Raw genomic sequence first — 72,089 nt, 5'->3', positions numbered from 1 at the left:
AGGAGAAAGAATTTTCTCCTAGACCAAAGTCTATGCTTCTGTCTGGGGGAATTAGCAACACCTGATTTGACAACCAAATGTTTATATCCTTATTTGTGAGTATAACTTTTTTATAACTAATTTTGGTAACTAAGTTTATTGAAGGGGGAGTTACTTTATAGCTATGCCCAACAATACATATTAAACCAAAAAACCAAACCCATTGCTGTTGAGTTGATTCTGACTCATAGCAACGCTATAGGACAGAGTAGAACTGCCCCATAGTGTTTCCAGGGAGCATCTGGTGGATTTGAACTGCTGGTCTTTTGGTTAGCAGTGAAGCTCTTTACTCGCTGTGCCACCAGGGCTCCTTTCTTTCACTAAAATAAGGCTAAATAAGAACTGTATGTACCTGTTTCGACCTGCCTACAAATTCGTCTCAAGAAAATTCTCCAAATGTTTATTTATTATAAATTATATTTAAGTATATAAAAGTCCAAATCAATTTATAATCAATGTATTTTTTTAGCTCTTCTTTAACAACCAGTAATGTCTCCACTGTAATATATAGTTGATGATGGCTCATTTGACTTTCTAACAACTTATATGTCCATTTCCGTTAATGTATTTTAACTTCTTTCCCCAAATATCTTAGGTTAACTAGGATAACTTTAAAATAATCACGCTACATCAATAAAATACACATTTCAGTGATATTTTAAGAAAATTAGAGGCTCAAAAGAATTGCTTATTAAAAGATTTTGTACGTTTCAGTTGAGATAGGCAACCTAACATGGGAGCTTGATAAAGTATGAAACACTCAAAATAAGCATCCATGAAAGGTTTTTCAACTAATGTTCCCTTTCAGCATAAACTTTTTTTTTTTTAATACGGAAGTTGTGTTTCTATTCATTAGGTAACGATTCATGTCAGTGATCCAAGTGCTCAGTATAAGCTTTAATGATTTACAACGATAAAACTGTGTTCAGTGGATTTCAACTGCTGACCTTTTGCTTGGCAGCTGAGTTCTTAACCACTGCGCAACCTGCTACATTGTTTGGAACCCTTGCAGTTATTTGTTTAACTTGGCCCCCAGGAAGTTAAAAGCAGATGATGACTGGGAGACAGGGTGGTATAGTAGAAAGAATACTCTTAGGACAGAAGAAATGTCGTGTAGAACCAGGTTCTGACTCTGCCACTGACTGACCTTGAGCAATCATGGAACTTCTTGAAACTCGCATTCTCAGTAAGTGAAAGGAGCAACCAGACACCAACAGAAGAATATTAATTCAGATTCCTGGGTATCTCTCAGGTCATTTATCAGACACAGATTGAGTGCCTGCTGTGTACTAGGCTCCGCCATAGACACAAATCTCCAAGAAAGAAAGAAATAGCATCTCTCCCTTCAGGGCATAAAAATATAAACAGGCAAAAATAATGCAATATAAAACTCATCATTTTATTTAATGTTCTTTATCTTGTATGCTTTTATATAAAATATTTTACACAGTTCCACAGAATTATTAGTCAGTGTTCTAATTAAGATGTGAACAAAGAATTATAGAGGGACAAGAAAAATAACTGTTCATAAATTATAAAATTTTAGCACTACTGGAGTTGTTGAAAATAATTGTCTTTTTCAGTGTCTGAGGATGTACTGTGTAGATAAACTTAATGCCAAGACACCACCAAAGCAGGACAACTACAAAAAGAATGAAAAAAAATTTTTTTATAATTTGATATTTGATATACCAAATAAGAAAACCCTGGCGGCGTAGTGCTTAAGTGCTACGGCTGCCAACCAAGAGGTTGGCAGTTCATATCTGCCAAGCACTCCTTGGAAACTCTATCAGGCAGTTCTACTTTGTCCTATAGGGTTTCTATGAGTCGGAATCAACTCGATGGCAGTGGGGGTATACCAAATAAAAGGGAGAAGTTATCATGAAGGACAAATGAGGGTTTTGTTGGACCTCATCACATTTAATCTTATGATTTAGAATCTTTATTTTGAATGACCTACGCCAGGGACACCAAAAGTCTTCACCCAGTCAAGGTGATGGCCTTAATATTAAAGAATTAGTTCCTCTGAGGTATGGACGACCCCTTGGCCTCTCATTCAAGCATCCCCACTACAAGGCTAGCAGATGTGGGCAGAGAAGAAGAAACCGAAAGAGCCCGATTTTGGAACTTGCTAGTAAGAGTTTTGTGGCAGGGGGTTGTTAAAATAAGACCTACCTTTGGTTTCTCCTCTGTATTTATATAAGCAGTTAAGAATCCACCACTGTAAAAATGGTAAAGGGGTGGAGTCTGACCTCCTCCAACTTCACAAGGGGGAAGGAGAACCAGGATCAACAGTGCAAGGCTGATTCCCATGAGGTGGAGACCAGACCAGCCTCTTCTCCCTGCCATCTTTACTAGTTCTGATACCAACTGTCTCTCCCAGAGCACTCTCTGCTGGGTTTGAGAATTCATAGCAATGGCCACACAGAACTCACAGACCATACTCATAATTATGGGGTTTATTAGAGAAGTAACAGTTACACTTCAGGCCCGAGAACGCCCAGGATACAGTTTTCTCCATCACTGTAGCCTCTCCCTAGCTGTGCTCACAGGCACACCTCTCCCTGGCTCTCAGTCTCTGACCAAAGGTACTCAGCTTCCTCTCTCCGTGGGTTGCTGGGTAGCCCACCACGCTGACTCCTGCTGCTGAGTCTCTCCTTCCTTGCTGGTGGTGGGCTCCTCCTCCTGTACTGAAATTGGCTCTCTTTTAAGGCAAAACTGATCAATCCCCTTGGTAGACCACAATTATCCTATCACACAATCACCTGGGTAGGAGTTACAAGCTCATGGCTAGAAAGGCCACACGCGAAAGTAATTAATCACATCACAGACCGCCCCTGGCTTTTCTAGCCACTGTTCTTTCATATTTCAGAATAACTCCCACTTCCCAACCATTTACCAGTCCAAAACAATCATTAACAATTAGTCTTTCAATAGAACAAAGAGTCCACAGGGTGAATTACTCAGGTACCAGCCATTCAGTTTTGCTGCAGGTATCCATCTGATTTGGTCATGCTCTCTAAATGTCATCACTTCTTCACTCTTTCTGGCCTCTGATAAAATTTAACTGAGAGGAGTATTCCCTTGCTCTGAGCCTAGCAAGGTATCAGCATAGCAAAACCTTTAAGGGACTTTAGGTTTGGCCACTGTACTTGAGTCCAGCAGTGCCACCCCCCCACCGCCCACTGCTTAGTCCACTCTTTTATACTTACAGCTTCTACAATTAGTTTTTACAATCACAATTAATCCTGTTAACAATTAGCACTCACAGCTGAATCATATAATCCTGTCAACATCTTCCCCTACCCTCTCTTCCCCAGACCCATTAGGAAAAGAGCAATCTATTCTGGGGGGATCCTTCCTTGTCCCTTTCGTTTTGAGTATAAGCACACCTATGAAAACATTTAAGCCAGCCACTCCATGCCTTTATTTCCCCCCATTTTAGACAGTCAATGTTTAATTTGCCAGGCCCTATCAAACCAGGATGGCACAGGACCTGGCCATGTTTCATTCTGTTGTACATAGGGTCGCAACCAAACAACAACGGCACCTAACAACAACAAAAAATCAAACCAGTACTCTGAGGAGACAAGCATGTTCCTTGGTCTTGAAGAATCTTCTGCTCTGGTTGGAACTTTAAGCATTTACACCCATAAGCAAAGTTCTGTCCAGAGCAAGCCATCAAATTGCAGCAATCCACACCAGCTGATGGTGTCAAACATCTTTTTCTTCATTCGGTCAGGTTCTGGTCACCTCATCCCTCACCATGCAAGCTAGGTCACCATGAAGAGCAACCTTAGGCTCGAGAGTTCACACACACTTCCCGGCCCTTCATGAGACAGAACCCCCACAGTGCTGTGTTTTTTGCCTGGCTCCCTCTCCTACAGTGTTGTATTGCAAAATCATTTCCTTTGCCCCACTATCCCCCCTCCCTCTGCTTTGCATTTGAATCCTGCTTTTGCTTAGAGGTTTTATGTAAACTCCTTTGAGCCTGCATAATATGATTAAGACTGTTGCTGAGGGAACTTGTATCAACTGCCTACTTGTACACCCCTTTAAAAGTAACCTGCCTGCCTACCCTTGCTGAGCAGTCTTTGCAGCAGTAAGTGCCGACTGACTCCATTTCCTTGTACAACGAAATAAATGTGTCTTTCTTGTTCTCTCACCTCGGTCTCTCGTTTATTGGCTGATAAAAGTCATGCCAAGTAAGAACCTGGGGTCTCCACCTGGTAACATTCAGACAGCCTTTTCACACACTCTCATCCCTAGCCCTCTTGGGCTAGGTCAACGGGTTCCACCCCTAAACTTAGTAGTCCTCACACAGCTCCCTTTACTTCTGAGCAGCCAGCCCTCTCTCCACCCCGCTCCCCTCTCTCTCTCATCCCTAGCCCCTGTGGGCTAGGTCAACCGGCACCAATGAAACATGTACAGACTCAGCCAGCCCATCTCTTCACTGCTGCGTTTCCCCCACTTCCATTCATTGAGTGGAGCCAGGTGGTCACCACAAGTGAGTTGATCAAGCTGTCTACTCATTGGCTCCCTTTAACTGCCAGCCTTGTTAGGGAGTTCCTTCTTTCTGATGCGCACTGACTTTTCCTGCCTGGATACTATGAGTCAGAATGGACTTGACAGCAATGGTTTTGGTTGGATACATCCAACAGCAAACCACTAGCTCAAAATTCAAAAAGCAAAACAGCCAATTTTTTCTGTAAATTCTTCCTTCAAATGCAAATATTCCATTCTCTCAGCAGTTCTGGGTGGCTCTGCATGTCTTTTCAAATGCAAATTTGGGTGGGCCTCAGGCTTTCAACCTGAGCCCGCACTCTATACTCAGGGCTACTTGCTTGAAACAAAAAGCCTGTGTTTCTCCCAGGCAAATCCTAGTTCCCCTTTTAGCACAGCCAATTATGTATTGGTTGAAGGTGGAGTTACATGCTCTCTGTAGTCTATAATACCCAATATTCATTTCTATCATACATATAGGTCTGTTTTAAAACACTAGATAGGAGAAACATTCATTATCCATAGTACATTCAATTGAACACATAATCCTAACCTCATAACCCTTTAAAAAATTCCAGTTTAGTCTTCTCTACACTTTAACTATCTTCCCATTCATATACATATGGCTTTGGGCCTCTGGCTGGGTGGAACCTGAAGACTCTGTTTCCCTATCAGTCATCCTGTTTATCTGGCTTGGCTTTGGCCCCAGGCCTCTCCAACTGCATCTTTTCAAGCCATTACAGATAACACCACCAAAGTAATCATATTATACTCAAAAGTTTCAATTTCCAAGCCCCTTTGTTCTTTCCCTTACAAAATTCCAAGCTTCTGTTAGTCTGTAGCCATTGCAAAGCATCCTGCTTTTGACGCCAACTGCAAGAAAAGAAAAAAATGGCATGGGGGTGGAGCCATATAGCTAAAATTTGGGAATCTTCATTCCTTTGGAGCCCTGGTGGCATGGTGGTTAAGAGCGTGGCTGCTCCCTCAAAGGCTGGCAGTTTGAATCCACCAGCAGCTCCTTGGAAACCCTATGGGGCAGTTCTAATCTGTCCTGTAGGGTCACTGTGAGTCAGAATTGACTCCACCGGTTTTTGGTAATTGCCCTACAGGTGGATGTTGTTTTTCTTCATTCCATTAAGATTACTATCAATGTTTCCAGAATACTCACTTCCAAGGTGTCAGCCTAAATGACTTCAGGTTTTTCAAAAGTCTCCTTCTTTGAGAAGATTTGCTAATACTCTCCTGGAAAGGTTAAAATCTGCAAGCTTGATGCATTAGATGCATTTGAAAGATCAATTCTAAAAGGCTCCTTTTTTCAGCCACTGGAACTGCAGATGAGTTGAAATCCTTTCAATTTCCCTTGCTATTCAAATGGCTTTCTACAGTTTCTGCACTTTAGCCAAAAGCTTTTAGATAGCATAAAGCCACATGAGTGACTGGATAAAATGTATGTGCACTTTCCCATTGCATTTCTTCAAGCCAGATTTTCCATATTTGAGAAGAAAATAATAAAAATAAAAATTTTAAGAAAGCCCTGGTCACATGCGGTCAAATTTGCATTTTACTCAGTTAACATTCTCTAAGCTGAATGAACGCTACGTGACTGCATGCTATGTTATCCAGAGTTTCTTATTTTTAGCATCAAAAAAGATTTGATGGATTATGTTAGCTTGAACACTCTAAGAAATTTATAGAGTTATAAGAAGATATCTAGGGAAAGTGAGCACTTTAAAGTGTGCTCTATTCTACTTTGCAGGATGGTGCATAACTCCGTGTTCTCTTAAATGTAAGAGGAAGATGAATAGGTTTAAGCCAAGGGTGTACCCATACTTCGATGGGTGGGGAGCAATAGCTGCTATGCCTAAGGTCACGTAGCACCAAGCATGTGTTACATATATTGTCTTATTTATTCTTTATAACACTCTTACAGCCTTGCTATTGTTGTTTTACAGATGAGAAGACTAAAAAAAAAAAAAGGTTTAGAAAAGTTAAATATCTTGCAAGGGTCATATTGCAAACATATGGCTATGGATTTGAATCCAGGTTATTCTATTCAAAAGCCCATGCTCCATGCTGCTTTTCTATATATGTCTATAGTAGGAGCTCAGCACAATGGAAATTCTCTGACCTATGTCTCCCACACAATGACCTTATGATTACACTGATAGTTTAATGAAAAGAATGCCAGATTTAGAATCAAAGGAAGTTGGTCCTAAGTCTGGGCCAGTAAGACAGGGAACAGAGGGCCCCCCAAATCTGCAAACAAAGTACAGGAAATGGGCCAGGGTGCAGAAACAAAGCCATTCCCCAGAACAATGGGGCAGGGTATCAGAAAATAGCCCCCATAAACTTCTTTAAAGTTGTTTTTCAAAAGCAGCTGGATAAAACCAGCCTCAGGGACATGTGCCGAACATCCATACCTGTGCCATTGTGTTACCTTCCAACAGGGGCAGTGAGAGGCTGCAGTCACAAATGAGGAATCCAACTTGGGGAACAAGAGATTGCACAGGCACAACACCCCATAATAAGTCCTGCTACAAATTCCAGAGGCCTTTTTTTTTTTCCAGGACAGGAACCATCTTAGAAAGCTGCTGCCTGGTGCACGGTGCACGCCTTAGTTAACCTATCCCCACCCAAAACGGGCTACTTGCTGGAAAACCCTGCCTATGCCTGTGAATAAACATGAATCTTTTCCCACCCAAGAACTTTTAAAAACCCGGGCAAGTCTTTTGTTCTGTGAGATGGAGGTAAACGTTGCTTAGGCCTTCCTCGTCTCTGTTTGCAAGCCTCTTCAATAAAGCTTTGTTTGTGTGGAAAACTCTACGTGCCTTACCTGCTCATTCATGACCAGTGAGAGGCAAGAACCTTATTCTGGTAACACCTTGACTCTGCTACTGACCAACCATGTGACCATCGCCAGGTAGAGCTTCTCATATGCTCAGTTAAATGCTGGGTGTCGAGAAGGCGAAGGGTTAGACACTAAACTGCCCTTATGGGTCTAATACTGCAGCCCACTCCATTTGTTAATTTTTAACATTAGGACTTGCTTACTCAAAGTTTGGGAAATTAAACAAACCTTTTTTTTTTTTGTATTTATTGTCTGGGAAAAGACTGTAAATTATAAAGTACTGTGAGGTGATCCCATGAGGTGATTGGTTATGTCTAATTAGAATCGGCATCTGCACGCTCCCCCCTCCACCTTTTTTGGTTGTTTTTATTGTTGTAAACCATAAACAGCCTAGCATTTGCCCATTCATCCCCTTTCCCTATATACAGCTTATTGACATCAGTTACATCAGTCATGCTGTGCAAACTTCACCCACTGTGGCTAGTGGTTAAGAGTTTGGCCAGTAACCAAAAGGCTGGCAGTTCAAATCCACCAGGTGCTCCTTGGAAACTCTATGGGGCAGTTCCACTGTGTCCTATAGGGTTGCTATGAGTTGGAATCAAGTCGATGGCAATGGGTTTGGTTTGGATTTTGGGTTATAGGTGATTAATATGGAGAATCACTATTATACTATCAACTTTTTGTTATTCCACAGGCATAACAATTAAACAAAAAGTTGGTAGTGATGTAACAATTCCCTGCATTAAACTCTGTACAAACACTACGTACACTGAATTTCATCATTATTTTAAACCATAATTGAATTGGTGAATAACAGGTTGCTGTTTGTTTGGTTGGGTTTTTAGTTATTTGAGTACTCATGATATGAACATTTAAAAATATATTTGTTGGTTCTTTTCATTTCTTCTTAAAAGACAGAATAGCTCAGAGACTGAGAGTGTGGTCTTTGTAGGCAGTCTGCCTGATTTAAATCAAAATTCTAATACTGATTTGACCTATAGCAAGTTACTTAAACTTTCTGTGCTTTAATTTCCTCACTTAAAACATGTGGATGATATTCACATTATCTACTTCATAAAATTAAGTCATATGAGTAGTCAGTACATTAAATCAAGTACATGTAAGAATGTCTGGCATATAGTAGGCCCTTTACAAACGTTAACTTGATTTTACTCATTCATTCATCTTCCTTCATGTATTCCTTTGTTCCATTTATGTACGAATTTGTCAATACCCTTTGTCTATTTTCTATTAAGGTGCCCTTTTTCTCTACTGAGTAATTATAAACATCAATAAAGTTTTAACTTTTTAGTTTGCTGTTTTCTTTTTATTTGGGAGGAAAACAGTGAAAGGAAAGAGTCTGAGGAAAGATGAAACTCAAATAACACAGAATACACACATTCTTTTCATTCTCTTTCTACTTGGGCCAGCCCACATTTCATCTTCCATTAGTAGTACACCAGCTAGTGCCATAGGAAGAGTCTGTAACAACACAGAAGCCACGCAGTGAATTACTTAATATGATGCTTCTAGCAATGTATGTCCTGTGATTCCTACAAAATGATAGGGTGGGCCTATGCAAATAAGGTGCTTGCGGACCTACTAAGGGTATTGGATAGCCTGCTAATAATGTAAATAAGGTACATGGAATCCTTGTAAAGGTGGGGCCATGCGTATAAGATATATGGAACCCCAACAAAGGGATTGGTCAGTTTTGCCATCCCACTAGGCTTAAATGTAGTCAATCCCAGACGTGGAAAGAGGGGACCTCACTACCATCAAGAAGAAGAGCTGGGAGCAGAGCATGTCCTTTGGATTTGGTTTCCTTGCACTGAGAACTTCCTAGATCCAGGAGACAGAGAAAGCTGTAACAGCAAGGTGACAGAGACAGCTAGAAGCAGTGGCAGAGAAATGGCAGCAGCAGAACCAGGAGACCAGTGCAAGACAGCATGGTGGCCTTTCCGGCCTATGGAGTGAAATGGCTACAGTAGGTATGCCAACTCACGAAACGAGAGAGCTGAGCGCCTTCAGGCAGGTGGCCTCCTGGCAGAGTGATGTCCTTCCAGATTCTTATCAGCAGAGCTAAAGAGATTTGTAACACTTGCCCAAGGAGGGCAGAGAACACGTCAAGGGCCAAGAGAAAGACCTGCTTGTGCGCACAGCTGAGTATCTGTCCTGACTGAAGAACTATATCCCGAGTCATTCGTCATCCTGACTTATAACCTGTTACTTCTCTACTAAACCTCATAACTGTGTGGCCATTGCAGTGAATTATCAAACCCAACAGAGAAGTAGAGGGTGCCATGGGAAGGATGGCTCTGTCAGGATTGGTAAAAAGATTGGAGAAAAGTAGGTATGTCTGACTTCCATCAGCCTCAGGCTGATGATCTTGATTTGTTCTCCTCCACCTTGTGATGTTAGATGAAGAGGTCTGATGCCGCCATGCCATCTTTACAACAGGTAATCCATTCTGTCTACATAATGAATCCAGCAGTTCTAAGGGCACCTGAGGCATTTGTGTGCTATTTTGACAGACTGAACTCTCTTTGTAGGCAGAGGATGAAGCTCATTCACAATTTAATAAGGTTATGGGGCTAATGCAAGTTAGTCTGTAAGACTTAATGGTTTTGGCTTGTCAGTCCACTTCTCAGACCGGCTGTCATATGTCATCATGCCATGCTTCTGTATAGGGTGGTTGCTGAGCAACCAGGCTGTGACTTGGTAGAAATAGTAGGCAATTCTTTAGATCATGATCCCACTTGACCATTTTTACTTACATATTTACCGCTCATCACAATTTCTTTCCCATCTGATTTTTTGACAATCTAATGCCAATGTTCTCCAGCTAAAAATACTTCCAAGTTTAACAAGATTTCTGTTTCTTACTCTGCTCATTTCTCATCAACAAAACCACCAATGGGCTGCCAAGACCTGGTTTTTTTTTTTTTTCCATCACTGAGGCTATGATCATAACTTTACTTAAAGTCTGTACTAGAATTAGTACCTAATGATAATCACAACTGCTAGTTCTCTGGATCATTTTCAATCCCCCTTAGCATTAATTCATAAGTCGCGTATATTTTTTGTTGAGGTGTTGGTGAATATATTTTCTCATTTGTTTTAATATAGCTGTATAAACTGTAATTAATCTCTAAAAAAAAAAAACAAAATAATCTCTAGTCCTTGGAAAATGGTGCAGGCTCTGTTCAAAATATAGCTGAGCAGTCTGTTCCACTCTTAAACATAACAAACACCCTAATACAACATATTTTCCCCTATTCGAAATAGGTGATTGAGAGCTTGACATGACTAATGCCATAATAATACTCTAAATAATCTCTAAACATTTTTTAATTGCACCAACTGCACTGGTCTCTTCCAAAGGGGTGCAGAGCTATCTCAGCTCCTGTGGCCTTGGTCTCCCTTCTTCTTTCTTTGTTCTCTTGAGAAATCGCCTTCAGCCTGCAAACCGACAAGAAGGCTTTCTTTCTTGCTCCCTATCTCAGGCACAGTGGACTTGGCAGAACAGTCCCACTAGCCGAGAGATTCTTATGAGAGTTTTTCAGCCTGTTATAAATATACTGATTAGAGTCCAAGGTGCCTGACATGTTTATCTTTAGTTTAATAAAGAGTTTTTGTAGTTGTTTTGCGATGTATAAGACCATCTGTTGACTACGTGCTCAAAACATTAGGTAACCCTGATCTTTCCCGTATAAAACCCTCCCATCAACCCTTTAGGGCAGACAGAATTTGGGAGAAATTTAACCCCCTCTGTCTCTTGAATGCCAGTATTCAATAAAGCCTTCTTACTGCTTACCTCCTCCTGTTTCAGTATTGGCTTTGCGGCAGGCGGCTCGAACCCGCAATTTGCGGTAACATTGGTACAGGCAATGGTACAATGGACTGGGAAATCAGCAATCCTTTGATTAATTTCATCCAGGTAGCCTCATTCATTCATTGAGTCAGTCACCACTCCACAGATATTTTCTAAGTGTCTGCCACGTGACTCACACGGTGCTAGTTTCTAGGAATTCAATTGCGGCTATGACAAAGCCTCTGCCCTCAATTTGCTTGCTGTCAAGTGATTGAGACAGACAAATAAAGAAACTTACTGTGCAGAGGAACAAGTGCTATGTGAGCACAAAGGAGGGCCACTTACCCAACCGAGGAGGTCAGGCAAGTTTTGCCAGAGTGACAAATAATCTGAGGCATGATGTATGAGGTAACTAGGAAATCAGAAGAAGAGAAAATGAAAAAAAGATTTCCAGGCAAAAGGAACAAGATGTGCAAAGACTAACAGAAAATTCATAGCAGGGTCGGGGAACTGTAAGTGGGTAAGTATGGCTAAAGAATGATTGGAGGGTGAGAGGTCAGACTGAGAGTGTGCATTTCTGAGGGGGGTTAAGTCACTGAGCTAGTGCCTCCTGATTTTAGTTTTCCATTTCCGACAAAAGAGGATGTTTCGTGTCCCTTTGGTTACTGCCCTAAAATTTTAGGAACTGTATGCTATTTTTTTTTTTTTTTTATGCTATAGAGTAATAGGATGCTGTGGTCATGCAGTCCAAGCTTTTCCATGTATATATAAATGGAAAAATTATATATAATTTCTGCCTGAAATTTAAACATAGATTCTCCATACTTCATTTGCAGCAAATAGGTAAGTAAACATTATACTTAAAGTTAATTATCTCCAACCATCTGCTTTCCCAATTATGTACCCAAGGCATTGGGTACATTCCCAATTTATGTAACCAAGACATTGGGTACATTCTTATTTTACACAAGAACCACCTGAGGATCTTGCTAAAATGTAGATTCTGATTCAGTATATCTGGGGTGGAAATACAAATTCTTATCAGGGGTTCAAACTGGAATGAACCAGCTCGAAGCACTGCTGCTAACCCTCTGGCCAGCTGTACAGGTTCTAGTTATTCAGGTATAAGAGTGGACCAAACTACCCAAACCCACTGCCATCAAGTCAATTCCAACTCATAGTGACCCTTCAGAACAGAGTAGAACTGCCCATAGAGTTTCCAAGGAGCACCTTGTGGATTTAACTGCCGACCTTTTGGCAAGCAGCTGTAGCACTTAACCACTACTCCACCAGCATTTCTATAAGTGTGGGAGAGAAGCTGTTTTCACTCATTGTGTGACTTTCCAGCCTTCCAATTAACAAATTCAAGGGAGTTCTCTAGAAGCACATATTTTGGAGCAGCATATTAGCTAGAGTAATGATTTCTCCTTCATTTATCCCCAAAGCCTCCTCCAATACCCTTGAGTTAAAGAGCAGAAGTCGATTCACAGAGGGGGAAGCAGATGCTATTAAAGGACTCACTCAGGGTAGCACAACGCAGAAAATAGAGCAAACTCACCAGGATTGCTGACTGAGCAGTGACTATACTTGACGAGAAGTTGGTACTTTGTATTCTGGTTTGCTACCTGCAAATACTCCCAGAATGTGAGCAATTCCATTTAGTTGGAGAAGCTGACTGTCTCAAAGGATAAAATACCTATAATAACATTGACTAATAAATACCATTTGCTTTGTTCTTTACATGTAGTATACAATGTAATTCTCGCCATAACATCTGTGAGGTAGATATTATTATCCTTATTTTGCAAATGAACTAATTGCTGTATAGAGTAGTTGAGTCACTTTGCTAAGGTCACACAGCTATAAGCATTGAGGCCAGGAGTGCAGAGACATGCCCCTCTTCTTCACAGGTCCACTAGACGGCACTGGGTTTTATTCCCAGTGTTTGGTATCTAGTAGGCATGGTTTAAATATATATTTAATAGATAGCCTTGACCTTATAGCAATTGGAAATAATTTTGGGACAATGAGCAAGTCTATGTCATTCGCATATTCTCACCTACAGCCTGTACAGAACACACACAGTCTGACCGTTTCCACCTGAGCACATGGACCCTCAGCGCACTCTTTCTTCTCTTCCCACTCAGCCCATCACCTTTCTCTTTCTGGTGACGACTGTGTTCCCTTGTCTCTCTGCTCAGATAACAAGGATCTGTTTCTCTGTTCATTTTACTCACAGTCCTAATTTATTCTGTCACATTCCTTCCCTGCCTGGTCTCTATTTTGTTCAGCTTTCCCCTTTTTAAGGTAGTTTTTGAACTGATACTTAACCTTTGTAAACAACTCCCCTAAAGATCAGCTATTCCTAGTCCACAAGTACAAAATCCAAAAACCCCTGAAAATCTTTTTTTTTGACAAATGTATGATGTTTATTTGGTGAAAATACCTGATCAGAAGCCATTTTCATATATATATATTTTTTAAAACCACTTAGTGGGATTACTCATGTTTCACTGCAAATATTTTATTTGCTTCCAAAATGCTATCCCATACGCCAAAATGTTCTATAACATGTGGTATATGCACCTATTACCTTTTTAAAATACACTATATTTTTTAGCACTGTTTTAGGTTTACAGAAAAATAGCACAGAAAGTAGAGTTCCCATATACTCCTACCTGCCCTAAGGCCTCGACTATTATTAACATTTTACATTAGTGTGCTACATTTGTTACAGTTGATGAACCGACATTGATTAGTTGTTATTGAGTCCCTATGTACATTAGGGTTTATTTTGTATTGTACAGTCCTATGAGTTTTGACAAATGCATACTGGTTTCATATGAAGAATAGTTTTACTGCCTTCAAAAGGCCATGTGTTCCACCAGTTCGTCCCTCCCTCTCCTCCCCCTGAACCCGTGGCAACCACAGATCTTTTTATTGTCTGTATAGTTCTGCCTTTTCTAGAATGTCCGATAGTTGGAATCATACAGTATGTAGCTTTTTCAGATTGGCTTCTTTCACATAACCCACTAAAAACCCACTGCTGTTGAGTGATTCTGACTTATAGCTACCCAGTAAGACAGAGAAAAGCTCCGCCGTAGAGTTTCCAAGGAGCACCTGGGGGATTCTAACTGCCGGCCTCTTGTTTAACAGCCGTAGCACTTAACCACTATGCCACCAGGGTTTCCTTTCACTTAACAGTATGCATTTAAGTTTGCTCTTTGTCTTTGTTGCTTGCTAGCTCATTCTTTTGCATTACAGAATAATATTCCATTGTATGGCTGCACCACGGTTTTATCATTCACCAGTTGAAGAATACCTTGGTTGTTTTAAAATTTGAGCAGTTATTAATAAAGATGCTATAAATGTTTATGTGCAGGCTTTTGTATAAAAAACAAAACCAAACCCACTGCCGTTGAGTTGATTCTGACTCATAGCAACCCTATAGGATGGAGTAGAACTGCCTCCAAGAGTTTCCAAGGAGCGCCTGGTGGATTTGAACTGCCAACCTCTTGGTTAGCAGCCCTAGTACTTAACCGCTATACCACCAGGGTTTCCAGCTTTTGTATAGACATAATTTTTTGACTCATTTGGGTGGATACCCAGGAACGTGATTGCTGGGTCGTATGGTCCTTATTACCTTTTAAAATCTAAACATGTCTAAATTCTGGAACATGTCTGGCTCCAAGGGTTTTGGATAAGGAATTACATATATGTATTTGTAATACTTTCTTCATTGGGGTTGTGAAGCTTAGAAATAAAATATGTAGTTTGTCTAACACACTGGCACACAGTAGGAACTTGATAAGTGGTGGCACTTGATAATTCCAAAAAGTCTCTTTTAAATTCATATTTCTGTATTTAACAAAGGAGTAAAAACCCAGAAAGATGATAAGAATACAACGAAGCAAAGGGAGACAAAAAGCCCTAAATTATAGCTTTAAAAAAGCATTATTCTGTAAATCATTTTTAGTTCACTCATAACTATAGAATGCTTCAACAAGCTACTGTCTTTATTAATGTCCACTCCAAACCAGACCCAGAACCAAAAAATTATTTCCAGGCCTGATTTATTTCTGCCTACTTCTTAAGGAACATTTTGGGGACAAAGACGTAAACGAGGAAGCTATGTGTTTAATTAGAGTTGAATTCTCTGTTCTTGGAAATCACTCTACAGAAGCTGGGCTTACTTTCAGCATAACTCAGTACTTTGAAGTAGAAAGCTAACTGCTACAGCTTATCTGGAAGAAATTACTCATAATAGCATCAAGTTAACCACCACTAATGGGAAACATGGTGTCCTCAGGTGGGTGATAAAATGGGATAAACGAGAGACTATGGGCCTCACTGAATAAGTGCAGTGACTATGCCTTATGTATAGTGAGGTTATAAAAGAGGACAAAGAAACACTTTATTGTTGGTGTTAAAGGATAAAAAATAAGTAAATAAAATAAAAGGAATTGCTGCAGAAAGTGCTCCAGCTGTCTGGGGCAAACATGAATAAAAAATGAACTGGCAACTCTTTTTGGAAAACACCTAGAATTATCCTTGGAGGGGCAAACTTATTCCACTCCCCGAAGGTAATTTCTACAACAACGCCTTCCAACGTTTCTGTGTTTTAGCTTCCTGAGCAGTCCAGAGAAGGCTTCCTGGCAGTAAAACAGCTGGAAAGGCTATACTGAAGACCTTCTTGGTACTCAGCATTGTGTTAGAAACTGGAGCAAGGCATTTGCCAAAGATGAAAACTTATCAAAAGGACAATTTCTACCTCTGATGAAAACCCAAACTCAATTACTACCCAGGCAGTGTTTCTCTCATATAAAAGCTGCAACCTGTTTGCCAGTCTCACAGAAGTAACTCAATTTCCAAAGACTGTAGAAGGGCACCTTTTGCGAACACCTTCATTATCAAGATACTTGTTGCTTAAAGCAGACCATTAGAGCCAGAACTCAAATCTGTCGTGTTTGGGAAAAAAAAACAAAAGCTTCACTAATATTTTATCCATTTAATCATTAAAAAAAAAAAATTACTTTGTAGATAATGCTTCTTATCAGTGCATCCATTCCAAGTATAACAGGAATGTTTCCAACGTCTAATTTCTTTTCCCGCCTTCCAAACATTGTTATCTGAGATCAGTTCATCATAAAACGCCTGACTAAAATCATGGAGCCTGATAAAGAAATTAAAAATATCAAAGACGGCGAAATCAATTTAACATGAAGTGAACTTGGTAGAGATAAGCAAAGGTTAATTTTGGTTTGCTGATTTTTAAAGACCTTTTGGAAGGGAAGCAAATATCATGCTATTCAACACTGAATACAGGAAATTATCCCTGGTTGCCTTCCCCAGAGCCATCTCTTTATAGCCTATGAGATCCAAACTGGACCACGTCTGAGTTTATTCAGTTCACATAGATGCTGAGTCCAGCTTATTAGATTGTGCTATTTGAAAATTTTAGAACAAAATTGTTAAATGATTAAAAAATATGGGAAATCAATATGTTTTACAAACAGAAATAGCAACACCGTGTTAAGTCAAGCTAAGTCGTTCTTTTGACAATTTAGCAGTTGTCCTATGTTTACTCTGAAGATGCTTTTAATAGACATCTTAAAATTGAAATATTGGTAGTGCCCTGTATATATACCTTAAGAGCAGGAACAAAAGGTAATTGAAATCACAATGTTAGAATGTCAGAATTAGAAAGAGCCTTTCATATCTGTTGTACCATAGTGTTTGTCAACCTATGTGAAGTCTTAATTTCTTGAGAAGAAATGTGGGGGCTTTAGTTGTCTTGGGATCAATCTTGTGAGGCTTGGCTTCCTATTCCAACTTTACCCAGAGCAGTAGTGGATTTATTTGTTTTATATACTGGAACTCCACAAGACTTCCTTTGAAGAAAAGATTCTGAAATTTTGGAAAACACTAGTCTATTTTAGTCTTTTATTTTGCTAATGAGAAGAAAGAATGCCTCACATTAAAGCAGTGACCTCACTCTTTCTCTAGTCCAGACAAGATTTATGTTGTTTTCCCTAGCTTCTGCAAGACATGGAATTTCTTGTTGGCTTTAGCATCACTACAATGCTACTGTCCTTTCTCTGTCTTCTGCATATCCTTCCTTCTCATCAAGGTCCTCTTGGCTTGTGACCTTAACTCAAGCAAACTTTCTCTGTCGCCACCCTAGGCAAAAGGTACAGCCTAAACCATGGGTTGGTATGCTATACCTTGTGTAGCCAAATGTGGCCCACCACCTGTTATTGTAAATAAAGATTTATTGGCACACAACATGCTCATTTGCTTATTTTTATGTTATCTATGATTGCTTTCAAGCTACAGTGGCAGAGCTGAGTAGTTGCAACAGGGAAAGTATGTTCCACAAAGCCTAAAATATTTCCTATCTGGCCCCTTACAGGAAAACTTTGCGGACCCCTGGTCTAAACTACCTTGAAAGCTGTCCCAGTCTACTGATTACTTAGAATTCAAAAATACAGTTTTGGATAAATGTGGTTCTGGTATTTTTTCTTCTTGCTCTGTCAAGTCCTTTGTTAGGTGGTCTTCTGTTAACCTCTTAACCAATGGAGGCAGCTAGTCTGCATCTATTAGCCCCTGACATTTAAAATTCTGTCAGAAAGCACCAGAAACATCTCCTTAAAGTTATTTCTCTTTTGTTATGTCTCACTTCATTGATTTGTATTCAACCGTTCAATATTTGGAGAATTAGTTTCCAAGTGCTGTTGTCTTTATTTTGTGGGATATATTCAGTTTGACAGGTAGTCTAAAGGAAGATTTGTCATTATGTTTATGATTTCATGTATATTTTTTTTGTTAAACTATTGTGATTTGGAATGATTTGTACCAGCCTTTTTGCCTAAATCCGACTGTATTGTAGAAACATAGGCAAATCTATTTCCCTTGGCCCTATACTAACAAGCTTAAGTCAACAATTTAATGAATAAAGAACGTGTGACACAGAGTGAAAGGCAGTAGGATATACTGGTATGGACAAGGGCTTTAAAATCAGAAAGACCTAATTAGAATCTCAACTCTAACACTCATTAATTGTGTATTTTGGCGCAAATGATTTAAACTGCCATAGCCTCAGTTTCTTCATCTGTAAAATTGAAATTATAGTTCCTATCACATAGTGTTACTGTAAGGATTAAGTAAGCTCATGTATATCAGGCTCCTTTCCTGAAATTTGGCACAGAGGACATATTCATAACATTTAAATACTTTCCTTCCTCACATCATTCCTTTTCTATGTACCAGGGCTATTTAACTAACTAACATTTTAGGCAGAAATTCATCATTACTTGGAGATAGTAAATGTTTTGTGAAATACAAATGTTGGTAAAAACATTGAGTTTATCTAGTCTGGAAAAATAAATAGATTGATGACCATCATTAAAACACCTTCATTAATCTTGAGCTACCACAAGCATGTCAGTTTGTTGTACTGTGGTGGCTTGCATGTTGCTGTGATGCTGGAAGGTATGCCACCGGTGTTTCAAATACCAGCAGGGTCACTCATGGTGGACAGGTTTCAGTGGAGCTTCCAAACAAAGACAGACTAGGAAAAGGACCTGGCAGCCTACTTCTGAAAAAAAATTGCCTATGTAAACCTTATGCATAGCAGCAGAACATTGTCTGATATAGTGCTGGAAGATAAGTCCCTTGGGTTGGAAGTCATTAAAATACGATTGGGGAAGCATCTGCCTTTTCAATGTTGGGCTGACCCCAATGATGTGGATGGAGGAAAGCTTTTGGGACTTTTATTTGGTAATGTGGTGCAACTCAAAATGAGAAGAAACAGCTGCAAACATCCATTAATAATCAGAACGTGGAATGTATGAAGTATGATTCTAGGAAAATTGGAAGTTGTCAAAAATGAAATGGAACACATAAAGATCAGTATGCTAGGCAACAGTGAGCTGAAATGGATTGGTATTGGCCACTTTGAATCAGATAATCATATAGCCTACTATGCCAGGAATGACAAAATGAAGAATAGCATTGCATTCATCGTCAAAAAGAACATTTCAAAATCTATCCTAAAGTACTGTGTTATCAGTGATAAGATAATATCCATACGTCTAAAGGAAGTCCAGTAAATACGACTATTATTCAAATTTAGGCACCAAGCACTAATGCCAAAGATGAGAAAATTGAAGATTTTTACCAATTTCTGCAGTCTGAAATTGATCAAACATGCAATCAAGATGCACCAATAATTACTGGTGATTGGAACAAGAAAGTTGGCAACAAAGAATAAGAATCTGTAGTTGGAAAATATGGCCTTGGTGACGGAAATGACACCAGAGATAGCAGGATAGAATTTTGTAAGATAAATGACTCATTCATGGCATATACATTTTTTTCAGCAACATAAATGGCAGCTATACACATGGTTCTCTCCGGATGAAAAACACAAAAATCAAATCAACTACGTTTGTGGAAAAAGATGATAAAAAAGTTCAATATCAAACGTGAGAACAAGGCCAGAGACTGAATGTGGAACAAACCATCAGTTGTTCATACGCAAGTTTAAGTTGAAGCTGAAGAAAATTAAAACAAGTTCATGAGAACTGAAATACAACCTTGAGTATATTTCTCCTGAATTCAGGGACCATCTCAAGAATAGATTTGACACACTGAACACTAATGATTGAAGACTAGATAACTTGTTGGATGGCATCAAGAACGTCATACATGAAGAAAACAAAGGTCATTTAAAAAAAAAGGAAAAAAAGAAAAGACCAAAATAGATGTCAGAAGAGACTCTGAAACTTTCTCTTGAATTTAGAGTAGAGTGAATGGACCCTCATGTGTCTGTCAGTTTGTTGTACTGTGGGGGCTTGTGTGTTGCTATGATGTTGGAAGCTATGCTACCAGTATTCAGAAACCAGCAGGGTCACCTGTGGAGGACAGGTTTCAGCTGAGTTTCCAGACTGAGACAGACTAGGAAGAAGGACCTGGCAGTGTACTTCTGAAAAGAAATAGCCAGTGAAAACCTTAAGAATAATAGTGGAACATTGTCTGATATAGTACCGAAAGATAAGCCCCCCAGGTTGGAAGACACTCAAAAGGCGACTGGGGAAGAGCTGCCTCCTCAAAGTAGAGTCGACCGTAATGACGTGGATGGAGTAAAAGTTTTGGGACCTTCATTTCCTGATGTGGTATACTCAAAATGAGAAGAAATAGCTACAAACATCCATTAATAATGGGAACCGGGAATGATTGAAGTATGAATCTAGGAAAATTGGAAATCATCAAAAATGAAATGAAACGCATAAACATCTATATCCTAGGCATTAGTGAACTGAAATGGACTGGTATTGGCCATTTTGAATCAGACAACCATATAGTCTACTATGCTGGGGATGACAACTTGAGAGGAATGGTGTTGCATTCATCATCAAAAAGAACATTCCAAGATCTATCCTGAAGTACAATGCTGTCAGTGATAGGATAATATCCATACACTTAAAATGAAGACCAGTTAATATGATTATTATTCAAATTTACACACCAACCACTAAGGCCAAAGATGAAGAAATTGAAGTTTTTTTTCAGCTTCTGCAATCTGAAATTGATCAAACATGCAATCAGGGTTTATTGATAATTACTGGTGATTGGAATGAGAAAGTTGGAAACGAAGAAGAAGGCTTGGTAGTTTGAAAACATGGCCTTGGTGATAGAAACAATGCTGGAGATTGAATGATAGCATTTTGCAAGACCAATGAATTCTTTGTTGCAAATACCTTTTTTCACCAACATAAATGGTGACTATACACACTGGACCTCACCAGATGGAATACACAGGAATCAAACTGACTACATCTGTGGAAAGAGATTATGGAAAAACTCAATATCATAGTCAAAAACAAGGCCAGGGAGCGACTGTGGAACAGACCGTCAATTGCTCCTAAGCAAGTTTAAGATGAAACTGAAGAAAATCAGAACAAGTCCACGAGAGCCAAAATATGACCTTGAGTATATCCCACCTGAATTTAGAGACCATCTGAATAATAGATTTGACGCGTTGAACACTAATGACTGAAGACCAGACAAGTTGTGGAATGGCATCAAGGACATCATACATGAAGAGAGCAAGAGGTCATTGAAAAGACAGGAGAGAAAGAAAAGACCAAGATGGATGTCAAAGGAGATTCTGAAACTTGCTCTCAAACATCAAGCAGCTAAAGCAAAACAAAGAAATGATGAAGTAAAAGAACTGAACAGAAGATTCCAAAGGCTGCTCAAAAAGACAAAGTAAAGCATTATAATGACATGTGCAAAGAGCTGGAGATGGAAAACCAAAAGGGAAGAACATGCTTAGTGTTTCTCAAGCTGAAAGAACTGAAGAAAAAATCCAAGCATTGAGTTGCAATAGTGGAGGATTCTATGGGGAAAATGTTAAAGGATGCAGGAAGCATCAAAAGAAGATGGAAAGAATACACAGTCATTATACCAAAAAGTATTAGTCACTGTTCAACAATTTCAAGAGGTAGAATGTAATCAGGATCTGATGATACTGAAGGAGAAAGTCTAAGCTGCACTGAAGGCATTGGCAAAAAACAAGGCTCCAGGAGTTGACGGAATATCAATTGAGATGTTTTGACAAATGGATGCAGCACTGGAAGTGCTCACTCATTTATGCCAAGAAATATGGAAGACAGCTTCCTGGCCAACCTACTCGAAGAGGTCCATATTTATGCCTATTCCCAAGAAAGGTGATCCAACCAAATGTGGAAATTATCAAACAATATCATTAATATCACACACAAGCAAAATTTTGCAGAAGATCATTCAAAAGTAGTTGCAGCAGTATATCAACAGGGAACTGCCAGGAATTCAGGCTGTATTCAGAAGAGGACATGGAACCAGGAATATCATTGCTGATGTCATATGGATCTTGGCTGAAAGCAGAGAATACCAGAAGGATGTTTACCTGTGTTTTATTGACTATGCAAAGGCATTCGACTGTGTGGATCACAACAAATTATGGATAACATTACAAAGGATGGGAATTCCAGAACACTTAATTGTGCTCATGAGGAACCTGTACCTAGATCAAGAGGCAGTTATTCAGACAGAACAAGGGATACTGAGTGGTTTAAAGTCAGGAAAGATGTGTGTCAGGGTTGTATCTTTTCACCAGACCTATTCAATCTGTATACTGAGCAAATAATCTGAGAAGCTGGACTATATGAAGAAGAACATGGCATCAGGTTTGGAGGGAGACTCATTAACAACCTGTGTTATGCAGGTGATACAACCTTGCTTGCAGAAAGTGAAGAAGACTTGAAGCACTTACTGATGAAGATCAAAGACCACAGCCTTCAGTATGGATTACACCTCAACGTAAAGAAAACAAAAATCCTCACAACCGGACCAATAAGCCACGTCATGATAAACGGAGAAAAGATTGAAGTTGTCAAGGAGTTCATTTGACTTGGATCCACAATCAGCACCCATGGAAGCAGCAGTCAAGAAATCAAAAGACACATTGCATTGGGCAAACTTGCTGCAAAAGACCTCTTCAAAGTTTTGAAAAGCAAAGATGTCACCCTGAAGACTAAGGTGCGCTTGATCTAAGCCATAGTATTTTCAATCACATGATATGCATGTGAAAGCTGGACAATGAATAAGGAAGACCAAAGAAGAACTGACACCTTTGAATTGTGGTTTTGGCGAAGAGCACTGAATATGCCACGGACTTCCAGAAGAAAGAACAAATCTCCTTGGAAGAAATACAACTAGAATGCTCCTTAGAAGCAAGGATGATGAGACTGCGTCTTACGTACTTTGGACATGTTGTCAGGAGGGATCAGTCCCTGGAGAAGGATATCATCCTTGGTAAAGTACAGGGTCAGTGGAAAAAAGGAAGACCCTCAACGAGATGGATTGACACAGTAGCTGCAACAATGGGCTCAAGCATAACAATTTTAAGGATGACGCAGGATCAGGCAATGTTTCATTCTGTTGTGCATAGGGTTGCTATGAGTCAGAACTGACTCGATGGCACCTAACAACAACAGCAACGAAGTGAATCGAAGAAATGATGAAGTAAAAAACTGAACAGAGATTTCAAAGAGCAGCTGGAGAAGACAAAGTAAATTATTTTAATGAAATGTGGAAAGACTGGGAGCTAGAAAACCAAAAGGGAAGAGCATGCTTGGTATTTCTCAACCTGAAAGAAATAAAGAAAGAATTCAAATCTCAAGTTGCAATTTTCAAGGATTCTGTGGGCAAAATATTGAACAACACAAGAAGCATCAAAAGAAGATGGAAGGAATACACAGAATCATTGTACTAAAAAAAACTGGTCAACGTTAAACCATTTCAGGAGGTTGCATACGATCAAGAACTGATGATATTGAAGGAAGAAGTCCAAACTGCACTGAAGGCATTGGTGAAAAACAAGGCTCTGGGGATTGACAGAATACCAATTGAGATGTCTCAACAAACTTACGCAGTACTGGAAGTGCTCACTCATCTATGCTAAGAAATTTGAAGATAGTTACCTGGCCAACCGACTGAAAGAGATCCATGTTTGTGCCCCTTCCAAAAAAAGGTGATCAAACAGAATGTGAAAATTATCAAACAATATCACTAATATCACACACAAGTAAAACTTTGCTGAAGGTAATTAAAAAACCACTGTAGCAGTACATAGACAAGAAACTGCCAGAAATTCAAGGTGGATTCAGAAAAGGATGTGGAACCAGGGATATCATTGCTGATGTCAGATGGATCCTGGCTGAATGTAGAGAATATCAGAAAAATGTTTACCTGTGTTTTTTCTGCCTGTGCAAAGGCATTAGACTATGTGAATCATAACAAGTTGTGGATAACACTGCAAAGAACAGGTATTCCAGAACACTTAATTGTGCTCAGAAGGAACCTGTACATAGGCCAGAAGGCAGTCATTCGAACAGAACATGAGGATACTACATGGTTTAAAATTGAGAAAGGTGTGCGTCAGGGTTGTATCCTTTCACCGTACTCATTCAATCGTATGCTTAGCTAATAATCCAAGAAGCTGGACTATATGAAGAAGAACATGGCATCGGGTTTGGTGGAAGATTCATTAACAACCTGTGATATGCAGATGAAACAACCTTACTGAGACTGAAGATGATATGCTGAAAATCAAAGACTACAGCCTTCAGTATGGATTACGCCTCCACATGAAACAAAATTCTCACAACTGGGCCAATAAGCAACATCTTGTTAAATGCAGAAAATATTGAAGTTGTCAAGGATTTCATTTTACTTAGATCCATGATCAACACCCATGGGAGCAACAGTTAGGAAATCAAACAAAGTATTTCATTGGACAAATCTGCTGCAAAAGACCTCTGAGTGTTAAAAAAGCAAAGATACCACTTTGAGGACTAAGGTGTGCCTGACCCAAGCTGTGATATTTTTAGCCACCTCGTGTGTATGAGGAAGCTGGACTATGAATAAGGAAGACGAAAGAAGAATTGATGCCTTTGAATTGCGTTGACAAACAATATTGAATATACCACAGATTTCTAGAAGAATGAGTAAGTCTATCTTGGAAGAAGTACAGCTGGAATGCTCTTTGGAAGCGAGGGTGGCAAGATTTTGTCTCATGTACTTTGGACATGTTACCAGGAAGGACCAGTCCCTGGAGAAGGACATCATGCTTGGTAAGGTAGAAGGTCAGGGAAAAAGAGGAAGGTCCTGGACAGGGTGAATTGACACAGAGGCTGCAAAATGGGCTCCAACATAGCAAGGTTTGTGAGAATGGCACAGGACTGGGCAGTGTTTCCTTCTGTTGTACATAGGGTCGGTATGAGTCAGAATTGACTCGATGGCACCTATCAACAACAATTGAATCCTGGTGGCCCAATGTTTAAGAGCTATGGCTGCTAACCAAAAGGTCAGCAGTTCAAATCCACCAGCTCTCCTTAGAAACCCTATAGGGCAGTTCTGTTCTGTCTTATATGGTCGCTATGAATCAGAATCAACTTGATGATAATTTTTTTTTTGTCAACAACAACAATAACCTCGACAAAGATCAGAATCTTCAGTTCAACCAATAGATAGGTCCAGTTATGAAGAGCTGATCAACCAATACCATGGCAGAAGTCATGTTCTGTGCAAGCATGATATAGGGCTACATTAAACAAACAAAAAAAAAAACCTAGCCCAGTGCCGTCGAGTCGATTCTGACTCATAGCGACTCTATAGGACAGAGTAGGACCATCCCATAGAGTTTCCAAGGAGCGCCTGGCGGATTCGAACTGCCGACCCTTTGGTTAGCAGCTGTAGCACTTAACCACTACGCCACCAGGGTTTGTAAATTGACTTAGAGATTTGGTGGACCAAAATTTGAGGCTTATTACCTCCATATTTCAAGTGAATTTTTTTTTTTAATATCCTGGACTAATTGAGTTAATCCCTATTTTCATTGGGCCGTACAGAGTCTTCATGGCTTAACTGATTGAGTAATTTGTAATTAGATATAATTTGAGTTAACTTCTTCCTTAGGAATCATGTTGTCTTTATTATCTCCATCAGAGCTACCACCTCTTTCCTCTGAAAAAAAAAAATCCCATTCATATGAGCTTTTCTTGACAGGAGAGAGAGCAAGAGCAATAGAGAGTGTTAGAGAAGAGGAAAGCATAAAATCACAAAAATACAATCTGTATTGGCCACTGGCTCTATCTGATAGCAGTCTTTACCTATTGTTATTCTAGTGCAGAAATTGTGTTTCCACAATGGTCACCAATATCTAAATAATTTAGCTGAATTTGGTGACCTGGGTCTTAGAATAGAATTAGTAAAAGAGTACTCTGTTTCACAGACACGTAACAACCAGTGCCTATTTAGGTTAGAGAAGTATGGCTTGTGCACTCTATGACTTATGTTTGCTATAAGAAATGACAGTAGAAAGATGGTTTTATTATTTGTCCAAATCTAACGTAAAACCAAAAGCTCGATCCGTTTTAATCTTTGTCAATAAATAATGATAAATAAAACTTAAAGATAGATCTGGTGAGCTTCCTAAAATTATTTACCTAGTTTACCTTGTAATTTATCTTTGTGTCTTCTATGTGTCTTGAATTGGAGATCTCTTGCTTCATTTTTGGTAGACACTTTCTTGAATCTGTTTTGGTAGAAAGATCTCGTTTAGTTGTATATGGTCTGCTAGAGGATTTACATGACCAGAAGTATGGAGGGAGTCAATTCTGCTGGCCCCTTCCCTATCAGATATAATAATAGATCTATGTATGTGAGCTGCTGTAGACTGTGTCTCAGAAGCCCTAGGGGTGAGCTGCTAGATAGTGGAACACTATAGAGAGTCAACCAGCCAGTATTGGATAAATAGAGTGAAATTGACAATTACCTTCTGCTAGGAGACACTTCAGACCCACCTTCTACTGAAGCAGACTACATTAGTTGTATAGACTGACAGACACTTGGAGCTTAACTATTCCCACATAAAGTTACCAATTCCTTGTCACTGAGGTCAATGGAGAATGACTCTAAGTTCTTTATAGCAGATACCTAACTATTGGTGCTTGGTAAAAGTTGGATTTCCCATCCCTGCTTTGTGGTGTAAACAGTTGAGTGCTCAGGTACTAACCAAGAGGTTGGCAGTTTGAACTCACCAGAGAAGCCTCAGGAGATAGACCTGGTGAACTGCTTTTGAAAGGTCACAGTTTTGAAAACACTATGGAGCAATTTTACTCTGCACAGATGAGGTCACCATAAGTTGGAAGAGACTCCACGACAACCAACAGCACCAAATGCTACTGAAGTGTATCTTTTGCCACCTAACGTCACAATTAGCTTAGCTATGCATCGTCTTAGTTAAATTGTGCTTTACTTTTCAAAACCCATAAAAGCTGTTATTTTATAACACTTTTTCTGTAATTGGACTTGGGGTCAAGATAATGAAATGTCAAGAAGACACAGAGACCAGAGCTGGCCCATTATCTTCTCTCTCGTTGGGTATGTGTGGTCTAGAGGAATAAGTGGATTTGTTAGGCAGGTAGGTACCTTGGCTAAGTAATTGTGTACAGTTCCAAGTACCCACAGATTGAGTATGTCAGCTGAGAGGTAATTAATAAAGGCAAGGTCCTATAATGTTTCCAGGTCAGTACCAAGGTAGTCTGTGTAGCTGGGTAATTATTAGTATAATGGCAGATGCTGCAACAAACAAGTTTCCACATTTATGTGATATAACACAATGTAAAGTTACTTCTCACTCAAATGACAGCTCAGTGTCTGTGTTTGGCAGGTGGGCTTCCATATAATAATTCAAAGGTCCAGACTTGTTCTGTCTTCTGCTTTGGCTTTGCTTTTTCTTTTAGCCAGCAGATGGGGAAAGAGGCCCATCCCAACCCAGGTGTGACTCACACTAATTCTTACATTCCACTGTCAGAACCAGGGCAGGATTAAGCTATCCATGAGTAACTTCTTTTTAAATGCAACTATAATATTATGGCTTGTATGGTGTGTGACTTACATTTGCTCTAAGAAATGACGGTAGAAAGATGCTTTTATTGTTTACTGTGAGGATGATGCAGGACCAGGCAGTGTTTCACTCTGTTGTACACAGGGTCACTATGAGTAGGAACTGACTTGGCAGCACCTAACAACAACAACAACACAAAAGTGGTGTATGCCACCCTCAGTGGGATGAGACAAACTGGATTATAAAATTTTTAGTAGATGTGGGGTACTAAGATTTTTACTAAATACCACATTTTCTACAAAAATAATATTCCGTATATTCTACAACAAAGAAAATGAGTCAGTGGACTCAGTTGTTTTAACAATCAATGTAAAACTCTGTTGCTCTCTCACAACAAAAAATTGACTTTCACCAATTTTGCTTTAAATGGCTCATACTTTAATTTTGATGCTTGTTTCATAAGAAATGTTATAATTACAAATGAACAAATGAAAAGATACCATAAAAGAAGATGTAATGATCAAATTACTGTATTTTATTTTTGGATAGAACTTTCATCTCTAACATTTTATAATTAAAAACATTTCTTTCTATTCTTTGCTCATACAAATTCTTCAATGATTTCATTACAATTAAGCTGCTAGACAATATCTACTTGCATACATAATAAGGATAATGAATCGAGTCTTTCTTGAATCGTACGCTGAAGATTTTTGAGTCTCTTTAGGGATGAAAATGAGCATGTTGTTGTGTAGTTTGTAATCATTAAAGTTAGGAACACGTATAAAGCAATTTCAACATTGGGAAATAAGTATTGTATTTTATCTTCTATTATGGAAACATACATTTGTACACGAATAAAATGTCTTTCCTGAATTTGTAAACTTAGTTCTCATGTAAGAATGAAATTGTTGCACTTCTCCATAAAGTCTTGTATTTAAGTCATCAGGATAAGCTCACACTAATTTCTTGGATGCATGCATTCTTCATCAGGTATAGTCACATTGTTTAAGAAAGAAAATCTATTTGAAAGAACTTCATACACTTTCGCCCTTCTTTTCATGCAAAATTCAAGTGTGTCAATTATGATTCAAGTGTGTAGTATGATGTGGTTACGTGAAACTGCTCTCGGGCACTCAATACTTCCGGAGCACTCCTGTCATTTACTTGTTTCTGTGATGGCGAACTGCTTGATAATCAGTATTTGGCAGTGTTTTTTTTTGTTGTTGTGTTTTTAAAATTTCTTAAATTCTGTAAATCTCCTGTTAATGACTGGTAGAGGTCTGTGCATATCTTTAAATTTACTTCCGAATCTTGGAGAGCTTTACTCATTTGACGAAGATGCTGCAATACGTTGTTCCACATAACCAACATAAATACGTATTCTAGTGTTTGCATTTTGTTAGCAATGTTTTCAGCTTCTCTTTTGGTATCTCCTTTTTGTGTCTGGTATATGAATAGACGGCAATAGGTTTTTTTTTTTTTTATTCAGCAATATTTTCTAAGGCATCTAGTGTATGATTCCAGGATTGCACTTGTTACTGCAGCATGCGTTTCCCAACTTGTATTAGAAAGACATTTTAATATTCTATCATTGCCTAAATATGTTTTGAGAACTAGCCATCAGTAAGCAGAGGCAGAAAAAAATGTGTAGAGTAACTCAACAGTAGGAAAAAAAAAATAAGCTCTTTCCAGACAACAATCTATTGTTCTACATCCTCCAAGTTTAAGTGAATACACAGCAGATGGTATGAAAATGGCATAGTCATTATGTTCTAAATTTTTCTTTTGCATGCCTTTATAATGCCCTGATGTAATTAGCAGCATTATCATAGGACTGGCCTCTGCGCTTAGAAAAATAAAATTTGCAAACTTCACAGAAATAGTAAAGGACTTGATTTGTAATTTCTTCACCTATAGGACTTTTTAAGCTAATAAATGTGATAAATTGCTTGACAGGTTTTCCATCTGTTGGAGATTCTTATCTGTCATTGTTATCTAATGCTACTATAACAGAAATACCACAAGTGGATAGCTTTAACAAAGAGAAATTTATTTTCTCACAGCCTAGGAGAGAAATTTATTCTCTCACACTCCAAAGTCTGAATTCAGGGTACCAGCTCCAAGTGAAGGCTTTCTGTCTCTGTCAGCTCTAGAGAAAAGTCCTTGTCATCAGTCTTCCCTGGTTGAGGAGCTTCTCAGTGCAGGCATCCCGGGTCTAAAGGATGCACTATTCTCCTGGCTCTTGTTTCTTGGTGGTAAGAGGTCCCTATCTCTCTGCTGGCTTCTCTCTTTTATATCTTAGAAGGGATTGACTTAAGGCACACCTAATTTTGTAGATTGAGTCCTGCCCCATTAACAACTGCTTCTAATCCTACCTCATTGACATCATAGAAGTAGGATTTGTAACACGTAGGAAAATCACACCAGATGACAAAATGGTGGACAACCACACAATACTGGAAGTAATGGCCCAACCAAGTTGACACACATTTTGAGGGGATACAATTCAATTCATGACAGTATCTTAAAACAATACTTAGCTGATCTGTATTAGAAAGATCAGGAGTGGAATATACAGACAAACTGAAATATCGAGCTACACTTATTTCACTGAAAACAGTTAATTGAACTTTATCACTTATTAAGTTTATCAATTCTTCACATGTTGTTTTAGACATATACAATGAGTTGCCCTTTCCTGTGTTACCATTTGTGATGTGACCTGTTAACATTGGATCAAACTGAGCAACAAGAAAACCAAAACAATTTACTTTTGGAGGGACCCAAACACTTCATTTGTACCTTGAAAAGATAGTCCATATTCAGTGATTGCTGTAATGACAGCAACAACATGTTGCAAAATGGCTTTCCAATACCTACATTCTTCATTAAGTTGTGTTTCCAGTTCATGAATTACAACAAAAACACGTTTTCGATTTAAATATGACAACATACAATCTTAGTGAATTGAAATGCTTTCATGTTTATCAGTCATATTTGAGCTGTGCCAATTGCTAAATCCATCTGTAGCAAATCGAGAATTAAGTGATTTAGTTATAGTTTGCAAACAAAACAATATACAGAGCTGACTGATGGAGAATACAGCAGCCCTTCCCTCTTATAATTTTCACAATTAGCTTTGCACCCTAGAAATATATTCTGGCTACGGAGCTTTGTTTACCATCCAGAAATTTTCAACATGCATTTTCAGATGGCCCACTGTGATGCTGACAATCACTTGGTCCTCTTTTATTTTTATTATTATTACTTTATTGTGCTTTAAGTGAAAGTTTACAAGTCAAGTCAGTTTCTCGTACAAAAACTTATACACACATTGTTATGTAACCCTGGTTGCTCTCCCTGCAATGTGACAGCACACTCCTTCTCTCCACCCTGTATTTCCCAAGTCCATTCAGTCAGCTCCTTTTCCCTTGTGCCTTCTCACACCACCTCCGGACAGGAGCTATTTATTCTTATGTATCTACTTGAGCTAAGAAGCACACTCTTCACCAGTATCATTTTATGTGTTATAGCCCAGTCTAATCTTTGTCTGAAGAGTTGGCTTCGGAAATGTTTTTATTTCTGGGCTAACAGAGAGTCTGGGGACCATTTGACTTCTGCACCCCACTTTTCTCCTGCTCCATCAGGGACTATTTGTTGTGCTACCTGTCAGGGTGGTCATTGGTGGTAGCCGGGCACCATCTAGTTCTGGTCTTAGGCTGATGGAGTCTCTGGTTTATGTGGCCCTTTCTGTCTCTTGAGCTCTTATTTTCCTTATGTCTTTGGTGTTCTTCGTTCTCCTTTGCTCCAGGTGGATTGGGACCAGTTGATGCCTCTTAGCTGGCCGCTTGCTAGCTTTTAAGACCCCAGATGCCACTCACCAAAGTGGGATGCAGAACATTTTCTTAATAAACTTTGTTATGCCAATTGTTATGCCAACCATGGTCCCCAGACCCCCACCCCTGCTACTCTGTCCCTCAAAATGTTTGGTTGTATTCAGGAAACTTCTCAGCTTTTGGTTTAGTCCAGTTGTGCTGACTTTCCCTGTATTGTGTGTTGTCCTTCCCTTCACCAACAATAATTCTTGTCTACTATCTAGTTAGTGAATACCCCTCTATCTCCTACGCCACACTCGTAACCATCAAAGAATGTTTTCTTCTGTGTTTAATCCTTTTCTTGAGATCTTATAATAGTGGTCTCATACAATATTTGTCCTTTTGCAACTGAATCATTTCACTCAGCATAATGTCTTCCAGATTCATCCATATTATGAAATCTTCCACATATTCATCGTTGTTCTTTATCATTGCATAGTATTCCATTGTGTGAATATACCATAATTTTTTTTTTATCCATTCACCCATTGATGGGCACCTAGGTTGTTTCCATCTTTTTCCTATTGCGAATAATGCTGCAGTGAATATGGGTATGCATATATCTATTTGTGTGAATGCTCTTATTTCTCTAGGGTATATTCCAAGGAATGGGATTGCTGGATTGTCTGGTATTTCTATTTCTAGCTTTCTAAGGAAGAGTCAAATCGATTTCCAAAGTGGTGGTACCATTTTACATTCCCACCAGCACTGTAAGTGTTCCAGTCTCTCCACAACCTCTCCAACTTTTATTACTTTGTGTTTTTTGGGTTAGTGCCAGCCTTGTTGGGGTGAGATGGTATCTCATTGTAGTTTTGATTGCAATGACTAATGATTGTGAGCATTTCCTCATGTATCTGTTAGCCACTTGTTGTTTTCTTTGGTGAAGTGCCTATTCATATCTTTTGCCCATTTTTAAATTGGGTTATTTTTCTTTCTGTTGTTGAGGTTTTGCAGTATCTAGTAGACTTCAGAAAGTAGGCACAGATTGCATTTGTCACAGCCAAAATTTTTTTCCCAGTCTTTTTATTCCTTTGGTTAAGTCTTTGGATAAGCATAAGTATTTGATTTTTAGGAGCTCTTTTTTTTAGTTATCTAGTTTCTCTTCTGGTGTTTGTGCATTGTTAGTAATGTTTTATATTCTGTTTATGCCATGTATTAGGCACTTGGCCCTCTTTTGATTCATCATTAGGAAAAAAATTATTCCACGAAACAGGATCTGTATTTCTGTTACTTAATTGTCTGTGGATGCCACAATTTCAGATTCTAAAATAGTTTCACTTTCGACACGATTTTTAGTTTGTTTACTACAGCAAAGAATGGTTGAAGAATTTGGAACAAATTTTGTTATATTCATATTGCTATTAGTAATTTTAGCACTAGTGGTGATAGTACAGTGATTTGCACCTATTAAACTTGAGCGTTCAATGGGAGAAGTCTCTTATGATCTGTTACATTTTAAAAAGGAAGTTAATTTTGGAATAGTCTTTAGGGATTCATAAATCCTTTTCTTTTTATCTTCTGCCAGCTTTTGTTTTTATACTTCACTTAGTTGTTGCCATTTTATTTTACTTGGATATAAAATTATGTTACTTTTTAAATTTGGTTCCGACATAGCAAATAAATTTGAATACTTGATAATAAATAAAATTCATAGAACAAGTAAAATTTATAAAATAAAATTTACATTCAAATTTGGACCTTTCCACAAAAATTTATATTTGAAAATTAATAACTAAAAAAATTGATTTGGAACTTGTAATTTTGTTCTTCAGATCTGAGATAGTCAAAAGAAATAGTACAAGGCAGTAGGAAATAACTTCGTTTGTCTGTCAGATGATGTTTGTTGGGAGACCCTTTGCAGATCTACACGTGTGTTTTTTGTCTTGAAATAATACTTAAAGCTTGTGCACTTACTTTCCATCATTTGATGCTGTATCTTCACAGTTCATTGTCTACTGCTGATACAGGGGCGAGAGCGAGCACAAAGAACATGGTACAAATACAAGTGTATGCTTAATCTGAAGACATGTTTTTGTTCACTTTGTGTAGAACAAGACCAGATTCGTCATAAGTCATGTAATTATAGTGTCACTGGCATGTTCTTATGTGGTTGATGAAAGACAACTGAATATGAGGTTATACCAGGTTGGTCCAAAATGAAAAGGAAAATACAATTGTTATCATATGCAAAATTTATGAAATGTGTATTTCATTTCTCTGTGGAATTCTTCAACTCCCATATTTGGTGATACGAACATAATCAATGTTACAATAGCACCACTTCTTACTGGCCCTCCTAACTAGACTTGCTAGATCAGCAAATGTAGGTATACAAGATGGCTATCTCAAAATGGATCAGAGATCCGTTTCTATTAATATAATCCATCCTTGCCCAGTAACCGCTCATGTCGGATCCAGTTGCATATTGGGTGAGTGTAATAAGAGTTAGACTTGACAGCCCACCCCACCTCTTGTTTATGAGAAAGAAATACACCCAAGAGATCCACCAAGATAAAGGAATTTCAATTACACAGGAGGGGACTATAGGAGACAGATGTCAAAGAAGGTATTGAAGTAGTAGGGATCTCATAGCTAAAACAACCTTGCATGTGAGCACCCTCATGACCCTGCGTGAACTTTGCTTCTGGCTGGCACAATCTCATGCATGGAAGCTGGTATCAGTTTTATTTAGTGCCCTGTCAGTTCTCTTCCACTGCAGCACTCACTTTTTCTTATGTTCTGTCTGTTTGGTACGTATGGGTCTTTGGACAACTTGTGCCCCTGTTTTGTTGATACCCTAATCACATGTTACCTTGCTTATTGGGTAATCTGTCCCTGGTCAGAACTAGTTACAGGACTTCATTTACATGCCTGGGAAATACAGTCCCTGGCTGGACAGCCTTTTTGTGACAACGGCTCTACACAGTAGAAGGAGAGCATGAATCTGAGGGAAACAGCTAGCCATCTCTGCCACAATAACCAACTTAAGCAAAGTTGGATCACAGATGGAACTAAGATTGAGGGGAGCTGATGCACAAGAAGGAATAGAGAGTCTGAAGGAATTTCCTAAGCCAAACTTCAGATGACTGCAACAAAAGTTATTCATTTTTTACAACCTTTTGAAATGTTCTACAAACCATTAAAGAAGCAAATATGGACCAAATGTAATTCAAAAAAGATTTTTTCCTGTCATTTATTCATCTTGCTCTAAAGCATCTGTCCTCTTCTTTCCACCCCTCTTTACATAGTTCCCTGAAAGTTAAAGTTTATGTGAGGCCATCTCTTCCTGTTTTGTACGTTAACCTCTAGGGAAAGTGCAGCTCAGAGAGATTGATTCGCCCAGGCTCTCCCTTTCAACGTGTGACCATTATTGAGGGTTTGCTATGTGCCAGCCCTTTGTTAACATCATCTCACTCAGTCTTGCCAATGACCTAATGAGGTGTATATTTTAACTTTAATTTGTTAAAGTTAAAATATTAAAATATCTAAAGATTATAGGAATAAAATATCTTTTTAAAGTTTTTCTGCAAACCCAAATCTCCAAAATTATGAAAGGGGCAAAAAGATTCTCTCATATGAGTCACTGTTAATACTGAGAACAATGACTTCTGGAAATGCGGTAAACAGAAAAAAACTGAATATATTAAACAAAGGTAAAAGAAAGCTGAACTCAAAACAACAATTGTTGATTTGTAATATCTTCTCCTTAAAAAAAAAGGCTGATAATTACTGTTATAACATTTAATCTAGTTAAGCAGATAAATGATATTATTTCTTCCACTTGGGGTTTCGTTTAGTGCTAAACCATTATCATGGCAGTTTCAGATATTTTACAAGTAATAAAAAGTCGTCCCAATCCCATATTATGTTATAACCCAAGTGGATTTTACAGCCTTTCCCTACAAGTAGCGCTTGACCACTATGCCACCAGGGTTTCCATGTTATACGCCTACAAGTGAACATACCATCTTTAGATGTACTTCACAAAGTAAAAATTCTAGTTTTATTTTCTTCTTGGCTAAATGCTAAATTGTTCACAACCAAATGTGAAATAAATGTAGAATAAAAGAAAAACACCTGCTGTCATCAAGTCAATTCCGACTCATGGTGACCCCACGTGTGCAGAGTGGAGTTGTGCTCCATCAGGTTTGCAAGGTTGTGACCTTTTGGGATCAGATTTCCAGGCCTTTCACTCAAGGAGCCTCTGGGTGGGTTCAAGCTGCCAACTTTTTGGTTAGTAGTGGAGTGCTTAACCATTTCTTCCAAAACCAAACCAAACTCACCGTCATTGAGTTGATTCCCACTCATAGTAAACCTATAAGACAGGGTAAAACTGCCCCATATGGGTTTCAAGCCTATAAATCTTTATGGAAGCCTACTGCCACATCTTTTTCCTGCAGAGCAGCGGATGGGTTTGAACCACTGACCTTTTAGCAGCTGAACATTTAAACCACTGCACCATCAGTGCACTTCCATTTGTCCCAACACACATATATACTAATTTTTTTTAAAAAAAGCTAAACAGTTAAATGTAATTATTTATGAATGGTAGAATTATAGGTAAATTTTATTTTTATTTTACTATTCCAGGTTTTACAAACTTTCTAAATGACTATTTACTCTATTATTGTTATCAAAAAAATGTAAATATTACTTACAAGAGGAAACTCGATTGCAGACCTGGTATTGCTTTTCTGGAACTCTGAAAGAAATTGATAGAGTTAGGTGGTCCATTTTTAAAAGAAGCTAAAATGAATCCGTATAAACTAATGGCTTCAAGAAAGAGTATTATTTTAGATTTTTGCTTATTTACTGAACTAAGTTTTTCATGACTTCAGTTGGAATTATTTAGTGTGCTTATTGAATTTGTGGAGTGGGAAAAGTGAGTTCCACCTTGCATGTGCAATCTGATTAAGTGATACACGGTGTGGTAGGCAGTCTTTAAGATGGCCCCCTATGATCCCTGCCTCTTGGCACTTATGTCTTTGTGTAATCCTCTCGCCTTGAATGTGGACTGGGGATTGCGACTCGGTTCTAATGAATATAATGTGGCAAAAATAGTGCAACGTCACTTTTGAGATTAGATTACATTGGGACTATTGCTTCTCTCTCTCTTCCTCCCTCTCTTTTGCTAGCTCTGAGGGAATTCAGGAAACCCTGGTGGTGTAGTGGTTAAGTGCTACCTACGGCTGCTAACCAAAGGGTCGGCAGTTCGAATCTACCAGGTGCTCCTTGGAAACTCTATGGGGTAGCTCTACTCTGTCCTATAGGGTCGCTATGAGTCGGAATCAACTCAACGGCAGTGGGTTTGCTTTTGGGTTTGGAGGGAATTCAAGAATTACGTAGTGAGCTCTCCTATGGAGAGGCTCCCATGATGAGAACCTCATATCTCTGGCCAATAGCCAAGAAGGACCTGAGGTTTGCCAATAGCCGCATAAGTGAGCTTTGTGATGACTGCTGTTCTGGGCAATGCCTTGATTGCAGCCATGAGAGAGATCTTAAACCAGAGGAGCCCAGCTAAGCCATGTCCATATCCCTCATACACAAAAAGATAACAAATTTGTTGTTTTAAGTCATTAAATTTTAGAGTAACTTGTTGTACAGCAATAAATAACTAATACAAATTGATATTGGCTACCTATAGTAGGGTGCTTCAAAGGATTTTGAGGTTTTATCTAGTCCTTAGGAAAGTGTTGTTCACCAACTATCAATGTCTGTCATGGACAGGAGGGAAGGAATTGTGGCACGAGTGTTGTTTGTTTACATTCGTGTTCTAGTGTGCCTTGATTATGATGAACAGCATGATAGACAACAGAATGGACTCATATGGAGGTCCTGGGAAACGCTGTGGTGTTGACATGGCTCATTATTCTACTGTCAATCATTAATATCACAATATATTAATTGGTTATATTTGTCTGAGTAGGTCCTGATTTGAGTCTGAGTCCTGAAGAATACTGTTAATATGATTCAGGGCAGTAGGTAGGATGTGGGGCAGGATTTTGGGCAGCTTGAATAAGCCCAGAGGTACTGGTGTTTCTTCTGGTAAATTCCAGAATGGAGATATAGACAATGAAAAAGGGTGGAGAGAGACAATTACCCTATACTGACAAATGTGCCTGATGTGAGCTACAACCTCTGGAAGACTTAAGAGCTCAAGAATGCAAACAAAGTGGTCGGGAAAATAGTACAGCCTTTATGTGTGTTGGCAGGACAGCTGACTCCGAGGAATTACTACCTGTCAAATTTGGATACTGAAGTATCCCCGGAAGACCTACACACTGAGTGCTCTTCAACATAGGACTTAGCACACTGTTAAAACAAATGAAAACTGCTCTCTTATCCCAGAGCGGATTCCAACAAGTCTGTGATGGTCATTGGTTTCTGACCCAAAGGAATAAGAAATTTGAACAAAGAAAAATAGATTGACAGGCTCTTCCTTATTTACAAGGCTCATTTCATAGGCAATTCATAGACGTTTCGGGCATGCTCCTTTTCGTGGGTGGGGGAAAAGTCTACTTTTCCCGGCTTAATGCCATAGTTTTAAAATTCAGAAAGGAAGTTTTCTGTTCATTTCCTGGTAATTGAGATAAAATGAGCTGCCTGTGTGAGACAAGCCTGAGGATTTCTGAGAATATACTTACATAAATGAAGCATGAACAATGCAAGAAAATGTTTATGTAGTTGAAGTATGCCTGACCTATTTTTTAATTTCTAATTTGAAGGCTATGCTAGAATTTAAATCACTTTAATAAGATACTTAGAATATTTTCACGGACATTACTTAGAGAGAAAGAAATGTTTGTTTTTTTTTGTTTGTTATTTAAAACCAGATAGATTATGCTTGCAGCTGATCAAGTTATTGATAGTTCCTGAAGAATTAACTGTGATAGGAGCTTGCACATTCTCAAATTTAAAGAAATTGGGAAAATGTGTGGGAAGTTTGGAGTGTCAGTGGTGTTTATGTTCTGCTTTTTTTCTTGTTAGACTATATTGAATATAAATACAAATATTGTGAAAGCCCTCCCACATGAGGTTTCCTCACAGCTGGAATGTTCCTTCATTTCTCTCTATTAAAATATTCTCATTTATTCAACCTCAGAAACCTTTCCTCATAATGAAAATATTTTCTATTCCATTCTCTCATGACCTCCTTGAAAGTTCCTGGAAAGCTTTTTGTCATATAAACCCTTTGGGGAAGACACATACACATATCCTCACACAAGCTGAGAGGAAAATGATTCATTTACACGAAACAGTTAATTTCCTTAACTTGGTCCAGGCAAGTGTAATGGAGAAGTCGAAAAAGACCTTGACGGTAAATGACCATTTTAATGCTGTTAGTGAGAGGAATGAAACCTTCCTGAGTCTGAATCTGGGTTTCTGGTTTGGTTCTGACATACTAATTTATTCTTCAGAAGGCTGATACTTTTTTTATTTTAATAGTAGGGCAAGTAAAGGATCAAACCAAACAATAATTTAGCTTGATCAGTAAAGTATGCCTATGTTGAGCATTGTGCTCTTTTAAAAAATTATCTATGTGGTATCAGGTTGACAAAAACAACTCAAAAGATTAGATGAGAAGCTCAGGGAGCAGTGAGTTTATGTTTATGGTGGTGGAATAACTTGGAAAAGGAGAGTGTCATGGATTGAATTATGTCCCCCCAAAATATGTGTCAACTTGGTTAGGCCATGATTCCCAGTATTGTGTAGTTGCCCCACATTTTATGATTTTCCTATGTGTTATAAATCATAATCTCTGCCTGGGGTTAAACAGGATTAGGGTGGGATTGTAACACCCTTGCTTAGGTCACATCCCTGATCCAATGTAAAGGTAGTTTCCTTGGGGTGTGTCCTGTTCTACCTTTTATTTTACAAGAGATAAAGGGAAAGGGAAGCAAGCAGAGAGTTGGGGACCTCATACTACCAAGAAAGCAGTGGTGGGAGCAGAGTGCATCCTTTGGACTTGGGGTTCCTGTGAGGAGAAGCTCCTAGTCCAGGGGAAGATTGATGAGAAGGACTTTCCTCCAGAGCCGACAGAGAGAGAAAGACTTCTTCTGGGGCTGACACCCTGAATTTGGACTTCTAGCCTAGTAGACTGTGAGAAAATAAATTTCTACTTGTTAAAGCCATCCACCTGTGGTATTTGTGTTATAGCAGCACTAGATGACTAAGACAGAGAGCAAGAATGGTTACATGACTGAAAGAATGTAAACAGTGCAGTGAATTGTACATGTAGAAATTTTTTAAATGGTGTATTTTTGCTGTATATGTTTTCACCAAAAAAAAAAAGTAAATCAAATAAAAAAAAGATGCTGTGATTTTTAAAAAGCAGCCCCCCACAAAGTGTATTTGTGTGTGTATATATACATATACATGTATTCAATAACATTTTCTCCAATTGTTTCAACTGTTTCCTGGATAAAATCTCAAATGCCAGCTGGTTTGGATCAAGACGGAGTGCTTTCTCCCCACTTCGCGTTGCTGCTGTCCAACTCTTCTCATCCGTTCTCAATTTCAGCCCCTTTGGTCATCTACCTCTTCATAATAGAATGTTTCTGGTGACTGGATTCAAGTTTCGCCTTGAAGTACTTGCTTCACAGAAATTAGTAGAACTGGATATAGATAAAAATATTCCGTTATTATTCAGTCCCCTAAGTGGTAAGGTGGAAACACTGGTGATGTACTGGTTAAAAGCTGTGGCTGCTAACCAAAAGGTCAGCAGTTCATATCCACCAGGTGATCCTCGGAAACCCTATGGGGGCAGTTCTACTCTATCCTATAGGGTTGCTGTGAGTTGGGATCGACTCGACAGCAATGGGTTTGGTTTTTTTGATTTGGTAAGTGGTAAAGCAGATACATATGGATCTTTGGCTCATGTGAAGTCCTGTGGTTCCAAATGACTGAATATTCCAATCCTATCCATTTACCGCATGCATAGATTATATATTCCATGTTATGGGTCTGGGTATGCCTTCATAGCCATAGAACCTAATATATCTGAATAAGTTTCCAAGGAAATCTATGCATTTTCCAGATCACTTAGAGGGATGAACACTATATTTGCTGTTTTTCGTGCTACCTGAGCAGTCAATTTGTTCCCTGTGGTTATGAAGCAAAGACAGATACTCAGCCAGCCCAGCAGGGATACAATTGGAAGTAGAGAACATACAGTACCCTATCATAATCCTAAGAAAGTAACAGCTTGTAGTTTTCACTGTAGGAAATGCTGGCCCCAAATTGACCTTATTCAATCAAGGTCTGTTTGAGCAGAAGCATGAGAGCCTTTCCTGTGTCCTCTCATTGGGATCAAAATCAAGTGCCAGGAAGTGAGGCTTGATGTCCTTTGAAGTTTCTACCTGTTTCATTTATAGGTTTCAGCTGACTGGAGAGTCAATTGTGCTGTGGAAGAGGCATAAATGGAATCATTATGTCAGGATAATAATACAAGTCTTGCCCATCCCAATTAATGACATGATTTTACAACTAATTGCTCAGCCCCCCAAAATGAAAATTATTCTTATTATTTTACTGTGCCCACCCTGAAATCAAATTAATAATAAAAAAACATTAATATTATTTCCAAAATATAGTTCAAATTAATATACTTCTCTTCATCTCCACTGCCACTACCCTAGTTTCTTCCACCATCAGCTCTTGAGTTGTGCCTCCTAATAAGTCTTTACTATCTACTCTTGGTCCCCCCAATCCATACAACGTCCCAGGGTCTTCTAAAATGAAAATCTGATCACATCACCATTTTTCTTACAAGATTTCTCATTGTGTTTTTTAAGATCAATGTGTTGTGCCTGAAACACTCAGTTAAAGAATTATTGAATGAATATATTTTGGTTAATTATAACTTGTGGTCTAGATAAATAGCACAAATTTTTTGAGTTTTTGAATAAGGAAATAATTCATGTGCTCAAAGTGGACTTTCAAAAGGCTCTAAATTATATTAAAACAGTTCAAACAGCATCAAAGTCATTATTTTTCTGTGTCACAGAAACAAATCATCATCTTGCAAACTGTACTGTTTTCCTGATGTTGAAACATATCACATTCTGTTTGCTCTTGCCCCTTATTTATATAGCGGAGAGCAGAACAAGAATGATCTTAATAGTTTATAAATCAATAGTCTGTTTAAATATTTTTGGCAAAAATAATAAAATACTTGTTACTACTTTTTTCTCTTCATCTGTTTCCTTATCCCTGAGGCATTTTACATCTTTCAGTTGATGTTTTTAGTGGGTTTTTTTGTGTGTGTGTTTGCTTCAGATGGAAGTTTACAGCTCAAGTTAATTTCTCATTCAGAAAGTTATACGCATATAGTTTTGTGATATTGGTTGCAATCCCCGCAATGTGACAGCACCTTACCCCTTTCCACCCTGGTTCCCTGTGTGCATTCCTCCAGTTCCTGTCCCTTTCTGCCTTCTCGTCTTGGTTTTGGGCAGGAGTTGCCCATTTGGTCTCGTATACTTGATTGAACTAAGAAGCACATTCCTCACATGTGTTTTATAGGTCTGTCTGATTTTTGTCTGGAGCTCTGGTGGCACAGTGGTTAAGAGCTTGGCTGCTAACAGAAAGGTCAGCAGTTCATATACCAGCCTCTCCTTGGAAACACTATGGGGCAGTTCTACTATGTCCTATACGGTCACTAGAAGCCAGAATTGTCTCAACGGCAACGGGCATAAGCTTTGTCTGAAAAGTGAGTTTAGGGAGTGGTTTCAGTTCTGAGTTAGCAGAGTATCCTGGGGACATAGTCTCATGGTTTCCTCCAGTTTCCGTTGGACCGGTAAGTCTGGTCTTTTTTAATGAATTTGAATCCTGTTCTATATTTTTCTCCAGTTCTGGCCAGTCTGTTGTGATCTCTGTCAGAGCAGTTGGTGGTAGCTAGACACCATCTGGTTCTTCTAGGCTCAGGCTGGTGGAGGCTCTGGTCCATGTGGTCCTTCAGTCCTTTGGGCTAATATTTTTCTTGTGTCTTTGGTTTTCTTCATTCTCCTTTGCTCCAGGTAGGATGGGACCAATAGATGTATCTTAGATGAGCACTCACAGGCTTTTAAGACCCCAGACACTACTCACCAAAGAGGGATGCAGAACATTTTTCTTTATGTTGTGCTAATTGACTAAGATGTACTCCGAGACTATGGTCCCCAGCCTCAGCCCCAGCCCCAGCAACTCAGTCCCTCAAAGTGTTTGGATGTGTCTAGGAAACGTCTATGGCTTAGCTTTGGTCAAATTGTGCTGACTTCCCCTATATTGTGTGTTGCCTTTCCCTTCACCAAAGTTGACACTTGTCTACTATCTAGTCAGTGATGTCTCCTCCCCCCCGCCCTCTCAATGATCAAATAATTTTTTTCTGTATGTAAACATTGTCTTGAGTTCTTATAATAGCAGTCTCATTTAATATTTGTCCTTTTGTGACTGACTTATTTCACTCAGCATAATGCCCCCCAGATCATCCATGTTGTGAGATGTTTCTCAGATTCATCATTGTTTTTCGCATAATATTCCACGGTATGTATGTACCATCATTTGTTTATACAGTCATCTGTTGATTGACATTTAGATTGTTTCCATCTTTCTACTATTGTGAATAGTGCTGCAATGAACATGGGTGTGCATACGGCTGTTCGTGTGACGACTCTCATTTCTCTAGAGTCTATTCCTAGGAGTAGGATTGCTGTATCATATGGTATTTCTATTTCTAGCTTTTTAAGGAAGCGCATATCGTTTTCCAAAGTGGTTGTACCATTTCACATTCCCACCAGCAGTGCGTAAGAGTTCCAGTCTCCCCAAAATCTCCCCTCTAACATTTGGTATTTTGTGTTTTTTGGGTTAGTGCCTGTATTGTCGGAGTAAGATGGTATCTCAATGTAGTTTTGATTTGCATTTCTCTAATGTCTGATGATCATGGGTATTTCCTCGTATGTCTGTTAACCGCCTGAATGTCTTCTTTGGTGAAGTGTCTGTTCATATCCTTTGCCTATTTTTTTTATTTTTTAGATGATTTTTATTGTGCTTTAAGTGAAAGTTTACAAATCAAGTCAGTCTGTCGCATATAAACTTATATACACCTTACTACATACTCCCATTTACTGTCCCCCTAATGAGACAGCCCGCTCCCTCCTTCCACTCTCTCCTTTTGTGACCGTTTTGCCAGTTTCTAACCCTCTCCACCCTCCCATCTCCCCTCCAGACTGGAGATGCCAATACAGTCTCAAGTGTCCACCTGATATAAGTAGCTCAGTCTTCATCAGCATCTCTCTCCAACCCATTGTCCAGTCCCTTCCATGTCTGATGAGTAGTCTTCGGGAATGGTTCCTGTCCTGGGCCAACAGAAGGTTTCAGGACCATGACTGCTGGGATTCTTCTAGTCTCAGTCAGACCATTAAGTCTGGTCTTTTTATGAGAATTTGGGGTCTGCATCCCACTGTTCTTCTGCTCCCTCAGGGGTTCTCTATTGTGCTCCCTGTCAGGGCAGTCATCGGTTGTGGCCGGGCACCATCTAGTTCTTCTGGTCTCAGGATGATGTAAGTCTCTAGTTCATGTGGCCCTTTCTGTCTCTTGGGCTCATAGTTATCGTGTGACCTTGGTGTTCTTCATTCTCCTTTGATACAGGGGGGTTGAGACCAGTTGATGCATCTTAGATGGCTGCTTGTTAGCATTTAAGACCCCAGATGCCACACTTCAAAGTGGGATGCAGAATGTTTTCTTAATAGAATTTATTTTGCCAATTGACTTAGAAGTCTCCTTAAGCCATAGTCCCCAAACCCCCGCCCATGCTCTGCTGACCTTCGAAGCATTCCATTTATCCTGGAAACTTCTTTGCTTTTGGTCCAGTCCAGTTGAGCTGACCTTCCCTGTATTGAGTATTGTCCTTCCCTTCACCTAAAGTAGTTCTTATCTACTAACTAATCAGTAAATAACCCTCTCCCACCCTTCCTCCTTTCCCCCTCTCGTAACCACAAAAGAATGTGTTCTTCTCAGTTTATACTATTTCTCAAGATCTTATAATAGTGGTCTTAACAATATTTGTCCTTTTGCATCTGACTAATTTCACTCAGCATACTGTCTTCCAGGTTCCTCCATGTTATGAAATGTTTCACAGATTCGTTACTGTTTTTATCAATGAGTAGTATTCCATTGTGTGAATATACCACAGTTTATTTAACCATACATCCATTGATGGACACCTTGGTTGCTTCCAGCTTTTTGCTATTGTAAACAGTGCTGCAATAAACATGAGTGTGCATATATCTGTTTGTGTGAAGGCTCTTATTTCTCTAGGGTATATTCCGAGGAGTGGGATTTCTGGGTTGTATGGTAGTTCTATTTCTAACTTTTTAAGAAAACACCAGATAGATTTCCAAAGTGGTTGTACCATTTTACATTCCCACCAGCAGTGTATAAGAGTTCCAATCTTTCCGCAGCCTCTCCAACATTTATTATTTTCTGATTTTTGGATTAAGGCCAGCCTTGTTGGAGTGAGATGGAATCTCATCGTAGTTTTAATTTGCATTTCTCTAATGGCTAATGATGGAGAGCATTTTCTCATGTATCTGTTAGCTGCCTGAATATCTTCTTTAGTGAAGTGCGTGTTCATATCCTTTGCCCAATTTTTGATTGGGTTGTTTGTCTTTTTGTGGTTGAGTTTTAACAGAATCATATAGATTTTAGAGATCAGGTGCTGGTCGGAGACGTCATAGCTCAAAATTTTTTCTCAATCTGTAGGTGGTCTTTTTACTCTTTTGGTGAAGCCTTTAGATGAGCACAGGTGTTTGATTTTTAGGAGCTCCCAGTTATCTGGTTTCTCTTTGTCATTTTTAGTAATGTTTTGTATTCTGTTTATGCCTTGTATTAGGGCTCCTAACGTCCCTATTTTTTTCTTCCATGATCTTTATTGTTTTAGTCTGTATGTTTAGGTCTTTGATCCACTTGGAGTTAGTTTTTGTGCATGGTGTGAGGTACGGGTCCTGTTTCATTTTTTTGCAAATGGATATCCAGTTATGCCAGCACTATTTGTTAAAAAGACTATCTTTTCCCCAATTAACTGACACTGGGCCTTTGTCAAAAATCAGCTACTCATATGTGGATGGATTTATATCTGGGTTCTCAGTTCTGTTCCATTGGTCTATGTGCCTGTTGTTGTACCAGTACCAGGCTGTTTTGACTACTGTGGCGGTATTATAGGTTCTAAAATCAGGTAGAGTGAGACCTTCCACTTTCTTCTTTTTTAGTAATGCTTTACTTAACCAGGGCTTCTTTCCCTTCCATATGAAGTTGGTGATTTGTTTCTCCATCACGTTAAAAAATGTCATTGGAATTTGGATCGGAAGTGCATTGTATGTATAGATGGCTTTGAGCAGAATAGTCATTTTTACTATGTTAAGTCTTCCTATCCATGAGCAAGGTATGTTTTTCCACTTACGTAGGACCCTTTTAGTTTCTTGCACTAGTACTTTGTAGTTTTCTGTGTATAGGTCTTTTACATCTTTGGTAAGATTTATTCCTAAGTATTTTATCTTCTTGGGGGCTACTGTGAATGGTATTGATTTGGTGATTTCCTCTTCAGTGTTCTTTTTGTTGATGTAGAGGAATCCAAGTGATTTTTGTATGTTTATCTTGTAACCTGAGACTCTGCCGAACTCTTCTATTAGTTTCAGTAGTTTTCTGGAGGATTCCTTAGGGTTTTCTGTGTATTCATCTGCAAATAGAGATAATTTTACTTTTTCCTTGCGAATCCGGATGCCCTTTATTTCTTTGTCTAGCCTAATTGCTCTGGCTAGGACCTCTAGCACAATGTTGAATAAGAGCGGTGATAAAGGGCATCCTTGTTTGGTTCCCGTTCTCAAGGGAAATGCTTTCAGGCTCTCTCCATTTAGAACGATGTTGGCTGTTGGCTTTGTATAGATGCCCTTTACTATGTTGAGGAATTCTCCTTCAATTCCTATTTTGCTGAGGGTTTTTATCATAAATGGGTGCTGGATTTTGTCAAATGCCTTTTCTGCATCAATTGATAAGATCATGTGGTTTTTGTCTTTTGTTTTATTTATATGGTGGATTACATTAATGGTTTTTCTAATATTAAACCAACCTTGCATACCTGGTGTAAATCCCATTTGGTCGTGGTGGATTATTTTTTTGATATGTTGTTGAATTCTATTGGCTAGAATTTTGTTGAGGATTTTTGCATCTATGTTCATGACGGATACAGGTCTGTAATTTTCTTTTCTTGTGGTGTCTTTACCTGGGTTTGGTATCAGGGATATGGTGGCTTCATAGAATGAGTTAGGTAGTATTCCATCACTTTCTAGGCTTTGAAATACCCTTAGTAGTAGTGGTGTTAACTCTTCTCTGAAAGTTTGGTAGAACTCTGCAGTGAAGCCATTCGGGCCAGGGCTTTTTTTTTTTGTTGGGAGTTTTTTGATTACCTTTTCAATCTCTTTTTTTGTTATGGGTCTATTTAGTTTGTCTACTTCTGATTGTGTTAGTTTAGGTAGTAGTGTTTTTCTAGGAATTCACCCATTTCTTCTAGGTTTGCAAATTTGTTAGAGTACAATTTTTCATAATAATCTGATATGATTCCTTTAATATCAGTTTGATCTGTTGTGATATGGCCCATCTCGTTTCTTTTTTGGATTGTTTCCTGCATTTCTTTAGTCAGTCTGGCCAATGGTTTATCAATTTTGTTAATTTTTTCAAAGAACCAGCTTTTGGCTTTGTTAATTCTTTCAATTGTTTTTCTGTTCTCTAATTCATTTAGCTCAGCTCTAATTTTTATTATTTTTTTTCTTCTGGTGCCTGATGGATTCTTTTGTTGCTCGCTTTCTGTTTGTTCAAATTGTAGGGACAGTTCTCTGATTTTGGCTCTTTCTTCTTTATGTATGTGTGCATTTATCAATATAAACTGACCTCTGAGCACTGCTTTTGCTGTGTCCCAGAGGTTTTCATAGGAAGTGTTTTCATTCTCGTTGCATCCCATGAATTTCTTTATTCCCTCCTTAATGTCGTCTATAACCCAGTCTTTTTTGAGCAGGGTATTGTTCAGTTTCCAAGTATTTGATTTCTTTTACCTGATTTTTCTGTTATTGATTTCCACTTTTATGGCCTTGTGGTCTGAGAAGATGCTTTGTAATATTTCGATGTTTTGGATCCTGCAAAAGTTTGTTTGACCTAATATGTGGTCTATTCTAGAGAATGTTCCATCTGCACTAGAAAAAAAAGTATACTTTGCAGCAGTTGGGTAGAGTGTTCTGTATAAGTCTATGAGGTCAAGTTGGTTGACTGTAGCAATTAGGTCTTCCGTGTCTCTATTGAGCTTCTTACTGGAAGTCCTATCCTTCTCCGAAAGTGGTGTGTTGAAGTCTCCTATTATTGGAGGTGTCTATCTCACTTTTCAGTTCTGTTAAAGTTTGTTTTATGTATCTTGCAGCCCTGTCATTGGGTGCATAAATATTTAATATGGTTATATCTTCCTGGTAAATTGTCCCTTTAATCATTATGTAGTGTCCCTCTTTATCCTTTGTGGTGGATTTAACTTTAAAGTCTATTTTGTCAGAAATTAATATTGCTACTCCTCTTCTTTTTTGCTTATTGTTTGCTTGATATATTTTTTTCCATGCTTTGAGTTTTAGTTTGTTTGTGTCTCTAAGTCTAAGGTGTGTCTCTTGTAGGCAGCATATAGATGGATCATGTTTCTCTATCCAGTCTGAAACTCTCTGTCTCTTTATTGGTGCATTTAGTCAATTTACACTCAGCGTAATTATAGATATGTGTTCAGTGCTGTCATTTTGATGCCTTTTTGTGTGTTGTTAACAATTTCATTTTTCCACTTACTTTTTTGTGCTGAGACATTTTTCTTTGTAAGGTGTGTGTTCCTCATTTTCATGGTAGTTGAATTTATGTTTGTTGAGTCATTATGTTTTTCTTGGTTTTTATTTTGAGTTATGGAATTGTTAGACCTCTTTGTAGTTATCTTAATATTTACCCCTATTTTTCTAAGTAAAAACCTGACTTGTATTGTCCTATATCGCCTTGTTTTCCTCTCCATATGGCAGTTCCATGCCTCCTGTATTTAGTCCCTCTTTTTGATTATTGTGATCTTTTACATAATGACTTCAACGATTCCCTGTTTTGAGCATTTTTTCTTTTTAAAATTAATCTTAATTTGTTTTTGTGATTTCCCTATTTGAGTTGATATCTGGATGTTCTGTTCTGTGACTTTGTGTTGTGTTGGTATCTGATATTACTGATTTTCTGACCAATTTCCTTTAGTATTTCTTGTAGCTTTGGTTTGGTTTTTGCAAATTCTCTAAGCTTGTGTTTATCTGTAAATGTTTTAATTTCACCTTCATATTTGAGAGAGAGTTTTGCTGGGTATATGATCCTTGGTTGGCAGTTTTTCTCCTTCAGTGCTCTGTATATGTCATCCCATTGCCTTCTTGACTGCATGGTTTCTGCTGAGTAGTCTGAACTTATTCTTATTGATTCTCCTTTGTAGGAGACCTTTCTTTTATCCCTGGCTGCTTTTAAAATTTTCTGTTTATCTTTGGTTTTGGCAAGTTTGATGGTAATACGTCTTGGTGATTTTCTTTTTGGATCAATCTTATATGGGGTTCGATGAGCATCTTGGATAGATATCCTTTCATCTTTCATGACGTCAGGGAAGTTTTCTGCCAACAGATCTTCAACTATTCTTTCTGTATTTTCTGTTATCCCTCCCTGTTCTGGAACTCCAATCACACGCAAGTTATTCTTCTTGATACAGTCCCACATGATTCTTAGGGTTTTTTCATTTTTTTAATTATCTGATTTTTCTTCAACTATATTGGTGTCAATTCCCTTATTCTCCAGCTCCCCCACTCTGCATTCCAATTGCTTGATTCTGCTTCTCTTCCTATTGAGTTGTCTAATTCTATAATTTTACTGTTAATCTTTTGGATTTCTGAATGCTGTCTCTCTATGGATTCTTGCAGCTTATTAATTTTTCCACTATGTTCTTGAATAATCTTTTTGATTTCTTCAACTGCTTTATCAGTGTGTTCCTTGGCTTTTTCTGTAGATTGCCTTATTTCATTTCTGAGGTCATCCCTGATGTCTTGAAGCATTCTGTAAATTAGTTTTTTATATTCTGTATCTGGCAATTCCAGGATTGTATCTTCATTTAGGAAAGATTTTGATTCTTTAGTTTGGGGAGTTGTAGAAGCAATCATGGTCTGCTTCTTTATGTGGTTTGATATCGACTGCTGTCTCCGAGCCATTTCTAAGATATTGTAATGATTTATTTTATATTTGCTTACTGAGTTTTATCTTGTTTTGTTTTCTTTCAATGTACGTAGATGGGCTACTAGATTGCACTGTCTTGATTGTTATAGCCCTTGAATCACTTAAGTCCTACTGCCAGCTGGTTTGGGCTTTTACCAGATATATAAGCCTAAGTGTCCATTCACTATTCTTGAGTAGAATCTGATTTTGGGTCACCAAGTGTGTGGTGTAGACTGTCACCTATTCACTTAGAGGAGTAGTGGTGATAGTTGTGTGTACCAGATTTTAGGAGCAGCAGGGGGTCACACTTCGGGGGGGGCAGGATGCTGGTAGGCTTCCCCCAAGTGCCAGTGAGGTAGGAGTGTCTCTATTCCTAAAGCACTTTGGTGGGTGGGCTCTGCAGCTGTACCTTAGGCACCCAATGCATGTACCTTTACAGATTGGTAGGTGTCACTATCCTCAGACCCCTTTGGCAGGAGGCTAGGTGGTTTGGGTGGAGCTTCAGCCCTCAGTTCCCCGTTGTGGGTCAGTGAAGGCTCTATTTAATAGGTAGAGATATCAGACCTGGGAAACTTATCTTTCCAGTAATCTGCTAAAACAATTACAGTCAGATCACTATCAGAATTGCCTTTGCATTATAATAGCCATTATAATTGTTCCCTGTAGGGATGAAAGCCCAAGATTGTGGATCTCATATGCTTGGCTGGAGCTGGTTCTGTATTTTTTTCCAATTTCGAGAAGTCAGGGAAGGATTTTTGGTCCCTGGGTTTTTTGTATCTGCTTCTCTGAGGCCAGGAGAATGGGTTAGGAAAAGACAAAACAAAAAACAAAAAAAAACCCCACAGATCACTTCACTCTCTGGCCCAGGAAATTCCAATGTTAATGAAGCCACCTGGGAAGGGGGGGAGGGATCAGATGGATAGGAGAGAGTAGCACCCAGGAATATAGACAAAGTTACTTATCTTGCTTGGTGATGACTGTTTTATCTGAGATTCCCGAGGGGAGTGTAGCCTGTGTGCCCTGGCTAGGTCAAGATTGCCCCCGAGGGTCAGGCCCGTGCGCTGTGCTTGTGCTGTCTCAGAAGCCGTGGTCAGTTCCTCCGCTCCCAGTCCAAAGCCCAGTGCCAAGGTTCCCCAGCTGGGACGCCACACTTCAGGCTCAAAAACCAGTCTCTGCCTCCCGGTGACTTCTCTTCCTGTCAGTCGTGTCTTTGCGCTGCCTACCTGCACTGGCTGGGCTTCCTCCGATGTCCCTTCAGGGGGCTAGGGCTACCTCCCATGTTTGCGCCATCTCAGGATGCCGTGCTCAGCTCCCCTGAGCCCAGTCCAAAGCCTAGTGCCAAGGTTTTCTGACTGGGACGCTAGCACCAGGCTCTGAAAACAGTCGCTGCTTCCCCGTTGTTGCTCGTTCTCTCGTTAGCTGCATCAGTGTGCAGCCTGCTAGTGCTGGCTGAGTCTCTACTGAGGTTAACCCAGGGGGCGAGGGGTTAGGGCTGTGTCCCGTGCCTGCCCCACCTCAGCAAGCCACAATCGGCTCCGCCACTTGGCACCCAGGAGCTGCGAGGGCTCAAGGCTGTGGTGCGGGTCACCGGTTCCAGGAGCGGTTGCTGCTTCAGGGTGCAGCTTTTTGCTCTCCTGTCACTCAGGTCAACTCTTTAGATCTGTGTTTGATGGTCAGGGTTCGTAGAGTGTCATGTATGTGATCGATTCACTTGTTTTTCTGAGTCTTTGTTGCAAGACGGATCCGAGGTAGCTTCTACCTAGTCAGCCATCTTGGCCCCACCTCCCCCTTTGCCTATTTTTAAGTTGGGTTATTTGTCTTTTTGTTATTGAGGTGTTGAGGTAATTCGTAGAATTTACATTAGACCCTTATTGGATATGTCATAGGCAATTTTTTCCCCGAGTCTGTAGGTTCTTTTTTTGCTCTTTTGGTGAAGTCTTTTGATGAATGTTGTTGTTGTTAGGCACTGTTGAATTGGTTCTAACTCAAAGTGACCCTATGTACAACAGAGCAAAACACTGCCCAGTCCTGCACCATCCTCACAATTGTTATGCTTGAGCCCGTTTTTGCAGCCACCGTGTTAATCCATCTCATCAAGTGTCTTCCTCTTTTTCATCGATCCTCTACCAAGCATGATGCCCTGCTCCAGGAACTGGTCCTCCCTGACAACATGTCCAAAGTATGAGAGATGAAGGCTGACCATCCTCACTTCTGAGGAACATTCTGGCTGTACTTATTCCAAGACAGGTTTGTTTGTTCTTCTGGCAGTCCACGATATATTCAATACTCTTCACCAACACCATAATTCAAAGGTGTCAATTCTTTTTCCATCTTCCTTATTCACTGTCTAGCAGTGTTGTCTCTATTTCTTCTTCCATGATCTTTATCATTTTAGGTTTTATATTTAGGTCTTTGGTCCATTTTGATTTAGTTTTTGTGTGTGGTGTGAGGTGTGGATCTTGTTTCATTTTTTAACAGATGGACATTCGGTTATGCTGGCACCATTTGTTAAAGAGACTGTCTTTTCTCCCATTTAATTTACTTTGACCTTTTGTCAAATATCAACTGCTCTTGGATGGATGGATTTATAGATGGGTTCTCGATTCTGAATTCTGTTCCATTGTTCTATGTGTCTATTGTTGTACCAGTACTGGTCTGTTTTGACTACCATGGCTATATCATAGGTTCTAAAATCAGGTAGTGTGAGGCCTCCCACTTTGTTCTTCTTCAGTAATCCTTTACTTCTCTGGGGCCTCTTCCCTTTCTATATAGTTGCTGATTTGTTTCTCCTTCTCGTTAAAGAATGCTGTTGGAATTTGGATTGGGGTTGCATTGTATCTTTAAATCACTTTGGATAGTATTGACATTTTCACAATGTTGATTCTTCCCATCCATGAGCATGGTATGTTTTTCCACTTATGTAGGTCTCTTTTGGTTTCTTACAGTAGTGCTTTGTAGTTTCCTTTGGGTAGGTCTTTCATGTCCCTGGTTAGATTTATTCTTAAGTACTTTATCTTCTTGGGGGCTATTGTAAATGGTATTGCTTTGGTGATTTTCTTTTTGAAGTTCTCTTTGTTGGTGTAGAGGAATCCTACTGATTTTTGTATGTTAATCTCATATATTGTGCTAGGTTCCTCAAATCTTCTATTAGCTCCAGTAGCTTTCTTGTGGACTCTTTGGGGTTTTCTCTGTATAAGATCATATCATCTGTGGACAGGGATAGTTTTACCTCTTCTTTATCAATTTGGATGCCTTTTATTTCTTTTTCTTGCCTTATTAGTTTAGCTAGAACTTTCAGCATGATATTAAGTAAGAGTGGTGATAAAGGGCATCCTTGTCTGGTTCCCATTCTCAAGAAAAATCCTTTTGGTCTCTCTTCATTTAGAACGATGGTAGGTGTTGGTTTTGTGTAAATGCCCTTTATTATGTAGAGGAATTTCCCTTCTATTCCTATTTTGCTGAGAGTTTTAATCAGGAATGGGTATTGGACTTTGTCAACTGCCTTTTCAGCATCAATTGATATAATCATGTGATTCTTTTTTTAAATTTATGTGGTGTATTACGTTGATTGATTTTCTCATATTGAACCCTGCCTGCATACCTGGTATGAATCCCACTTGGGCATGATGTATTATTTTTTTTTAATATGCTGTTGAGTTCTACTGGCTAGAATTTTGTTGAGGATTTTTATGTCTATGTTCAAGAGGGATATCAGTGTGTAGTTTTCTTTTTTTGTGGTGTGTTTGCCTGGTTTTGGTATCAGGGTTATGTTGGCTTCATAGAATGAATTCAGGAGTATTCTTTCCTTTTCTAGGCTCTGAAATAACTTGAGTAGTATTAGTGTGAGTTCTTCTCTGAAAGTTTGGTAGAATTCTCTGGTGAAGCTGTCCAGGCCAGGGCTTTTTGTTTGTTTGAGAGTTCTTTTTTTAATTACCGCTTTAATCTCTTCTTTTGCTATGGGTCTGTTTAGCTTTTCAGCCTCAGTTTGTGCTAGTTTAGGTGGGTCATATGTTTCTAAAACTTATCCATTTCCTCTAGGACTTTGAATTTGTTGGAGTACAAATTTCCATAGCATTCTGTTATGATCCTTTTTATTTCAGTTGACTCTATCGTGATATCACCCATCTTATTGCTTATTCAGGTTATTTGCTTCCTCTTCTGTGTTTTGTTTGTCAGATTGGCCAATAGTTTTTTGGTTTTTCACTGATGTTTTTAGTTTTTAACTATCTATTTCTATGCAGTTAATATACTTATTCTGCAATTTCTGGATTTAAATTTTTTTTTTTTTCTGGGCTATCTCTTGATTTAGAGAGGTCTAGGATTTAACTCTCTTTTTACAACTACTCCAGTTCACTTTCCTTCCCCCCATGCACATAATACAATTATATCACAATTTTTGATTAAATCAATATTCAGGGTTTAGATCATTGTTGTCATTAGGTGTTATCGAGTCAATGTTCAACTCACAATGACTGCATGTGACAAAGTAGAACAGTTTCATATGGTTTATAGGCTGTAATCTTTATGGGCGCAGACTGCTAGATCATGGTGCTGCTTGGTGAGTTCTAACCACCAACCTTTAAGTTAGCAGCTGAAGGTTTAACCGTTGCGCCACCAAGGCTCCTGGTTTACATCTTTATGACTATGAAAATATTGTTTCTAGCTGAGCCTTCTAATATATTGTGATCACATTTCTTTCTTGTCTTTTTCTTGGAGTTAATAATTACTTTTTTTTTATTTTCCATGTGCTGAAAAATACTGAATATACAGTGTACTGCCAGAATGAGAGACAAATCAGTCTCAGAAAATATACAATCAGAAAGCTTCTCTGAAGTAATGATGATAAGACTTCAGCTTGCTTACTTATTTGGGACTTTTTCAGATTCTCTCTTTAAACCCATAGTTCTGAAGTTTCACAATTATTTGTTTGAGTCAGGGTTTTTTAATCACTATGCTGGGTCTTCAATGGACACTTTCCTTCTAGATATGTAGATTCTGAGAATTTTTTGTACATTATTTCTTTGCTTTGTTCTACCTTTCATTTTTCCTAGACTTTCTGGTATTTGAACTCCTGGGTTGATTTCCTAATTTTCTTGTCTTTTAAAATGATCATTTTACCCCCTTCTGTCATTTTTTCTACTTCCTGAGAGAGATCTTCTCGATTTTATCTTGCAACTTCTCTATGCTATTACTTTTTTATTTTTAAGAGCTCTTTTTGAAATTTTATGATTATTGCTTTTTATAGCATCTTTTTTTCTTCCTCTGGAGAAATTAATTATAGCTTTAGAGAAATCTACCCCCCTGCTATTCATCTCTATAGTTTCTGAATGCCCTTTTTCTTTTTTAGAGAGTTTTCACAAATATTGGGTAATCCTTGGCTGTCTCTGTATATTTAAGAGTAAGGCATGCACATATATACACACACACATACACATACCCAAATGCACACACAAAATTGGTGTGATGTTCATTGTACATACACAGGAGTTTTGAACTGGTGAACTTCACCTACCAAGTCATTTGGGTACTCAGATTTTACTGCTATGCTAACTCAGAGCCTTTTATCTTCTAAAAATTTGGCATGTGTGCAGGCAGTGTGTGAGTGAGCGATAGCCTCTGGAGTTAACAAGGTCAGGTTTTAGGACTCCTCGTACTCCATTCTGAGCTCTTGTACAAAGAATTATGGGTAATAGATATGAACAAGATTCCATTCCTTCTTTAAGGGGCTCCCAATCTAATGGGGAGAAACAACATAAAAACAAATAACAATAATGCTGGGTATAACCATGTGATTTGAAATGTGTTCTCAGAGGAAGAGATTGTACATGATTGAGAGGAAAAATCTGACGAAAGAAGAAACATTAGTAAAAGGCCTAAGGTTTAGATAAGCATTTTGGCAAGTGCAAACTGGGATGGAAGGAATAATATGAACGCAAATGTGGCAAGAGAACAAGGAAAGGATAGTTGAAGAGCTGGTAGTCCGATTTGGCTGGTGCATAGAGTAGGCATGTGGAAGGAATTAAAGATAAGTCTCACGGTGTGGGCAGGCCATGATGTGGATGGCCTTGGATGCCAGGCTTAGCAGTCTGTGCTTATTTGGTAGGCCAAGAGAATGAGTACACATAGTCAAACCTATTTAAAATGTCAGTACATAACTGGGGAAGTCAGTACAGCTTGACCAAGACAAAGTCATAGAAGCTTCCTAGACACATTCAGTCTCCCTGAGGGACCAAATTGCTGCGTTAAGTGCTGGGGACCATGGCCTTGGAGGGCATCTAGCTCAATTGGCATAACATAATTTATAAAGAAAATGTTCTACATCCTACCTTGGTGAGTAGCATCTGGGGTCTTAAAAGTCTGGAGCAAGGACAAATGAAGAAAACCAAAGAAACAAGGGAAAGGTTGGTCCAAAGGACTAATGGACCACAACTACCACAGCTTTCACCAGACTGAGTTCAGCACAACTAGGTGGTGCCCAGCTACCACCACTGACTGCTCTGACGGATCACAATAAAGGGTTCCGGGCAGAGCTGGAGAAAAATGTAGAACAAAATTCAAACTCAAGAAAAAGTCCAGACTTACGGGTCTAACAGACACTGGAGAAACCCCAGAGCATGGCCTCCAGACACTGTTTTAACTCACTATTGAAGTCATTCCTGAGGTTCACCCTTTAGGCAAAGATTAGACAGGTCCATAAAACAAACAATAACACATATATATGAGACTAAATGGACACACTAGCCCAGGGCCAAGGATGAGAAGGCAGGAGCAGATAGGAAAGCTAGATGAATGGAAATGGGGAACCCAAGGGCAAGAAGGGAAGAGTGTTGGCACATTGTGGGGTTGGCAGCCAATGACACAAAACAATATGTGTATTAATTGTTTAATTTGATCTGTAAACCTTCATCTAAAGTTCAATTAAAAAGAAAATGACAACACATGTCCCTGATGTACTCCCATATCTCTTGTCCCTAACGCCCAATGGCCTTCCTTATACTTTGAGCATGAAACATCCTTGAACCATTGCAGTAGCCTCTTAACTTGTTTTCCTCCTTACATTCACTCTCTCTTTCAATTAATTTTTTCATACATTATCCAGAGAGATTTTAAAATGCAAATTGAATAATCTAATTTCCTTGCCTTTAATGACTGTACTGCACTTGATATGAAATTCAAATTCCTTATCTTCACCTACAGTACCAGGCATCTCTGACTTCATGTCATACCATTTTTCCTTTCACTCTCTGTGTACCAATCATATAACAAATTGGTCTTCCTTCTGTTCCTTTAGGAGCCCTGATGGCTCAGTGGTCAAGCACTGGGCTGCCAACTGAAAGGTCAGTGGTTTGAACTCACCAGCTCTTCTTCAGGAGAAAGATGTGGCAGCCTTGAAAACCCTATGGGACAGTTCTAGTCTGTTCTACAGGATCACTATGAATCAGAATTGACTCGGCAGTGAATTTGGTTGGGCTGTTCCTATAGTGTGAGAAGCTCACATCCATTTCAAGGTCTTTGCACTTGCTATTCCCTTTACCTGGAATGCTCTTCCCACAGATTTTTGCACAGTTGGTTCTTTCGTAGCTTTTAGGTATCAGATAATATGCAGTTTACCCAAAGCAGCTTTCTTTGGCCATGATATTGAAACTATCCCTTACACCTTTCTCTTCTGACTGTTGCATTTCCATATTTACTTTCTTTGGAACATTTTTCTTAGTATGTAATCATGTTGTTTAGTTATGTGGTATAATTGTTGTTTAATTATGTGTTTGTCACTTCAAGAGAAATTACTAAGAAGTCAGAAATCTTGTCTTTCATATTTTCTGCTGTATAGTGTTTGGCACACAATAATAAATACTATTGGATGAAGAAATAAAAAGATGAGCCTGTCCTCATTCTTATTGCATTAACTCTCTGACTGCTGAATGAATCTATAAGAACCTCTTTCTTTAACCAAATTACTTATTTTATTGTTTGTATTCTACATTCTTCCTTACTTCTCTAATTAATTAGTAAGCTCCATAAGGGAAGAGACCACATATCTTGTTTAAACATTTTACTCTGGGTGATCTTATGCATAGTAGATGCTCAATAAATATCTTAAAGATGCTTGCAGGATGAGAAAAAGTATGTAAGGAAGCAAAAGCTAAATGCTGGAACTGTGTCCTATGTGGAAGACTTGTTTCTAATCCATCCATAAAACACTAAACACTTTATTATTATTATTTTGTCCTGGCTTTGCCAATAAGTGGATCTTTGACCTTGGACACATTGATTTATGTTGCTGAATCTCCATTTTCACCTGCAACATAGAAGTAATGTTGCTTCATTTGTGGTCTATGGACAAACTACATCAAGATTCCCTGGGGTGCTCATTAAAAATGCATTTTCCTGTTCTCTACCTGAATACCCACCTGCTCAACATCTCTGGGACTAGAGTGGCGAGACAGGAATTTTTATCAAGCCCTTTCAGTGATTCCTAGGCAGACCGAAGTCACAAGCAGTGGTGAGCAGTTGTTTTAAATTAACTTAATCTATGATTGTGAATTCTCCCATGTGGCTGAAACAGTGTATACTGGTCATCGAATGAGAAGAAGAGAAAGCTATATTCTTTAGTTATTGCTCATGCTGTTGCAAGAAGTTTCCTGGTAACTCTTAACAGCTATTAAGCAATGCACTGTTTCTTTTAAGTAATGGTCTACTCTTTGTATTATATTTTATTAAATTACATTATATCTCATGCTTCGTTTGGTTTTTGGTTTGGTTGTGTCTCAAACTGTGGTGTGGTAGCTTCTCTTAGGGAATTTTTCTGCTTACATAGATCACATAGTTCATGAGTCAGAGTCTTCAAACATGTAATGTTTGGGGATTAACTCATGTATTTTCAGAAGCTTCCTGTCTTAGTCATCCAGTGCTGCCATAACAGAAATGCCACAAGTGGATGGCTTTAATGAAGAGAAATTTATTTTCTCACAATCTAATAGGTTACAAGTTCAAATTCAGGGTGTCGGCTCCAGAACAAGTCTTTCTCTCTCTGCCTGCTCTGGAGGAAGGTCCTTGTCTTCAATCTTCATTGGTCGAGGAGCTTCTCAGGAAGATAGTAAACTGGATGAACAATAGTTGCCTACTATATTTTCCTGGAGGGAGGGGAATGAAGAGGTTACAAACTGAATAGTGCCAGGTGCAGGAGTGGGGCAAAAGTAGATTTGGAAGAAGAAATAAGCTTATGCTGGAGGCTCAGCTAAAAATGACTTAATTTCTCTATGCTTCGAAGATTTAGCATGTTTAATAGAGTTCCAGAAGATGCTGACAGGCTGAAGATGGAAGAAAAGACACCCATTAGAACTTGCACAGATATTCAAGGAAAGGATGACTCTAACAGAGGCTTGATATGAAGAAAATGAGTTTTTCAGAATGATACTGCCCAGGAATTTAATGTCTATATGCAAACAATCCACTTAATGTTTTAGGTCCACATGCACACATATACACATACACAAAAACACATATGTATATTTTAATAGTTTCTGATCAGTGGAGGCAGACCCAACATGGTGCTATGGACAGAAGCACCACACAGTCCTTCCACAGCGAAGACTCAAAAAACTAAGTAAAACAGAGAAAAACATCAGTCCTGGAACCCTAAGCATCAAACGAAGAGATAAAGAACTCAGCCAGGCACTGAATGAAATGAGAAACTGACAAAGAATAAAGAGCAAGATGCCATATATGCAAAGGTCCTCTATCAACTAATGCAGCATAGATTCACCACCTTGGACTCCTGTCAGAGATTGGTGGACAGGGAGTATAGGAAAGCAGCTTCAGAGAACTCCCAGAAGGAGACAGAACACCCAGTAGCCATAGATATATGCTTTCCCACCCCCCAATCCTTCTCCTCTCTGCTCAACCTCTGCCACTTCCTAGCTGGCTGTGGTTGCTTGGCCTGCCAGGAAATGCAGCATCTGTGCAGCTTGGATTCACCCCACCCACATTGGAGACCAGTAGACAGGGTGTATGGGAAAGCAGCTTCATGGAGCTCCCAGCAGGAGATGGAATGCCTGGTGACCAGCAATATACAGTTTCCCACCCCCTCACCATTCCTCCCCCATGCTCAGCCTCCTCTGCTTCTTGGCAGCCACAGTCTTTTGGCTGGGAGGCACTAGCTTTAGTGCCATGCATCTTGTATTCGCCTTGCCCACACTGGCTGGCTCCCTGAGTGCCATTTATTTGTTGCAGGTGTTGTTTTTTTCCACTTCTTTTGGTTTCTTCTGTGCCTCTCACCAACTTCCCCTCCTTTCTCTTGAACACCTGGCTCCATGTGCAATCTTTGCTTCTTCATGAAAGGTTGTGAAGCAACACTTGACTTGGGAAGTGCTTTTCCAGACTGCGCTGCCACATTGGTGGAATCCTGGGGCTTTTTTTCCTTTTGTTTTGTTTGTTTTCTTTTCCTTTTTGTGGCTTGGGAACCCCTTCTAGCCAGGCTGAACTGAGTGGCTTGGGAGCCACTTTCCAGGTCTGTGCCACAGTGTCGGTGGAATCCCTGATTGCATTTCTTTTCTTTCTTTTTTTTTTTTTTGTCTTTTTTCATTTATTAGTTTCTCATCCTCTCTATACTTACCTTCTTTTTCTGTCACCTGAATACCTGGTGCTATGTGCCACCTCTAGCCCTTCTAGGTAGGCTGTAGTGCACAGCCTGGGAACCACTTCCCTGGTCTCACAGCCACACTGGTGGGATCCTTGGGGGATTTGCTTTTTTTTTTTCTTATATTTACTTATTTTTCTTTTCCCATTTTTCTTTTTTCCCCCCTTTTTATTTTCTCTGTTTCTTGGTTTCTTAGCTCTCTGCTCCAATGGCAAGCTCGCTTAGCACTCTTTTTTTTTATTTGTTTGTTTTTGACACCTGTTTCTGTCTCCTCTCTCTACTCTATGACATACTCATCTTAGCTTCTCACATCACAACATCCTCCCTCCTTCCTGCCTGCATGCACCATGCACTGAACATCACATCCCTTAGCTGCACAGGCATTGCCTACCGGAACCTGCCCTGCACTGATTCCTGGCCCGCCTTGTCAGCACTAGCATGTGCCACAAACAACCCATCCCAGCTCCTTCCCTTCAGCTGAACCTGCCCTGCTGCACCACAGCTGAGTGACTGGCCCTGCCCACTGAACAAGGAGGTGAAAAGTATCGTTCCCACAGATAAGCAAACAACAAAAAATGCACAGCCCACCTGCTCAGACATAACCAAGTAAAACAAAAAAGCAAGGTGAAGAAAGCAAATCTACAATCAATAAAAGAAGAAAATAACTACCAAATGTCCTGAAGACAGCAGACGATATCAAAACATACAAAAAAACAGGACAGGATGATTCCAGTAGGCATCCAAAATAAAACACCAAATGACTTTCCATTAGAAGAAAAGGCACAAAAACTACCTGACAGGGAATTAAAATCGCTAATATTCAGAGCTATCCAAGGGTTGAAGCAAAAAGCAGACAAAAATGAGGGAAAACAGACAAATTCATGGAAAATAAAGACAAAAATGGAAAAATTCAGGAAAGTAATACAGGAACAAAACGCCAGAACAAATTCACAACTAGAAATCATACAAAAACAACAATTAGAAATCCAAAAGGCAAACAAGATTTCAGAAATGGAAAGTGTCATAGAAGGACTGATGAGCAGGTTTGAAATGATGGAAGACAGGATCAGTGAACTTGGAGACAAATATGTGGACCAACTCTGAGGAAAAATCAGAAAAAAGAATGAAGAAACCCTGAGAATTATGTGGGATACAATCAAAAGCAAAAATTTATGAGTGATTAGAGTTCCAGAACAGGGGGAGAAAACAGAAAACACAGGGAGGATCATTGAAGAATTGCTGACAGAAAACTTCCCTAATATCATGAATGATGAAAAGCTGACCATCCAAAAAGCTCAATGAACATCATATAGGATAGACTCCAGAAGAAAATCACCAAGGCGTATCATAATCACACTCGCTAAAACCAAACACAAAGAAAGAATCCTGAGAGCATCTCAAGAAAAATGAAAAGTCACGTACAGAGGAGAAACAATAAGACTAAACTCCTATTATTCTGCAGAAACCATGCAGGCAAAAGGCAATGGGATGACATACATAAAACCCTGAAAGAAAAAAATTGCCAACCAAGAATAATATATACTGTAAAACTCTCATTCAAATATGATGGTGAAATTAGGGCATTTCCAGATAAACAGAAACTAAGAGAATATATAAAAAACAAACAAATTTACAAGAATTATCAAAGGGAATCTTCAGTCTGAGAACAAACAACATCAGACCACATCCTGAATCTAAGATGCAAGATTGTACCAGCTAGTTACCGACGTAGGAAATGAACTCTCAAGGACTATCCAAAACCAAAAGAATTACAACAGGGAACCAGAGAGGTTAATCTGTAAATGATACAATGTCAGAACAATAAAAGAGGAATAAATGGTGTAGGTATAGAACTTTCTAATGGAGAGAAAGACAAGGTGATACTGAGTAATAATAGACTGGTTCATTTTTTTTTTCAAACCTAGGAAAATAAGGATAAATTTCAAGGTAATCACAAAGAAAGTTAACAAACGTACTCATCAAAGTAAGGAAGAAAAACATAAAGTAAAAACAAAACCCACAAAAACAAAAGAAATGAAAAAAAAAATCTACAACCAAAAGGAATTCAGCACCAGAGAGCAAGAGGAACAAAGAAAACATCAGCACCACAAGAAAAAGCACTACAAAATGACACCAATAAAGTTACACCTATCAATAATTATGCTGAATGTTAATGGCTTAAATGCACCCATAAAGAGAAGGGGAGTGACAGAATGGATAAAAAAAAAACAAAAACAAAAAACGAGATCCATCAATACGCTTTCTACAAGAGACACATCTTAGAAACAAAGACATAAATTTATTAAAAATCAAAGGATGGAAAAAAATATATCAAGCAAACAACTACCAAAAAAGAGCAGGAGTGGCAATACCAATCTCAGATAAAATAGACTTTGAAACAAAATCCACCATAAAAGACAAAGAAGAGCACTATATAATCATTAAAGGGACGATCCATCATGAAGACATAAGCATAATAAACATCTGTGCATCCAATGACAGGGCTCTAAAATATATAAAACAAATTCTAATAGGCCTGAAAAGAGAAATAGACAATTTCACAATAATAGTAGGAGACTTCAACACATCACTCTCGATAAAGAACAGAACATCTAGAGAGAACCTCAACACACATACCAAAGAGCTAAAGGGCACAATTATCCAACTTGCCTTCATAGACATATATAGAATACTCCATTCAACAGCTGCAAAGTGCATACTTTTCCAATGCACATGGAAAGTTCCCCAGAATAGACCACATCTTAGGTCACAGAGCAACCCTCAATAAAATCCAAGATATTCAGATGATACAAAGTCTCTTCTCTGGCCACAGCACCATCAATGTAGAAATTAACAACAGGAAGAACAAGGAAAAAAAATCAATTACGTGGAAAATGAATAATGTACCACTTAAAAACCAATGGATAATAGAAGAAATCAGAGATGGAATAAAAAATTCCTAGAATCAAAAGAGAATGAAAACACATCATACTACAACCTTTGAGACACAGCAAAGACAGTCCTCAGAGGTCAATGTATAGCAATAGGTACACACATCAAAAAAGAAGAAAGGAACAAAATCAAAACATTAACTGCACAACTCAAACAAATGAAGAGAACAGCAGAAGAAGCCCACAGACACCAGAAGAAAGGAAATAATAAAGATCAGAGCAGAAATAAATGAAACAGAGAATAGAAAAACAATAGAAAGAATCGACAAAACCAAAAGTTGGTTCTTTGGAAGGATCAACAAAATTAACAAACCACTGGCCAAACTGAAAAAAGAAAAACAGGAGAGGATGCAAATAACCCAAATAAGAAATGAAATGGGGGACATTACAACAGACGCAATTGAAATAAAGAAGATTCTAACAGAGTATCGTGAAAAAATATACTCTAACAAATTTGAAAACCTAGAGGAAATTGATGAATTTCTAGAAAAACACTACCTATACCCAAACTAACACAAAATGATGTTGAAAATCTGAGCAGACCCATAACAAGAGAAAAGATTGAAAAGGTAATAGAAAAATGTCCAACAAAAACAAAAAGCCCTGGCCCAAATGCCTTCACTGGAAAATTCTACCAAACATTCAGAGAAGAGCTTACACACGTAGTATTCAAACTATTTCAGAATATAGAAAAGGCAGCAACAGTTCCTAATTATTTTATGAAGCCAGCATAACCCTGATACCAAAACCAGGCAAAGACACCACAAAAAAGAAAATTACAGACCAATATCTCTCATGAATATAGATGCAAAAATTCTCAACAAAATTCTAGCCAATAGAATTCAGCATCATATCAAAAAAATAAAACACCACAAACAAGTAGGATTCATACCAGGTGTGAAAGGATGGTTCAACATTAGAAAACCAATCAATGTAATCCACAACATGAATAAAAGGAAAGAAAAGAATCACATGATCGTTTCAATCAATGCAGAAAAGGCCTTTGACAAAATCTAACACCCATTCCTGATTAAAAACTCTCAATAAAATCGGTAGAGAAGGGAAATTTCTCAACATAATTAAGAGAATCTATGCAAAACTAATGGCCAACATCATTCTTAACAGAGAGAGGCTGAAAACATTCCCCTTGAGAACAGGAACAAGACAAGGATGCCCTTTATCACCACTCCTATTTAATATTGTGCTCGAAGTCCTAGCTAGAGCAATAAGAAAAAAGAAAGAAAGAAAGGGCATCCAAATTGCTAAGGAAGAAGTCAAACTGTTCCTGTTTGCAGATGATAGGATACTATACACAGAAAAGCCAAAAGACTCCACAAGAAAACTACTGGAACTAGTCGAAAGATTCAACAGAGAGCAGGATACGAGCTAAACATACAAAAACTGGTTGCCTATACACCAACAAAGAGAAGGATGAAAAGGAAATCAGGAAAACAATACCATTTATAATAGCCCCTAAAAAGACAAAATACTTAGGAATAAACCTAACCAGAGGTGTAAAAGACCTACAGAAAGAAAACTACAAGACACTACTGCAAGAAACCAAAAAAGATCTACGTAAATGGAAAAACTTACCATGCTCATGGATAGGTAGACTCAATGCTGTGAAAAAGACAATTCTAACCAAAGTGATTTACAAATACAATGCAATACTGATCCAAATACCAACAATGTTCTTTAAAGAGATATGGAAAAACTAATCATTAGCTTTATATGAAAAGCAAAGAAGCCTCATATAAGTAAAGCACTACTGAAGAAGAATAAAGTAGGAGGACTCTTGCACTACCTGATCTCAGAACCTACTATACAGCTATGGTAGTCAGAACAGCCTGGTACTTGTACAATGACAGATACATTGACCAATGGAACAGAATTGAGAACCCAGATGTAAATCCATTCACCTACAGTCACCTGATCTTTGACAAGGGCCCAAAGTTCATCAAAGGGGGAAAAGAGAGTCTTTTTTTTTTTTTTTTTAAATGAATGGGGCTGGCAAAACTGGATGTCCATCTAAAAAAATGAAACAGGACCCTTACCCCACACCAGATACAAGAACTAATTCAAAATGGATCAAAGACCTAAATATAAAGCCCAAAACTATAAAGTTCATAGAAGAAAAAATAGGATCAACTCTAGAGGCTTTAATACATGGCATTAACAGGTTACAAACCGTAACCAACAACATAAACACTCTAGAAGACAAGCTAGATAAATGAGATCTTCTAAAAATTAAACACATATGCTCATCAAAAGATTTCACCAAAAGAGTAAAAGAGAGCCTACAGACTGGGAAAAAAATTTTGGCTATTACAAATCAGACAAAGATTAATCTCTAAAATCTACAAGAAAATTCAACACCTCTACAACAAAAAGACAAATAATCCAATTAAAAAATGGGCAAAGGAAATGAACAGACACTTCACCAAAGAGGACATTCAAGCGGCCAAGAGACACATGAGGAAATGATTGAGATCACTAGCCATTAGAGAAATGCAAATCAAAACCACAATGAGATACTATCTCACCTGGCATTACTGGCATGCATCAAGAAAACAGGAAATAACAAATGCTGGAGAGGCTGAGGGGAGATCGGAGCTCTTATGCACTGGTGGTAGGAATGTAAAATGATACAACTCTTTTGGAAAATGATATGGCACTTCTTTAGAAAGCTAGAAATAGAAATACCATATGATCCAGCAATCCCACTCCTAGGAATATATCCTAGAGAAATGAGAGTTGTCACACGAATAGATATATGCATACCCATGTTTATTGCAGTGTTGCCCACAATAGCAAAAAGATAGAAACAACCTGGATGCTCATCAACAGATGAATGGATAAACAAACTATGGTACATATACACAATGGGGTATTACGCAACAATAAAGTACAATGATGAATTTGTGACGGATCTCATAGCATGGATGAATCTGGAGGGCATTATGCTGAGTGAAAAAAGTCAATTATGAAAGAACAAATATTGTATGAGACCACTACTGTAAAAGCTCATGAAAAATTTTACACACAAAAAGAAATAATTTTTGATGGTTACGAGGGAAGGGGGTTAGGGATGGAAAAACACTAAATAGACAATAGATAAGTGGTAACTTTGGTGAAGGCTAAGACTACACAGTACTTGGGAAGCCAGCACAACTTGTACAAGGCAATGTCATGGTAGCTCCATAGATACATCCAAACTCCCTGAGGGACCGAATTGCTGGGCAGAGGACAGTAGGGACCATGGTTTGGGGGAACATGTAGTTCAACTGGCATAACATAGTTTATAAAGAAAATATTCTATATTCTACTTTGGTGAGTAGCGCCTGGAGTCTTAAAAGGCTGCGAGAGGTCATCAAAAATGCTCCACTGGTCTCACCCCTCAGGAGCAAGGGAAAATGAAGAAAACTAAAGATACAAGGGAAAGATTAGTCCAAAGGACTAATGGACCACATCTACCATGGCCTCCACTAGACTGAGTCCAGTACAACTAGATGGTGCCTGGCTACCGCCACTGACTGCTCTGACAGGGATCACAATAGAGGGTCCTGGACAGAGCTGGAGAAAAATTTAGAATAAAATTCTAACTCACAAAAAGAGACCAGACTTACTGACCTGACAAAGACTGGAGAAATCCTGAGAATATGGCTGCCGGACACTCTCTCAGCTCAGTAATGAAGTCACTCCCAAGGTTCACCCTTCAGCCAAAGATTAGACAGGCCCATAAAACAAAACAACACTAAAGGGGCACAACAGCCCGGGGGCAAAGGCCAGAAGGCAGGAGGGGACAGGAAAGCTGGTAAAAGAGAACCTAAGTTTGAGAAGGGAGAGTGTTGACATGTTGTGGGGTTGTTTACCAATGTCATAAAACAATATGTGTACTAACTGTTTAACGAGAAACTAGTTTGTTCTGTAAACTTCCACCTGAAGTACAATTAAAAAAAAAAGTTTCTGATAATTAAACCTCTTAATATAACTTAACTGAGAATTCTTGTCTTCCAAAACCCAAACCCACTGCCGTCGAGTCGATTCCAACTCATAGTGACCCTATAGGACAGAGTAGAACTGCCCCATAAAGTTTCCAAGGAGCGCCTGGCAGATTCGCACTGCTGACCTCTTGGTTAACAGCTGTAGCACTTAACCACTACACCACCAGGGTTCCCTAGGTTTTAGATATTCCCAGGAAAGCTGGGAATCACTTGACAGTAGCACTAAAAATTAATTATATTGGGAAACTTATCAAAACTTGCATTTATGAATAAACTGAATAATTATTACTAAGAGTAATAATGTCACTTAATGTTGGTGTAACAGTTTTACTATTTTAAAGTATTTATAACTCACCTTTCCAATCCTCCATGTTTAGCTTCATCTCATTTAATCCTCACCACAATCTGGTAAAGTAAATTTAATCCCCTGACACTCAAAGTGATTTGTCCAAAGTAAAAATTCTAGTTAGTGGTGTGGGTAACTGCTTTGGTAAGAGAGGTTGTTATTCACTTTTGTATAGGGAAGACCCATACCCAGCCTCCTTCACGTTTTGAAAGTCTGGGAGTTGTGCAATCTTGAAGGGCAGATGGAAACTTCCTTTTTGAACTCTGGATCCCATCCTCAAAGGAGAAACAGGATGTAGGAAAAGTGCTGGGACTCTGAGCTGGTAAGTTAGCTGACACTCAAGACCATCAGTACCTGGAGTTCTGGAATTGTTCAGGGCCTAGTAACTTTCCTTTCAGGAAACAGGGAAAAGAGCAACTGGAATGGGCATTGTGCCAATGCCAAAACAATACACAGATTAGAGGACCAATATCACCACCACTTTTCTGGCAACAACTTCCCTGAGCAGACTGCTACACTGCAGTCAGATACCAGAAAATTTCTGTATTTTAGTAATGCCAACTGCCAATTTTCTGGTATGTATTATATGTAACATCAAAGCACCCAGGATACTCATGAGCTTAAGGTGATCACAGAATGGCTAACGAGAAACTGGGGACAAGAGCTGGTCTGACTCGCAGCTGTCATGTACCGAGAGAAGAGCTTGAGCATACAAGTTCTAGCAAAGACATTAATGGGACACAATGTTTGCGAACTAGCTGAGGAAAGGAATTAACAGGCATCATAAAAGATGTTTGGCAGGAATATCTTCAGCAGCTAGTAAAGGATATTGAGTAAAGGCAAACACAATGAAACTGCCATATTGATGGAGAAGCTAAGCAGTTGATTAAAAAAGTTAACAGAGATTTACAGTGTATTTGTGACTTCAAGCTTCCAGAAAAATGAGGTGACTAAGTGAACACCAGGCAGAAAATCACTGGGGCCAAGAGCCAGAAGAATCCCTAGCCCAGAGTTCTTGGCTCATTTCCACTGTCTCCCAAGATGAGTGGTTCACCCATGGGCAAAATCATGCGTAGGCACAGTCTGCCCTGCCCAGCAAAGAAGCCCCAGACTGCTGTCCTGTGTTTTCCTCAGTTCAGGAAGACATGCTAGTGAAAGATTTATACCACTAATTGTTCCATTAAAAGCCCCAATTTCCATCTTCAATCTCTAAGAGCAGAGTGTTAAGACCTACAACTGCACGGCAGTGTAGAAATATATGAGCTGTTAAAAAGCAGTTCTTTGTACTTTGTGTGTCTTCACTTTTCAGTGTACCATGTGTCGTCTGGATGAAAACTCAGAGCTCCAGAAAGCCATCTATTCCTGCAGCCTGTTTCCTACATGGAAACCTAATCGCCTTTGCCATTGTGAATCTGGGTCCTTTGGCAATGGCTGGGTACAACTTACTGGGCTTAGACCTCCAAGTGTGGCAACACCCAGCAGGAACAGATGGACTTCTAAGTAACCAGACAGTCATTTCCTAATGCAAGTGCTGGGAGCTGATGCCAAGTACTTTTCATTTCATAGCCTCCCTGTGGTGCAGACACAGATGAAAAGAACATGAGGTTTTCCAAGTTAACATATGCAATCAACCTACTTACAGCAGGTACTTCTCAAGGGTCAACGTCTCTCTTGAGTGGCTGAGAAGTGGGGACCAGCCACTGCTATACCAACAGTGACCTGCAGGGCAGGGCAGACAGAAAGCATGAGAAGTGAAAGCCTCAGGTAGACAGAACAGAGGATAATTTAAACACGGTAGATATGTCCTCCTTTACCTTGTGTTTAAGGAGCTCTGGCGGTGCAATGGCTAAGTGCTTGGCTGCTAACCCAAAGTATGGCTGTTCAAATTCACTCAACAGCTGCACAGGAAAAAGACCTAGTGATCTGCTTTCATAAGAATTACAGCCAAGAAAACCCTATATGACAATTGTACTCTATCAGATAGGGTTGCTTTGAGTCGGAATTGACTCGATGGCACCTAACGACAACAGTCACCTAGTGTTTAGTATGAGGAATGCATGGACTTTATCTACTCTTAAATAAGACAATGTTCGTAAAGGCACATAGGAAAGAGCCTGGCACACAGAAGCATTGCTATAACAATCATTACTAGTAAAATCGAGTGTGAGTAGTTTAGGCGTGACTAGTAGTTTACACATGGCTGCTACTATAATTATACATATCATAATCACTGTTATTGCTACCATTATTATTGCTGTTCAATCACTTTTAATCTTGCCAGGTTTGTTGAATAAGTGATCACGAGGTGGCACAAGCCAGAAGAAGGATGACACATCTGGGCCTAGGAGAGACTGAACTTACAAAAATGAGTACTTAAAACACCAACTCCTATGTTATTGTTCTTCAGAGCAGAGCTCTGACAGTGTAATAGTTTCCTGAGAAAGGCCCAGTTCAATGATGGAGTTTCTGAAATCGTGACAGTCAGATGCAATAGATATTTTTAGGCAGACAAATTTTTTTCCATATCCCTCCAACCCAGTGAAGTAGTGGACTATCTCTTTTGCCCTGGCTCTTACCACCCTTAAGGAGCCCTGTTGGTGCAGTGGTTAAAGCTGGAAACCACCAGCCCCTCCATGGGAGAAAGGCGTGGCAGTCTGTTTCCATGGAGATTTGCAGCCTTGGAAATCCTATGAGATCGCTGTGAGTTGGAATCGACTCGACGGGAGTGAGTTTGGTGGGTTGGGTTACCACACTTATTACGCCTCTGGACTCACTCTACTAATCTGTGTAAAGGGAGCACAAGAAGCTCATGCAGGATCTTGTGTCTTACATGGAGTGGGTGCTAATACGTTCTTGTAAAATTGCAAATATGCTGGGAGGCAGTGTGGGGCTCTGGCGCACAGAGATCCAGCTATGAATTGGGAGCTGGGTGACCCAGGGAGGTACCTGAGGAACTCTGAGCTTCAGGATGATCTTATATAAAAATGGGTAATACCAGCTTTTCATAGATGTTGAGAAAATAAAATGATAATTTAATGTAGGTAAAGTACCTTGGACAAAGCAGGAGCTCAGCAGTGATTTGTTTCTTCGCTAGTTGCCGCTTATCTACCCTCCTAATTATCCCCCCAATATAGCAACATCCCCAACTTGTACTTCCTTACTCTGAATGCTAGTCATTGTCCAACTCAGAGATATCCTCCTGCTTAAATTTTTAAATATCGACAAAGCTAGTAATAAGCAATTTCTAAGTAGAGATCTGGGCCAAATTAGAAAAATGTGGGAAGGACCAGAACTTGTAAATCCAATAGCCAATAAATGTATGGAAATCTGCTCTACCTTTTCGGTGGTCAGGAAAATGCAAATTAATGTATGATATGAATTCATAATCACCAGATTGGCAAATGCTTTAAAAAGTGGTAATGTCTACCCCGAGCTTGCAAGGAAAGGCATATACTTAAGTATTGCTTAAGGAAACGAGAACCGTGATTATCTATTTTTTAGAAAGAAACTTGCTATTATCCCTAGGTATATCTATGTTGCATAACTTTTGCCACAGCACACCCACTTCGGGAATCTCTTAGAAATGAAATCACTCGTGCTGAAGGATTATGTACAAGGATGTTATACATAACTGAAGTAACAAAAAACCTAGGAACGACAATAATGTCCATAAAAAAGAGAGGTTAAATATTTGGTTAAGATGTAGTACATTTATTTGGTGGAATATTATGCAACAAGATGAATTCATACCAGTTTACTTGGAGAGATTTCTACAAAACAAGGGAGTACAACTGAGGCAAGCCCTGAAGGGACCAAAGCTAGCGCTTTGCTATCAGCCCTTCCAGCAGTTGGGGCATCAAATCCTTCACTGGAGAGAGATCTGGGTGGGACATCTCATTGTCCCTCAAGAATGGCCCCAGTGACCCCAACTGGCCAAAACTTTGGCTGACCTGGCTGAATTCAGGCATCTTGTATAGGATCAAATCCATGCTGGGAGGGTTCAGTTGAAAGAGGCAACGCCACAGGAGAATTGATTTGTCGTGGTTTCTTTCGGAATCAGTCAGCACTCACAGCAGTAATTTGAGCACTCCGTCAACCAGGGACAAGTATTTGCTAAGTCCCTTCCATAGGCCAGGCAAGCATTGATCTGGGTTTCGTAGAGAAAACAAAGATAAATGAGGCTAGTTCTTATCCTCTCTCAAGGAGTTTACAAAGGGAGATAAAACATGTTATGCAAACACCATACTGCAAGACATAAGTGATAAGTGCTGCCAGACAGGCATAACTAAGTGGTAGATGACGGCAGAGGAGACAGCAGCTCGATATCAAAGCATGTGTATT

The sequence above is a fragment of the Elephas maximus genome, chromosome 16 (assembly GCF_024166365.1).
Source record: "Elephas maximus indicus isolate mEleMax1 chromosome 16, mEleMax1 primary haplotype, whole genome shotgun sequence".
In the NCBI taxonomy this organism is placed as follows: Eukaryota; Metazoa; Chordata; class Mammalia; order Proboscidea; family Elephantidae; genus Elephas; species Elephas maximus.
Note: the sequence above shows the minus strand (reverse complement) of the source record.